The 71,208-nt window shown below is 44.5% G+C and overlaps 2 protein-coding genes across 8 annotated transcripts; both read right to left on the bottom strand.

Moving 5' to 3' along the window:
* Positions 1-20,885: 20,885 nt before the first annotated feature.
* On the bottom strand, positions 20,886-34,572 carry GINS4 (GINS complex subunit 4). Of its 3 annotated transcripts, none has more exons than XR_004347892.1 (8): positions 34,391-34,552; positions 33,627-33,741; positions 28,729-28,815; positions 27,799-27,912; positions 24,732-24,829; positions 24,481-24,569; positions 22,049-24,235; positions 20,886-21,958 (listed from the first exon to the last, which is right to left on the bottom strand). XR_004347892.1 is itself a non-coding variant. In XM_032618566.1 (8 exons), the coding sequence occupies exons 2-8, from the start codon at positions 33,720-33,722 to the stop codon at positions 21,862-21,864; spliced, it is 672 nt and encodes a 223-aa protein (XP_032474457.1). In that variant the 5' UTR covers positions 33,723-33,741; positions 34,391-34,572; the 3' UTR covers positions 20,886-21,861. The 3 variants fall into 3 exon arrangements, 1 of the variants encoding a protein (XP_032474457.1); XR_004347893.1 differs by lacking the exon at positions 34,391-34,552 and adding an exon at positions 31,304-31,604 and having other exon boundaries at positions 33,627-33,742; XM_032618566.1 differs by having other exon boundaries at positions 22,049-22,139; positions 34,391-34,572.
* A 13,856-nt stretch (positions 34,573-48,428) lies between these two features.
* On the bottom strand, positions 48,429-65,260 carry GOLGA7 (golgin A7). 5 transcript variants are annotated; one of them, XM_032618503.1, is made up of 6 exons: positions 65,070-65,260; positions 64,673-64,805; positions 60,096-60,248; positions 53,605-53,706; positions 52,403-52,465; positions 48,429-49,816 (listed from the first exon to the last, which is right to left on the bottom strand). In XM_032618503.1, the coding sequence occupies exons 2-5, from the start codon at positions 64,781-64,783 to the stop codon at positions 52,418-52,420; spliced, it is 414 nt and encodes a 137-aa protein (XP_032474394.1). In that variant the 5' UTR covers positions 64,784-64,805; positions 65,070-65,260; the 3' UTR covers positions 48,429-49,816; positions 52,403-52,417. The 5 variants fall into 5 exon arrangements, with proteins under 5 accessions (XP_032474394.1, XP_032474395.1, XP_032474390.1 ...); XM_032618504.1 differs by having other exon boundaries at positions 52,403-52,470; positions 64,963-65,116; XM_032618499.1 differs by having other exon boundaries at positions 64,963-65,115.
* Positions 65,261-71,208: the final 5,948 nt, after the last annotated feature.

Here is a 71,208-nt window from a genome sequence, read left to right as displayed (position 1 = left end):
ATACATGTGATTTTGGCAAAAGGGTATGTGCACTCAAGCATACATCTCAGCAGAAGGTTACTGCTAGTTACAAAGAGCAGGTATCTCAGTTAATGATTTTAGTGCTTTTCTGAGGAGAGGAAGATGCACGAATCCAGGTTCATAAAAAATGTCTCCTGCAATATTTCTAACTATCTAAGGGCTCATTTGGCCTGTTTTCGCAGAGCACAAAGTGCCCCAACCTGGTCTTCGCCCTGAATTCCTTTCAGAGTGTGTTGTAGGCCAGTGACTGCACTGGCTAATGACTTGATTCTTGTAGAGCTGGATGGTGGGCAACATTCTTTACCTTACAGGAGACACAGTTCAGTCAGCAGTTTCAATACGGGGTAGTAAATACAACAGGGAAAGTGTGGGTGGCCAGGGGAGCAAAGGTCAGCCTTCTGGGCCTCAGTAAATTGCGGCTTGAAAAAAAACGGTACTAAACCATTAATTTTTTAAAGTCTACCTACTGTAAGGTAGACAAACTTGTCCCTGCCTCTTATCTGCTGAAGAGGGGAAAGAAAGGTCAAGTGTTTACAACTTGAAAATGCTTTAACAAATATTTCTCTTGGCCAAAGTTGAAGAAGCAAGACGATTCCGAGTTACCAGAAAACGAGGTCTTTCCAAACAGGGAGGGAAGTAAAAGAGCCTGTTTCTGCACTGCATCGTCCTGCCTTGATGTAAAGAACACCCCCCACCCCCCGCTCACCCCTCCTACCCTCCACACCATCCTTACAGACACTCTCTGCCAGGCCTTTGAACAAATTACATAGAAAAGCTTTGTTTACATTTCTTCTGTTTCCACACTCCAAAAGCTTTCCTGCAGAGCGTGAAGGGCGCCATTGGTGGCATCTTCCTAAAGGGAATCTCATCTCTTAGGTCTACTTCCTGACCTTGTGAGATAAGAATGCAAGGCATTCAAGGCTTATTGGACGACTAGGAGTTGCGTCATTCCTGTCTGCCCACTGTGATGCAGGAGCTGTAAGGGTCTGAGATGGGCTCCAGGCGAGAGGAAAGGCGCACGTCCTGGGCAAGAGATTCAAGCTTTGCGCATAAAAAGTATCCCCGAGGGCTCCCGTCTGTGGGCCCTCGCCGAGTTCAGTTTCATTCCGATGAGCAGGACTGTGAAGTAGGCGCCAAGCAATAATTTTGACCTTGATCATCGTCCCTCGAAAGCTCTGAACACACTCTAAAGAGGAGCAAGACTGGATGGTGCCCCCCGCCTCGGGGGACCTCGCGGCAACACCGCGCGGACGTGTTGTCCGTTCCGCCAGCACTGGGCGTGTGACACGGGGCGCTTCAAGGACAGACCCCAGGCATCCAAGGCTATGCGCATCTGCAACACCTTCCAGAATCCCAGCCCGTGCGCCCGCACCGCGCCTCGCAGGAGGCCCCCGGCCCCGCACACTGCTCCCGGCGCCCGAGGGGTCTGAAGACGTCTCCCGGGATCCCGGAGTCCTGCCCGTGGCGGGGCAGCCCGGAGCCTAGAGTCTTGGCTCTGGCGAGCTGGGCTGTTCAGGGCGCGCGCAGCTGGACCCGCGGCAGGAGTCCTCCTCTGAGTCTCCGCCCACAGCATCTTCAAATCTGTGCACCGACGTCAGCGAGGGCCCCTTGGTGTCTGCGAACACCACCCGCTTTCTGGGTCTCCGGGCTTCAGGAGGCGATGCGAGGCAGGAGCGGAAGGATGACCGGGTACGCAGCTCCTCTGGGACGGTCCGTGGGGCGCTGCTGCGGGGATGCGCTGCGGCGGAGGCACAGGTGCATGGGGCCGCGCGCGGGTGACCCGGCAGCACCGGGACCTTTGAACAGAGAAGGAAGGGCCTTCTTATGACAGGGCAGAAGGGCCAGGCATTCTCAACTGCAGTCCGCCTAAGCCTTTCCCCTCGCCCCATCACTGCACTTCTCCTCCCCTGGGTCGCCGGCCCACACGTGTCGGATGAAAGTGGTTACAAAGAAGCGCAGGCAGGAAGTGGCAGAGCGTTGCGCGCCCAGGGAGCTCCCAATTCCTGGACGCAGGAGCGCTTACCCCACTCGGGTCTGGGCAGCAGCGGTGGCAGAGATGTCTCTCCTCTTGTCTGAGACCAGGTTCCCCAGCAAGAACTATTTATATGCTCCTGACCCCCCAAGGGCCAGCCGCACTGAGGCACCGGCCCGGGACGCAGCCAATCAGGCCTTTCATGTCTTAAACACTTGGTTGGGGAAATGAAAAGGTGACAAGAAGCGTGACTCAGACACTCTGCGCAGGCGGTGGCACTCCGTCCCTGACCAGGCAGGCTTAGGGTCACCTGTGATAGGGAGAGGAAGGACGGTGATGAGACTGAACCCCTTTCAGCTGTGAAAGACAGGCTTCCAGGAGTGAGAAGTTTCCCCAGGGTTCCCACGGCACTCTCTGCTTCTGTGAGAGTCAGCCTTGCTGCTTTTCCTTACGCTATTCCAAGCTACCCACTTTCTGGCCGCTTTTCTCCACCATGGTTTCCTCCCAATCACACTTCTGTTACTGCCTTCTCTCTCCATTTTGGATTCTGTGTTGATACATGTGTGATCCAAAGAGACTGGGGGGTCATTGGGTGTGGCACTCATTGCCCAATACTGAGAGCTGGCACAGAGCCCTGGGCAATGATTTCTGGTTCAGTCAGTTGTGGCTGGAGTTACAGGGTCATAGTATACAAAGTACATCCATAACGCATCCCACCTGTGTACCTGGATGGCACTCGCGGGCTTTGAGCCTCTGCTGGATCAGATTGTCTCAGGTGGTGGACCAGTTTCCTGGGGTTCTAGTTCGTGGGTCACCCATCCCGAGGGTATGGGATTTGATTTTATCTCGATTGCACCCCTCCTACCATCTTGTTGTGGCTTCTTCTTTGTCTTTGGATGCAGGTTATCTTTTTTTGGTAGGTTCCAGTGTGTGTGTGTGTGTTTTTTTTTTTTTTGTCGATGGCTGTTCAGCAGTTAGTTGTGATTTTGGTGTTTTTGTAAGAATAGGAGCTCACGTCCTCTACTCCAACATCTTGTCTCTTTCCTGGGGTTCTTACCTTGGGCATCCTACTCAGTCTCCTTTGCAGACCCAGTATACTCTCCCTACCCCTTAGGCTTTAATGTACCCCAAGTCCTCAGCCCTCACATTTTTCACTTTATACCTTTTTCTTGGATGTCCTTATCCGATTTTGACAATAGTCAATTATTTTCCTATGCTAACTCCCAAGTCTCTGTCTTTAGCCTGGACCTTTCTCTTGTGCTCCAGACTCCTAGATAATAATGCACTTCTTGATCTGGGTGGTGATAACTCAGGTATGTTCTTTGTGTAACTTTCTGTATGTATGTTCTACTTCAATCAATCAAAAGTTTATTTCAAAAAAAAACAGCAAGAAAGTAAAGTTGTTGGTTATAAAGTGGTTTGGAGATTTTATTCTTACAAAAATGGCCTCAGAGTACATATAGGCAATGTGCGTTTTTCATATTAGTATATTAAAGATGTAGCCTATTTTTCACCCTGGTGCATGGGAGTCCATCATATTGGGTCCACCATACTCTACTATTGACATTTAAGGGATTCTCAATGTTTTTGGCTAATAAAATAGTCCAACCAACATTCTTGTATACATACATTTTTGTACATGTGTGAGAATTTCTCCTTGACAGATATTTAGAATGAGGACTGTTAGTTCAAAGGTACACATTAAAAATTCTGTTAAGTGTGGCCAAACTGCCTCCAGAGAGGCTGAATACATTTATAATTTCACCAATAACCTTGAAGAATTACCCTTTTTCCATACCTTCACCATCACTAAAAATGATCAAACTTTAAATATTTGCCAATATGATAGGTGAAAAACAGTATCTCATGATTGTTTGATTATATTTTTAAACAAAAATGGTATGTATTATTTTTTCATGTATTTATTGGTCATTTCCATTTCCTTCTCAATCAGATGCATATTCCAACCTTTGGCCAATTTTTATAGTAAGCCATTTGTATATTTTTAAATTAAGTAGTAGTAGTTCTTAGGTTAATAAATGACATTGGCAAGTGGGCTATCTAGCTGGAAGAAAATAAAGGTAGACCGCTACTTCACACCAAAAATAACTGAAGAATTTAATTTAAAAAATATCAGTCATAAGAAAGGATTATCGGAGAATATTTGTATAGTTTTGGGGTGGGAGAAATTCTGTATGGCTAATGACACCATAAAAAAATCAACAAACAAAAGACTAGGAAAATGTATTTGGAAATATTTGACCAACCAAGGTGATGTTACTTCTTCTTGAGTCAGTTTTGATCCTTTGTATTTTCTTAGAAAATTAGCCATTCTTCTAAACTTCAAACTTAAATTTAATGATGTGAAGTTGGGCATAGTGTTTTATTAATTTTTTAAAAGCTCTGTGTTATCTGCAGTCCTTTTATTATACTTAATATACTTTATTTGTGTTTTCTATTTTTTTCATGATCAGACTAGTTTTCCTTTAATTTTTTAGGCAGTGATTTTCTTTTTGTCTAGCTTGTTATCTTTTGTTTTCATTTTATGATTTCCCCTTTTCTTTTTCTATAATACTTTGTTTCTACTTTCTTCAGCAGAATACTTTATTTCATTTATTTGCAATCTTTTATGTTTTCCAAGAAATGCATTTAAAAGTGTAAATTTTCCACAAAGACAACCTGTACATTTTTTTTAAACTGTACATTTTTATACACAGTACTCCTATTGCCATTTACTTTTAAATAGGTTCTAATTTCCATTTCAGTTTTCTCTTTGACACAAGAATTATTTTGAAGAGTGTAATGGAAATTTCTAATTGGGGGGAGGCTGTATTCTTCAAGTTGCTTTTGTGTTGTATTGTGGGTCATCCTTCCTTCCTTATGAAACTAATACTTTTGGATCCCTACTGTGTGCTAAACATTGTGTCAGGTGCTCAGGTACAAAGGTGAACAAAACTGGCAAGGTTGCTGATCATCTTGGGGTTTAATTCCTAGCATTCAGAAAATGTGGAATTTATTGAGCTTTTCTTTGTTGGCTAGTATGTGAACAAATTTTCTTAAAAAAAGCAAGTGTTTTCTCAGTTTGTTCAAATGAGGTTCCCCAATTTGATCTTCAGATTCTGAGAAAGGAGGGTTCAAGTCTCGTATGAGGTTTGCGTTTTTCTCAAATCCGTATACTCTCCAACAGTTTAGGGTTCATATTATTGTAACACTGTCTTATTCGGTGTGTGAAGACTCATCACTATTATATCTTCTAAGTGATTTCATCCCATATCAATGGATGATAAAATTCTTTATCCTATCTAGTCTTTTTCGCCTTGGAGTCTATGTTGATAATTCTATAGATACCTCTATTTTGCTTTGTCAATATCAGTCTGTTACAGCTTTGCTTATTTCTCTGTTATCCACTTTTCCACTATTTTAAGTGTCAAGTTACTGCAGGGGAACAGAATGTAGTTGGACTGTGCTTTTCTAGATTTGGCTTCTTTTTTTCTTATACTTTCAGTAAGTGTTTTCATGACCTACGTTGTGTAAGTTTGTTTTTCTCTGTTTGTATTGGCTGACGCCAAGCTCAGCATGATCTTGGCACTGCTATCAAAGCTTATGTAGATGGCAAGAGCAGTTTCACAGGCAATTTTTTTAATTAATTAATATATTTATTTTTGGCTGAGTTGGGTCTTTGTTGCTGAGCATGGGCTTTCTCGGGTTGCAGCGAGCTGGGGCTACGTCTTCGATGCGCTGCATGGGCTTCTCATTGCGGTGGCTTCTCTTGTTGCAGAGCACGGGCTCTACGCACAGGGGCTTCAGTAGTTGTGGCATGTGGGCTCTAGAGCCCTGGCTCAGTAGTTGCGGCGCACGTGCTTAGTTGTCCGCGGCATGTGGGATCTTCCCGGACCAGGGCTCGAACCCATGTCCCCTGTATTGGCAGGCAGATTCTTAACCACTGTGCCACCAGGGAAGCCCCAAAACAGCTTGATTTTTATAAGACTCCATTGCTTTCCCCCCACTAGTCATAATATTATAAATTTTTGGTCTTTTAGCATTCACTAAAAAAAACTTGCAGGCTTCCCTGGTGCTGCAGTGGTTAAGCATCCACCTGCCAATGCAGGGGACACGGTCCAAGCCCTGGTCTGGGAAGATCGCACATGCCACAGAGCAACTAAGCCCGTGAGTCACAACTACTGAAGCCCATGTGCCTAGAGCCCGAGCTCTGCAACAAAAGAAGCCACCAAATGAGAAGCCTGTGCACCGCAAGAAAGAGTAGCCCCAGGGCTTCCCTGGTGGCGCAGTGGTTGAGAGTCTGCCTGCCGGTGCGGGGGACACGAGTTCGTGCCCCAGTCTGGGAGGATCCTGCGTGCCGCGGAGTGGCTGGGCCCGTGAGCCATGGCCACTGAGCCTGCACGTCCGGAGCCTGTGCTCTGCAACGGGAGAGGCCGCAGCAGTGGGAGGCCCACGTACCGAAAAAAAAAAAAAAAAAAGAGTAGCCCCAGCTCGCTGCAACTACAGAAAGCCCGTGAGCAGCAACAAAGACCAAACGCAGCCAAAAATAAATAAATTAAAAAATTAAAACTTGCTTAATTCCTTCCTTTTTCTTTTCAGTTGAGTAATTCCACAACCGTTTCCTCCTGGATTTTTTAATCCCACAAAACTAATTTGCCCCTTAAAAATCAGGATCATATTGGGTCATCAGATCTAGTATATGCCTTGAATTACCACATGCAAATTGATGGTCTCATCATTCATCACCATGTCCCGACCCCCAGCTGTTCTGGTTAATTCATTAAATGGAGCAGGTTCATTTTAAAGGTCACTGGCGTCTAAGCCATCAGTGCTTGGCTGTGAATCACAAGCAGTGAGGAAAGCCCAGGTTCCCATCTGAGAGAGGACAGGGCTATGCATTTCTTAGAGGCTCCCAGGGATGGAAATTCCATGGGTCTCTTGTTTGCTGTCAGCTTGGGGTGGTAAAACAAAATACCATAGACTGAGTGGCTTAAACAACATTTATTTCTCATAGTTCTGGAGGCTGGACGACTTGGGTCACGGTGTCAGTGCAGATGGGTTCTGATGAGAGCCCTCTTCCTGCCTTTTTGCTGTGTCCTCACATGGTGGAGAGGAAGAGGACTTTGGGCTCTTCATCTTCTTGTAAGGGCACTAATCCCATCATAGGGGCCCCACCCTCGTGACCTCATCTACACCTAATGACCTCCCAAAGACTCCACCTCTAAATACCAACACCTGGAGGTACTGGAGCTTCAACACATGAAATTTGTTGGTGCAGTGGTGGGGACACAAACATTCAGTCTGTAACATTGCGCAGTCTACGATTTTATCTTCCTTGTAGTCTAGAGACGTCCTCATGTTCAGAGAACACTTCTTTTGCTGTGTAAGTAATTATATTACTGTTTAGTCCTTTTAAAGAATGAACTATTTAGCATTACTCTAAAAATTCTTCTTTATATTTTTTTAACAGAGGGATTGAGTAATTTTTTTTTTTAATTTAAAAATTTATTTATTTTATTTATTTATTTTTGGCTGCATTGGGTTTTCATTGCTGCACGCAGGCTTTCTCTAGTTATGGCGAGCAGGGGCTACTCTTCTTTCTGGTGTGCAAGCTTCTCATTGCAGTGGCTTCTCTTGTTGCAGAGCATGGGCTCTAGGCACGCGGGCTTCACTAGTTGTGGCACGTGGGCTCAGTAGTTGTGGCTTGTGGGCTCTAGAGCACAGGCTCAGTAGTTGTGGTACACAGGCTTAGTTGCTCCACGGCATGTGGGATCTTCCCGGACCAGGGCTGAAACCCGTGTCCCCTGCATTGGCAGGCAGATTCTTAACCACTGCGCCACCAGGGAAGCCCCCATCACTTTCTTTACTCCACTTCCACCTTACAAAATTGTTCTACATTATCCTGTACCAATGAATGGCATTGTTGTTTTCACAGTTACCCAGATCAGATGGGTAGCCAGCCTCCTCTCTCTCTCTTTTTAAAAAAAAATTTACTTACTTATTTCTTTTAGCTGTGCTGGGTCTTAGTTGCGGCATGCACGTGGGACCTAGTTCCCTGACCAGGGATTGAACCCAGGCCCCCTGCATTGGGAGCTAGCCACTGGACCACCAGGGAAGTCCCAGCCTCCTCTCTCTTTTACTCCAATTTCCGCTCACCTTCCATCTAAGTGCTCATCCTCTTCTCTCAGGCTTGATCTTTGCTAACATTCTTTTTCAAATCTGCAGCGTTACTCTGTATTCCTTCTAGTTCCTCCCTGAAATGTTTGCATTCGTGTTTTATCTCCATGAGGATGGCCGGTTTCCAGCCTGTGTCTATTAGTTCCACCATCTGGAGGAACTGCGTCTCTGTTATCTGTTCCCCCCCTTTTTTTTTCCTTTTATGGCCAGTTATCTCTATGTTAGATATTGTATTTGAAAAATTATGGATAGAAATCATTTAAGGCCTAGGATGTTCTCTTTCCTCAGAGATGATTTTAGTCCTATCAGGTGCCTGGATTGCTTTAATCCAATTTACGAGTTTGAAATTTTCAGGACCATCCACTGGATTCAAAGCTGGCCTAAAATCTCTGTGTGAGGGGTTGCTGTGCTTCTAATTCACCTGCACTTGTAGAGTCCCGATACTGAATGAAGTTACCAGAACTCTCAACCTTCACAGGCCCTGGACTCCAACTTTTTCTGTTACCGAACCCAGGTCCAGCTGCTTGCCGCTCAAAAGCCAGTTCTCGAGAGAGACAAGTGTTGGTAGGAAAGGAAAGGTTGCTTGATTTCGGAGGCGGGCAACCAGGGGGGAGGGTGGACACCTGTCCAAAGGCCGACTCCCCACCCCCCAACAATCAGGGAGCCAGAGCTTTTTTTTTAGAAGATGTTGGGGGTTGGAGTTGATTAATTAATTAATTTATTTTTGCTGTGTTGGGTCTTCGTTTCTGTGCGAGGGCTTTCTATAGTTGTGGCAAGCAGGGGTCACTCTTCACCGCGGTGTGCAAGCCTCTCACTATCGCGGCCTCTCTTGTTGCGGAGCAGAGGCTCCAGACGCGCAGGCTCAGTAGTTGTGGCTCGCGGGCCTAGTTGCTCCGCGGCATGTGGGATCCTCCCAGACCAGGGCTTGAACCCGTGTCCCCTGCATTAGCAGGCAGATTGTCAACCGCTGCGCCACCAGGGAAGCCCAGGGGGCCAGAGCTTTTATAGACAGAGGGAGGGGGATACATGCAGAAACAGCACAGGCAGCTCTGACAGTCATCATGAAATTGGTCATGTGGTGGCCTGACCAGTGTCATCTCGATTGTTCTAGGTACAGTTAATCTTCAGTTCCAGGGTCGGTTTGTTTCCGTTTCTTTGCGGCCAATTCTTGGAATTGTGGCAGCTTATGTCATGGCTACAGCCTGGTCGTCATGGAGTTAACTTCTTCCATCTGGTGGGGGTTTCAGTATCTACAAGACAGCTCACAGGACATGGTTCAGAATATTATCTATAGCCCTTAAGGAGGAACTAAAGATCCTTAACTATGCTTAATGACTAAACTGTTATTATTTGGTCTCCTTTGACTGTTTTCCTCTGTTTCTGCATTTTCTCACTTCTCTGATTAAACTTATTCTTCAGCTAAAGTTTTTCCACAGACAAAAGGTAGGCTGAGTACATGGGGTGGGGGGCAGGGAAGGACCAAACTGCTCCGTTTCAGTTCCACCAGGCCAGGGGTGCTTAGCCTCTTCTGTCCCTTTGGCAATCTGATGAAGCTGTGGACGCCTTCTCAGAACGATGGTTTTAAAAACATAAAATATGTAGAGAACAAAAAATAAAAGAAGAAAATAGAAAAAAATTAAAGGGGAAAAAATATACAGAGTTACAGAGGAAGCCCGTTAAATTGAAATACAGTTAACAAACCATTTATAAAAACCTTGTGATAGAGTCATATGTGTGCTTCCTTATTAGAGCATTAAATAGCAAGTTCAAGCAGCAGGTCTAAAAGTGACTGCAATTTAGAAGTAGTGACGAATGTAAATGACATTTTTTTTGGCCGTGCCATGTGACATGCTGGATCTTAGTTCCCCAAGCAGGGATCAAATCTGTGCCCCTGCGGTGGAAGCACAGAGTCTTAACCACTGGACTGCCAGGGAAGTCCCTAAACATTTTGAGATACATACAGCTGTAAATGTGGTGTGAAAATAGCTGATTTCTGTTGGTGACAAAGTCACAGGAATGCACACATCACTGAGGCTTGTGGCCTAGACTCATAATAGAAGGAAAATCTAAGCTTCATTTAGAGGTTAGTGAAAAGAAAATGTAATTTTTTTCTTAACCAAGTTCACAGACCCCTGAGTGGACCTGTCTATGAACCCCAGATTTAGGGTCACTGCATTTGCTGTAGGAAGCACTGCTGTTTCACGGCTACTATGTCGCCTTGGCAACGCTAGACTCACTCACCTGTCCTGACTTGTTTTCCTCTAGACCTTGTGCAACAATTTCTCACTAGCTCATTAGCCATCTGATGTTTTTAGAAAAACACTTTTTCTATTTTATCCAGCATATAAATTGTCTTCAGCGTGAGAGGTGACCATGGAGATGCCGGCCCATCGCCTCGTGTCTCCACCTTTATGTGTTGCCGGGTCCTCATTTCTCCTCGCCTGGATTGCCAGCGCGGCCACCTGTTTCTAACTCTGTAGTCTGGCCTCCATTCTCCACAGTCAGCAGAGGGATTTTTCTAAATGCAAATCACATTCCTACAATGCAAACCTGATCAAATCAAAGTCCTTCAGAGGCTTCCAAATGTTTTAGTGCAAAAATCCAAATTTTTTAGCATGGAAAATCAGACTCCTGTAAAACTTACACATCATGTATGTCTTATAAGCCTCCTATGAGACCCTATGAAATGGGAAGCTGCCCTCTGGCTACACCCCCCGCCCCCCATCCTATGCTCTTGCCAAGCCAGCCCCTCGGAGGGCCCAGAATGCTCTATGTGCCCATGGCTTCTGTGCCTTTAAACATGGCATTTCCACCCAAAACAGCCATCGCCTCTTCCCTCCTTGGCCTGGCTAACTCCTTGAGTGTTCAAGTCCTGGCTCAGGCATCACCCCTTCTGGGAAGCTTTGGCGATTTCTTCATCTTTGGAGGCCTTCCTATGCTCTCTCTTAATGCCCCATGCCCATTCCTACTTTTGTAAAAGCATGTTCTTCTGGGATTTGTGCTCTGGCTGGTCTCTCTCACTAGACCACATGCTGTTTCAGGTCAGGGGCCTTCTTCCTCTGAATGCACAGGGTACAAGCAGGTTACACACACAGTGTCTGACCCTATGTGTTCAGGTACCAATTGAATGGAGTTACAGTTAGCAACTACTATTTTTTTTTTTTTTTTTGGTACGCGGGCCCCTCACTGCTGCGGCCCCTCCCGTTGTGGAGCACAGGCTCCGGACGCGCAGGCCCAGCGACCATGGCTCACGGGTCCAGCCGCTCCGCGGCATGTGGGATCCTCCCGGGCTGGGGCACGAACCTGCGTCCCCTGCACCGGCAGGCGGACTCCCAACCACTGCGCCACCAGGGAAGCCCGGCAACTACTATTTTTATTGCATCATTGACGTGACCTATTCCCTCTTTTTAGAGTTCTAGAGTGACAGGACTCTACGACTCTTGCCTTTATCACCACTTTTGCTGATGTGCCTCACTTAGGAATTTGTGTTTTGTGAAATGGCTCATTCTCATATATATTTTATTTTATTTAAAAAATGTATTTATTTATTTATTTGGCTGCACTGGGTCTTAGTTGCGGCGTTCGGGATCTTTAGTTGCAGCATGTGGGATCTTTACTTGTGGCACGTGGGATCTAGTTCCCTGAGCAGGAATCAAACCTGGGCCCCCTGCATTGGGAGCATGGAGTCTTAACCACTGGACCACCAGGGAAGTCCCCTCATACATATTTTTAAAAATTGGGGACACAAAGTTACTCATATATGCCCAAGTGACTACTCCACATTTATCTTTTACTTGATTCTTCCCCAAATTGGGCTCTCTTTTTAAATTAAGACAAAATAAAATAGAAAAATTGGAGGTATAAAAAGGAGATCAGAGAGTGTTTAAGGAAAGATCCAGGGCAGTATTACAGGAAGCTGCAGTGAGACAGTGAAACAGGAATTGCCTCTGTGCCCCTTGCTAGGAAGGCTAACAAGGGGAAGTGATAGGACTCATCTATCTGATAAAAATAAATCATAGGGCTTCCCTGGTGGTGCAGTGGTTGGGAGTCCGCCTGCCGATGCCGGGGACATGGGTTCGTGCCCCAGTCTGGGAAGATCCCACATGCCGCGGAGCGGCTGGGCCCGTAAGCCGTGGCCGCTGAGCCTGCGCGTCCGGAGCCTGTGCTCCGCAACGGGAGAGGCCGCAGCAGTGAGAGGCCCGCATACTGCAAAAATAAATAAATAAATAAATAAATAAATAAATAAATCGTAGACATTTGAAGAGGCAAACTTTTACTTGCACTAAATTCTAAGAAAAATCTATTACATGGATCCTTATAAAGAAAAGAATAGGTCATGTAATTGACCATGTCTTCAATTATAATTTTTGGAAGACAGAAGATGTTGCTCACAGGGCTATTTCTTTGCTAAAAGCAAGGAACTTATACCTTAGCCCAGGGGTATTGCTTTCCGGCATCAAGTTTTTTTTTTTTTTTTTTTTTTTTTTTTTTTTTTTTTTTATGCGTTACGCGGGCCTCTCACTGTTGTGGCCTCTCCCGTTGCGGAGCACAGGCTCCGGACGCGCAGGCCCAGCGGCCATGGCTCACGGGCCCTGCCGCTCCGCGGCATGCGGGATCCTCCCAGACCGGGGCACGAACCCGTGTCCCCTGCATCGGCAGGCGGACTCTCAACCACTGCGCCACCAGGGAAGCCCCCGGCATCAAGTTTGATATGGAAATAAAATTGGGGGAACCAAGAGAAACAGACAGACGATACTGTCCTTCGTATCTCTCTCGTTTCCCTTATTAAACTGTGGCCATACCTTGATTAGCAGCCGCTCATCGCTGAGCCCACGGAGTGCAGACATGCGATGTTGATTGGAGATCAGGAAGCTCTAGGTACCAGAAGATGGCAAAGTTGATGATCTTTCATAAAAATGAAGGAGGCGGGCTACAGTCTCATTCAGACTGAAGAGCAACCGACTTGCCCAGAGGTTGAGGGCAGCCATGCCTGCGAACAGAGCTAAGCTGTTGCCGTTTGTTAACGATGAAGTCAGACGAAGCATATGCCATTTTTCATTTAGGTTATTTTCATGACCTGTTCTGGAAATTAGATTGCAGCCATGCCCAAATCATCTCGTTGGCACCAGTGTTACTAATGTGAAATTATTTATACCTTACTTAGTTCCCCAAAGAATCTTGGTGGGATTTTAAGAAAGATAAAATAGTAAAAATGTGAGTATGAAAAGGAGATTAGAAACCATTTAGGGGAAGAGAAAATACAATTTAACCAGGAAGCTGGGATACGATGGTGAGACTACTGCTTATCTTACAGGGTCGTTATGAGGATTAAACAAGGTAATCTGTGGAGGGCCATCAGTCCACTGTCCAGGACACGGATGCTCAAAAAATATTAATCTCCTTCACCCCCTTCCTTTCCCGTAGGCAATAAGTAACCACGGAAGCTTTTTAAGAGAAGCAATGACATGGTTAGAATTATACTTGAGGAAAATTGCAGGTTCAGAGATGACAGAAGCAGTTAGTAGAAGTTTTAAAAAATTTACATTTGAGCTGGGAACAACTTTGGGTCCCAAGCACCCCCACTTAAACATTCACTGAAAACATTCTGTCATATACAAAGCTCTGAACCCAAGAAAATCATTTCCTGTCAAACTTTTTAGTCCCGGCTGTTAGGACAATTTTTCTTCTGAGTCAAACGATCTCATATTTTCAGATTTACTTAGGAAGTCTTCTTAGGATTCCTTGTAAATTCCTTGGGGCAGAAATAGTCATTTACTTTTGTCCTCATTCTCATAGAACCTAACAGAATTGGACAAGAAGCCAGGCTTAGGTAACTATGCACTGAATTGATATTGTTTTTCCTTGTCTTAGCCAGGAGAATTTGTGAGCATCTTGGTATATAGAACATGACCTACTTAAAGCAGAAAATACTCCCATGTTAAGAAAAATGCCATCTCCTCTAAAGTTATGTGAATGATAGTGGTTATTCCCCCAAGGAGTCTTTGGAAGACTTGAATTTACTCCAGTGAAGCTCTCATGGCTCAAAATACTTTTGGATCTTCTTTCCTTTTGTGGAGAGTATTACAAGGCAATGAAGAGGATGGAATATGGAGCTCTGAGCTCACCGGGGTCTGAACCCACTCTCTCTACTAGTAGCTGGGTGGCCTTCAGTGGATCTGTTTTTTCCATCTATAAAATGGGGATATCAGTATTACCTACCTTACAAATATATGAAACATTTAAAAAATGTATTTAACAGTAGGAACTGTTGACTCTCAGACAGATGTAAAATGAACATGTGCCAATGATTTTATTTAATTTATTTAAAATTTTTTTTTATTGGGGTATAGTTGCTTTACAATGTCTTGTTAGTTCCTACTGTATGGTGAAGTGAATTAACTTATTTTTTTTAATGACAGAATCAGGAAAATGTTAAAACCAGTTCAAATGAGGATTTAGCTTTATTCTCTACAGCACAAAATTCATTTGCATTGCCATGGATGGGAATCACTTGCATAGCAACAGTTAGGGAATATTCACATTACTATCAGTTTTCTATGAATTAACTTCTACCTCTAGAGAGTTGTAAAATAGCCTATTCAAAGACGTGGTTACACACCCTACAAGGATCAAGCATCCCATTGAAAGGATATCTAGTAATCTCTTTTGTTCATTCCAAAAATCTTAAGTTTTTCCTTGCGTAGTGTGGTTGTAAAGATTTACAGGTTTATCTACTTAAAGCATATGAGCGTCTGATTCATAGTAAATAAATCATAAACATTAGATATTACTATTGCCTTCAGAATCGACAGTGCCTTTGATATTCTATATTGATAATCTGTACTGCCTTTGAATAGCCCCAGTAGTTGTTTTTCTGTTGTGGAAAGGATATTCAATTTTTTTGAAATGACTAAGTTATTTGAAATCAAGTCTGTTAAATATTAAGAATACTGATTTTGCTTTTTAAAAAATGAAGGGCTTTTTGGACAAGGTGAGAGTACTTTCAGAGCTAGTTGATTAGATACATTAAAAAAAAAATCAATTCTCAGAGGATTCTGGGAGGTGGCAGAGCAGGAAGTGCCAGGAAGCTGTCTCTCCACCCAGACAACAACTGCAATGGCTCAAGGGAGTCCTGTGGGGTAAAATGAAAGGACACTAGACACTAGACAGTGACTTGAAGCTATATGGAGAAATAAAGATCTCAAAAAAGGCAAACATGTGGGCAATTATGTAAGCTACCATCATTGTAACAATGGTTTGTAACTGTACTTTTTGTTTTCTACATGAATTAAGAGACTAACACATTTTAAGAAAAAAACTCCCAACAATTACTAGTGTAAAAGCTAGTATTACTGTAACTTTGGTGTGTAACTCTAAATCTAGACTAATGCATTTAAATGAATTTTTAATTTATGTTTTTGGGCATACAATGGATAAAGACGCAGTTCTGTGACATCAGCAAATGAAAGGGGTGAGGACAGAGCTGTAAAGGAGCAGTTTTATAAAAACTTATTGAAGTTAAGCTGATATAAATTCAAATTAGAGTGTTAAAGCTTTACCGTGTTATCCCCATGATAACCACAAAGAAAAGGGCTATAGAGTATAGAAAATGAGAAAGGGATTTAAATATTTCACTACAAAAAAATCAGCAAAACACAAAAGAAGACAGGAATGCAGGAAATGAGGGACAAAATGGCTACAGGGCATATAGAAAGCAAACAGCACAATGACTGAAATATGTCCCTTCTTATCTGTAATTACCTTAAATGTAAATGAATTAAACTCTCCGATCAAAAGACAGAGATTGGCAGAATGAATAAAAACACATGACCCAACCCATCTATGAGAGACTCCCTTGAGATCCAAAGACACAAAGAAGATGAAAGGGAAAGGATGGAAAAAGACATTCCATGTAAATAGTAACCAAAAGAGAGCAGGGGTGACTATACTAATATCTGACAAAATAGACTTTAAATCAAAAAAGGTTACAAGAGACAAAGGACATTATATATTAATAAAAGGTTCAATACAGCAAGATGATATAACAACTATAAACATTTACACACCTAGTGACAGACCATCAAAATACATGAAGCAAAAACTGACAGAGTTGAAGAGAGAAGCTCCACAAAGATAAAGACACCAATACCCACTCACAATAATGGACAGAACTAATACCAATCATTCTCAAACTTTTCCAAAAAACCGAAGAGGAGAGAATACTTCTTAACTCATTCTATGAGGCTAGCATAACCTTATGCTAAAGCCAGACAAAGACACTACAAGAAACAACAACCTTATGCTAAAGCCAGACAAAGACACTACAAGAAAAGAAAAACTACAGCACAGGGGACTATATTCCATACACTGGGATAAGCCATAATGGAAAAATATATTAAAAAGAATGTTTATATGTGTATAACTGAGTCACTTTGCTGTACAGCAGAAATTAACACAACATTGTAAATCAACTATACTTCAATAAAAAAAAAACTACAGACCAATATCCCTTATGAACAGTGATGCAAAAATCCTCAAAAAAATACTAGCAAATAGAATTCAGCACCATATTAAAAGGATTATACACATGACTGAGATTTATTCTTAGAATGCAAGGATGGCTCAACATATGACAATTAACAGTGTAATAGGTCATATCATCAAATGAAGGAAAAAACACAAAATCTTTTCAACTGATGCAGAAAAAGCATTTGTCAAAATTCAACACTTTCACAATAAAACCACTCAACACAATGGGAAGAGAAGGAAACTACCTCTACATGATAAAAGCCATATTTAAAAACCCACAGCAAACACCACATTTGATGGTGAAAGACTGAAACCTCTTCCTCTAAGATCAGAATGCCCGGCTTTACCACTTCTATTCAACATAGTACTGGAAGTTCTAGCTAGAGCACTTAGGCAAGAAAAATAAATAAAAAGTATCCAAATTGGAAAGGACTAAGTAAAATTATCTGTTTGCAGGTGATGTTTATCTTATATGTAGAAAACCCTAAAGGCTCCACGAAAAAGTTGTTAGAATAAATGAATTCAGCAAAGTAGCAGGATAGAAAGTCAACACACAAAATCCAATTGCATTTCTATATATGAGCAATCTGAAAAGGAAATTACAAAAACAGTTCCATTTAAAATAGCATCAGAAAGGACAAAATACTTAGGAAGTAACTTAACCGAGGAGGTAAAACACTTATACAATGAAAACTGAAGGACACTGCTGAAAGAAATTAAATAACACATAAATCAACGAAAACACATTGCATGTTCATGGGCCAGAAGACTTAATATTGCTAAAATGTCAATATTACCCAAAGAGACCTACAGATTCAATGCAATCTCTATAAAAATCCCAGTGACTATTTTTTGCAAAAACAGAAAAAAACCATCCTAAAATTCATATGGAATCTCAAAAGACCCCCAATAACCAAAACAATCTTGAAAAAAGAGGAACGGAACTGGAGCAAGCACACTTCCTGATTTCAAAACTTACTACAAAGCTACAGTAATCAAAAGTGTGGTATTGGCATAAAAACAGACATACAGACCAATGGAACAGAATAGAAAACCCAGAAATAAACCCTCACATATATGGTAACATTATTTTTGACAAGGGTACCAAGACCATTCAATGGGGGAAGGACAGTCTTTTGAACAAATGGTGCTGGGAAAACTGGATATCCACATGCAAAAAACTGAAGTTGAACCCTTACTTAACACTACATACAAAAATTAACTCAAAATGAATCAAGGACCTTTAGGTCTTTAAATTTATTTAAGACCTAAGCAAATAAAACCCTTGGAAGAAAGCATACGATAAAAACTTCATGACATTGGATTTCGTAATGATTTCTTGGATTTGACACCAAAGGCGCAGGTGACAAAAGAAAACATCAACAAATTGGACTTTATGAAAAAAAAATTTTAATTTATGCATAAAAGATACTATCCACAGAGTAAAAAGGCAACCCACAGAATGAGAGAAAGCATTGGCAAATCATATATCTGATAAGGAATTAATATCCAGAATGTACGGAGAACTCCTAAAACTCATCAACAATAAAAACAACTGGATTAGAAAAGCACAAAGCACTTGAATATACATTTCTCCAAAGAAGACGTAGGAATAACCAATAAGCACAGGAAAAGATGCTGAATCATTAGGGAAATGCAAATCAAAACTACAATGAGATATAATCTCACACTCATTAGTACGGTTACTACAAAAAACTAGCAAACAGGTATAGGCAAGGATGTAGAGAAATTGAAGCCCTTGTAAAATGGTACAGCTGCTGTGGAAGAGTGTGGTGTTTCCTCAAAAAATTTAAAAACAGAATTACATTATGATCCAGGAATTCCACTTGTGGGTGTATCGCCAAAAAATTTAAAAGCAGGATCTCGAAGATATCTGCACACCCATGTTCACAGCAGCATTATTCACAACAGCTGAAATGTGGAAGCAACCCAAGTGTTCACTGACAGATTTATGCATAAGCAAAAGGTGGTCTATACGTACAAGGGAATATTATTTAGCCTTAAGAAGAATTTCCGACACATGCTACAACATGGATAAACCTTGGGGTTTCCCAAGGTTTCCCTTATGCTAAGGGAAATAAGCCAGCCACAAAAAGACAAACTATGATTCCACGTAATGAGGTACTTAGAGTTGCCAAAACCGTAAAGACAAAGTAGAATGGTGGTTTTCAGGGACGGTGGGAGGGAGTTATTGTTTAACGGGTATAGAGTTTCAGTTTCACAAGATGAAGAGTCGTGGGGACGGATGGTGGTGATGGATGCACAACAAGGTGAATATATTTAATACCACTGAATGTGAACTTACAAATGGTTAAGATGGCAATTACGTTATGTGTATTTTACTATGATACAAAAAAGAAAAAAATCAATTTTGAACAATTCCAAATATTTGGAATGTTTAGCCTCCCATGATAAATTACTTAACATTATATGAAGGTTTTTTTTTTTTTTTTTTTGCCGTACGCGGGCCTCTCACCATTGTGGCCTCTCCCGTTGCGGAGCACAGGCTCCAGACGCGCAGGCTCAGCGGCCATGGCTCACGGGCCCAGCCGCTCCACAGCATGTGGGATCTTTCTGGACTGGGGCACGAACCCGTGTCCCCTGCATCGGCAGGCGGACTCTCAACCACTGCGCCACCAGGGAGTATACAGTAGTTGATTTACAATATCGTGTTAGTTCCAGGTATACAGCACAGCGATTCAGTTATATATATGTATATGTACACTCTCTTCAGATTCTCTTCCAAGTTATTACAAAATATCGAGTAGAGCTCTCTGTGCTACACAGGTCCTTGTTGATTATCTATTTAATATATAGTATAGTAATAAATAATCCCAAACTCCTAATTTATCCCTCTCTTCCCCCTTTCCCCTTTGGTAACCATGTTTGTTTTCTACGTCTGTGGATTTATTTGTTTTGGAAATAAGTTCTTTTGTATTTTTTTTATTCCACACAGAAGCGATATCATATAACATTTATCTGAAGTACTGGTGTATGATGTGCTCACTTCACAATCCCTCTTGAGAGTTTCATGGTTAGCTCAAGTCCATCACAGAAGGAAGGTGGATGTGCACGGGGTTGGGGGCACTGAAGCCTCAATGTTTGGGCACAGAGTAAACACAGCGGGTCTTGCTCCAAGGTCACAGCTGGTACATGTTTTTGCTGCACCTGCAGATATGGACCTGCAAGCATTTCTCAGGAATCTCGCTGGCAACAAGCTTATGATAAGGTATGATGCCACTGTTGGAAGTAAATGTCCCATCCTGCTTCCAGTGATGTTTTTAACCATAAAGCAAAATACTCCCCACAAATTGAAAATGTTAAAGACGTCACACTAAACCACATCATTTCCCTTCACTTGGTTTTGAAATTCAACTTCCCCTTTATTTCGAAATGGCTTATCTAAACCAGTCTCCCTTTGCAGAGGTGACCTATGAAATGGAGCAATGAGCTCTGTGGTTTCAGTGATGACCTCACTCCTCCGTGCTGCCCGGCATGAACAGGGCAGGAGCAGGTGACATGATGCAGCCCGGTCCTCTCCTTTCCACAGCAGAGGCAACGGTGACATGGGACCACAAGGTGGCCCTGAGGACGGAGACTTGGGTTCAGACTTATTGCTAAACGCCCACCTTGTTTCCCACCTATTTACCTACTACCAGCCCTGCCTGCTTCTCAGGATGCTGTGAGGACCCATGGGGTCCTTGCTAACAAAGCTGTTAAGTGATCTGGGGCCAGCCTGCCTCTCAGACCTTAATCCTGCACCCTTCTGCATCGTGCCCACTGCCTTCTAGCCACACCGACTGCAGGTAGAATTCGTTTCTGCCTCAGGGCCTTTGCACAAGCTGCCTTTTCTGCCTGGAAAGCCTTTCGAGTTCTGTGTCTGGCCCCTTCTTGTTATTCAGACCTCAGCCTAATTCAGTGAGATTCACTGAAATCAGTGAGAGCCTCTCAGAGCACCCAGTCATGCTGGTGAGCCCCCGTGAGCCCCCCCGTTCTAAGTCTCTTCAAGGCACTTCTCCCACCTGAGCAGGGTCAGTGACCATCTCATTCTGGCTTGGAGCCCCAGTGTGGCGGACCGTGCCCGGCATACTGTATGCTCACTGCACATTTATTTAATGAATGGCTGAAGAGGGTGAAAACGCTCTGGAGAAAACAAAGCACTGTGTGAGATATAAAACGTTTTTATTAACGAATAAAACCTTCCTTGCTTTCACTTAGTGATTTCTCTTGGAAATGACAGCAATATCACACTGATTACTCCAAGACCCAACATCACGCAGATGAAAACCTGCCTTTGCGTTGAGCAAGACTGGAAGGCAGTTGCTCTGTATCACGTTCCAAGGGAAGACGATTCACGTGTGCACATCCCTCCTCGGGTGTCACCGAGACACTGTCCACTCGCCGAGGTTAATTTCATCTATTCCCCTTGAGAACGTGAAGAGCCTAAAAAGGAACAGCTGCCGCTGAGGTGGCGGCGTAGGAGAGCTGCTGCTGCTCCGCCCCCGGGGCCCTGGTCAAGGCCGGCACATGGACCGCCCGACGCTGCAGTTCGCGGCGGGGAGGATGCACCTCACTAGACTACACGCTGGGAACTGCCCACGGGCTCCTTCTGCCATGAAGCCGAGACCTAGTTACTAGTTTATCGGTTGTGATGCTCAGTTAGGCACGACAGAAGTTGGCTTTAAGTGCGAGAGCAGAGGCTCCAGAAGCTGAGTTTACACGAGTCAGTGACATACTATACAGGGCGGCCCCACGGTTTAATCTATTTACACTCTTCCTACCAGGAGGGTTGAGGGAGTGCTGCTGCCGCTGTCAGGTTGGGGCCCACCAGTCCCCTCATCACAGGCAGCGCGGCCTTTCTATGCACCCCCTCGGCCTCACTTTCCTCAGTTCAAACACCACCACGAAGGGCGCTTCCGTGTCCCTGCCCAGCCGCGGGGTCGGCAGAGCGATCACCCCACCTGCTGATCCTGGCTGGAGCAGCCAGGGAGGGTCTGCCCCGAGCAGATCTCAATGCCCCAGTGACCCACGGCACTGCCGGGAAAAGTTCCCGTCCTCGGGCACCAGCTGACACGGGGGGTTTCCAAATACGCTCTCCAAAAACGTTCCACGTCCTCACTCTTGGTTAGTTGCTTCCGGTTTTAAATCAGCTGTACGGCTCCAGAAGCGACCAGGGGTGCGATGGTTTTGTATCGGATCAAGTGCTGTGAGCCCTCCTCCAGGTCGATCACGTAGTCCCTGGAAGAGAGAACAATGTACCCGCGGAGCTCAGCTGCAGCCCCATGGGGAGGAGTGCTTCCCACCACCCACAACGCAAACGCCACTCACCTCTGCTCATCTGTTTCCGGTTCTACCAGTATGTTTTCCTGTCGCTCTTTCACCCTCAGAAACACATATGAATCCAGATCTGGTTTGGGAACTGCCAGGAGGACGATAGTGTGATCAGAAAATGCTCAGCTAACAAGATCGGGATGGAGAAGCTGCTAGGATTAACTGCCTCAGGCACAAAGGGACCCCTGATGTAAAAGCATCTTGGGGGCAGGGATGAGAGGAGAGATCTGGCTCCTTCTAGAAACAGCATACTTCCCTCAAGGTTTCACACGGCACGCGCTCATTTGACAAGTGATGAGGATGTAAGATCTGCAGGTCACCTGGGAGGGAGAGCGAGGGCCATGGGAGAAACATGCGTGACGTCTTAGGAGGACAGAGTGTGTGAATCGGGCCAGAAAGTGTCTGTATAAAGGGTGGGAGGACTGGATGTTAGGCAGACTGGGTCACACGGTGATGGCCTTGAGTGTCAGGGAGATGAATACGGGCTGCGCGCTGTAAGCATCCCTCCCTCTCTACCACCAGCCAGCACTTCACCACGAAGTGCCCCGCGCTGGCAGCTCTCCAGCCCTTCCCTGCCTGCGGCTCCGTTTGTGCCAAGAGGACCCCATCACCTGCGGGGTCCGGAGAACCCACCGGACAACTCAGTGTTCAGAGCCCAGCTCAGGTGTGGGGCTGCCCTCGGTTCCCTGTCTACGGGAAGGGGGTCAGGATAACTGATCGCAAAGGTCCGGGGAGGGTCCCCTGGGCTGCTCGGGGGTTCTGGGCCTGCTAGAGACACCAACTTCAGCAGGGTCAGCTGGGCCCACTGGGCAGCTGCTGATTTGAGGAAACCCTCGAAGGATGTTTGGCTACAATGCCCTTCCACGACTCTGCCACTGTGGTCTCCGTGCTCCAGGGGGCATCTGGGCTACGTGAGCAAGGCTCTCATCTCACGAGGGAAGGCTGGTTCCCGAACAGCTCCAGCCCTAGGCACCCAGCTCTGGTCCTTGGAAGGGACCCAGGACAAGCGACACATGAGCGTCAGGAGGTGTTGGCCAGCATCAAGTAGAAGCAGCTCTGGGGCAACGGCCTGGACCCGGCTCAACTGGATACGACAGGTGGTGCTGGGCAGTGATTAGGGACGTGGTCCTTGCCCCACTCGTAAGTGCAGACGAAAGCGGCCGAACTGGACACGGACTGGGCCTCCTGTGTCCCTCAGGCAGGTTCACCAAAACGACCAGTTCAGAGTTCCACAAGCCCAGCACGCGGTGGGCTTGCTCCTGGTGTCCCCTCCACGATGACACGCTGAAGCCCCGAACCCCAGTACGTCAGGACGGGAATGGATTTGGAGACCAGGCCTCTAAAGAGGCAAAATAAAGCCGTCAGGGTGGGGTTCTGATGCAACCTGATGAGGAGAGGGACAGACAGCAGGGTGCGTGTGCAGGGGCGGCCGCCTGCAAGCCAAGGAGAGAGACTCAGGGAAACCAACACTGTCAGCACCCTGACCATGGACTCTGGCCTCCACATCTGTGAGAAGATCCACGCCGACTGGTCAGGCGCCCCCGTCCTGTCGGTGGTACTTAGCTGTGGCAGCCGGGGCTAAGTCCCCCACCAGCGGCAGGGCTCAGGGCGCGGCCCCCAGGCTGGGTCGGCGAGGGACGCTCAGGGCTTGGCTGTCGTGAACTCAGCTTGGGAACCTGTGGACCCCAGGCCCCCATGAGGTCCTGCGTGGACACGGCGAGCTGGGAAAGGCCGGGGAGGAGGACTGGAGGCCACACGCCAGGGGCCCTGCTGGCTGATCCAAGGTTAGTGGTTACCACCAGGGCCCCTCCTTGGCTCGGCAGACTTTCAGGGGACCGAGCAAGGGGGTGAGAGGTAGAGGAGATGGCCGTGCTTCCCTCCCTGGCGCCTCCCTGCCGTCTGTCCTGCTCCCCTTCCCACAGCCGGGAGGCTGTTCACAACCGAAGATCAGGAGCCCTGAGGGACCCCTGTAGGCGTCCCAGCCTCCCAGCTAACGTTCCCCCCAGCCCCGAGGAGACAGGCCCTGCATGGCCTGGAACCTGTGAGGGGGACGCTGCTGCCCCCGGAGACCACAGACCCCGGCATCTTCCTCGCCCAGAAGAGCCGAGCACAGCATGGACCCTCGGGAGGTGACTGCGTACGCGGGTGAGTCTGCACTTACAGGGGCAGCTACGAGAATTTCCTCTGAACCGGAAGAACACAAAAGTGATGCTCAAATCGCTACCCCGGCGCCTGCTTTTCACGATTTTTGGTTTTTTAACCCAGAACCCTTCCCCTCTGTCTCTTTTCTGCTGATCTATCTATGCACCTATTTGCCCATGTTCGAGAGAAGAGAGTGGAGATGAAGACGCTATTCTAAGGCACCTGGAGATACGTGGGGTGTAAACTACAGCCCCTCGGGATGTCCGAAAGGAGAATGTTCTGCTCACCTGCCCTCAAGAGGTCCACCTTCTGTAAATTAGGAGGCATGTGCTTTAAGGCAACGTTCTTTAGGTAGGTCTCTGTGTTAGCCATGTACCTGAAACACACAAACCCACATCGCAGTGACGACACGCCCCGGAGCCACCAGGGCTGTAAGACCAACAGCAGTGGCCCTGCGACTGGCCTCAGGGACACAACCACCAAACACACTGGCAAGCCAGGGAAATAAAGGCGGGTCCCACGCTCGCTGCTTACTTACTCTCTGGCAAAGGCAAACTCTTCCGGAGAAAGGCTGGAAGGCTCCCCCTCACGGCGTGTTTTCTCCTTTTCGAGGACGTGAGGGAAAAACTTCTCTATCTGTGGGGACAGGAAACACCTGTCAACGCTTTTTGCCATCAGCAAGTTTGATCAAGTGTGTCATCGAAGGTCTGGTCTGACTCCAGTGGCACACATGCTAGTTTTCTGAAACAGGTCGAGGTTAATCTAGAAAGTGGCTCTTAAAATGACACGTTTTCATGGTTGAAGCTCTTTCTAATCATAAGACTTACACACTGGACTTCACGAAGGCAGGTTTCAGAGAATTTGGAGCAAAGGCCAGGGCTCAAAAAAGGAAGACAGCTTAAAAAGGATGAGAGGCTTTCATGAAAGAAACTATGGTGAGACAACTGGAAATGGAAGTTAAGAGAAAGGAAGGGGCTGTTACCCAGCACTTCTATGTCCTTGTACAGACACAACTGTACAACCTGTGAAGTGAAACAGATACAGAGGCTGGAGAGACACACACAGAACATTTAAGCAGACAGAGAGTGATGCTCGATTATAAGACTATAACCAGGGACTTCCCTGGTGGTGCAGGGGTTAAGAATCCGCCTGCCAATGCAGGGGACACGGGTTTGAGCCCTGGTCCAGGAAGATCTCACATGCCATGGAGCACCTAAGCCCGTGCACCACAATTACTGAGCCTGCGCTCTAGAGCCCGTGAGCCACAACTACTGAGCCTGTGAGCCACAACTACTGGGCCCACGTGCCACACTACTGAGCCCACGCACCTAGAGCCTGTGCTCCGCACCACAACTACTGAGCCCACGCGCCTAGAGCCTGTGCCACTGCAACGAGAAGCCTGTGCACTGCAATGAAGAGTAGCCCCCACTCGCTGCAACTAGAGAAAGCCCGTGTGCAGCAACGAAGACCCAACACAGCCAAAAATAAATAAATAAATTTATAAATTAACAACAAAAGAAACAATATAACCAGCAAGGATAAAACCCACAATGAGGTGAGGCTTGGGAAGCGTGCTCAGAACTACCAGAAAACAACAACAAAGCTAAAAGCTACAGAAAGGTGTGTGGTCAGGAACCAGGAAAGGCAGTCTCGTTTGGAGTCAAAGCTCTCACGATCACCTCCGCCAGGGAAACACTCTCTGCGAGCAGGACCACGATGATGGCAAGGAGGAGCTGAAGGCCCAGAGAAGGCAGCACTTATCCTTAAAGCGGTGAGGTCTCCCGGCTCGGACGGACTGTGTTCCAGGATGAACTAAATTCTCGTCTGTACGGAGTTTGAGTGTGTGAGGCACCTTCTCCTGTCCTATGTGGATCACGGCTGCTACTGTATCACTTCGTGCACTAAAAATACATGCCATTTCAGAATCTCAGAGTCACTGAGTTCAGAAGAGGTGGGAAAGATTAGAGGCACACACATTTCCTGATTTTCAAAAATACAAAGGAGAAGACTCTCCCAACACACATCAGCGTCCTTCCCGTTGTACGTGGCCTTGCAGACAGACGGTCTGTGAACTCACAGGGAAGTAGCGGTGCGCGTGAAGAGCATTCACTTCACCACACGCCTCAAAAAACTGAGCGGCCTGGCAGCTGAGGGTGGGGAGAGGCGTAGCACGTCTCAAGTTTTTCAAAATGCGTGATGATGTCTTTAACGTCCTTGTGGACAAGCTGTAGCGGGGGTGCTGGCTGACAGCACAGACTAGGAGACGCATAAATGAGTGAAAGAAGAACACGGATTCAACTGACAGACGCCGATCGGCGGGGAAGGCTCTGGCGGGACATTGATCACTGGCCCAGTCCTACTAAAGAACCAGATAAGATCTCTGATGACACACTCATAAAACTTGCTGAAATAACTAACAGGCTAGGTGACAAGACTGGGATCCAGAGACCAGGGAAATGGCCCAAAAAAAGAAGCTGAAGAGGGACAAGTACTGAGCCCTACACTGAAGGGTCAAAAATCAAGCCATGGAAATACAGGAGAGTGACGGGATGGCGTAATAACAATAACAACAGCTTAAAATTTTCCAAAGAGGTTGGTGCTCATGGCGAGTGCGGAATGAACCCAGGGTGACGTGTCCGTCAGACGCTACATGACACTGGGTGGCGTTACTACCAGTCTGATACCCACAAGGGAAGCGACCATCCTGCTTTTCACAAAAGTGACCAAACTACAACGGGAACTCTGTTCCACTGTAGGTGGGGTAATGTAAGGAGGATACTGATAAACCTTTTAGGGGAAGAGACCAGGAGAGTAAATGGAAATAAGCTGAAATGTTTAGCTGAGAGGACTCTCAAGAGCCTTCTGAGCTGTCTTCAGTATCTGAAGCACGTCCACATGGTAGAGGGTACGGCTGGCCCTTGAACAACTCGGGGCTTGAGTGTGCCAGCAGCCCTCCCCTCCCCCCGCCTTACAGTCGGCCCTCCGTACCCCTGGTTCTGCACCCGGATTCAACCAACCTCGGATCACTTTACAGCAAATACTGAAAAAATTCTATGTATCAATGGACCCACGCAGTTCACACCCATGGTGTTCAAGAATCAAGCATATTTGCTTTGTAATAACTAAGAGGACAAGTGGAACCAAATGAGAAGAGACTTCAAGGAGGTAAGAACTTCCAGGGTTAAAACAGACGTCATTGAAAATAAGCATGTTTTGCCGTTTCATTTTTATAAGTTAGACGGCCATAGAGATATAGCTGAATGTCACTAGCATGGTCCATCTGACATTGACTTGACGACAGATGCAAAACAGTTCTTAAAACCAGGTCCCCTCTGGTCAGTATTCCCTGTTCATCCGCTGCCAATACCTCCACGCTCAGCACCGCCCGACGGTCACTCCGGGGGGTGCCGTTCGCGCAGCAGACAGACTAACAGTGTCCCTGGAGGTGGGAGACAACCGTGCCGTCGATGCTTCTCCAGAACAGTCCCGCCCTCCTGACTCTGGCTCCCCTGACGTGGGGCCTCAGCAGCACCTGCAGGCCCTGGACCCTCCCAGCTCCTCCCAGGACCCTCAGTCCGCACGACAGCTGCCCCCTGCCCCCCGACCTTCATGAGCCGACACCGCAGGTAGCTGCTCAGGACGAAGCGGATCCTCTCCATCTCCATCTGATGGATGCTGACCTTCAGGTCCCCCTTCTTGGCCCTCCTGAGATTTTCTTCCTGTTAACAGAGAAAAAGAAGTTTGTAAAAAACATGAGAGTCAAAGACTAAGGACCTTATTTGTTCAATCAGCGTGTGGCCCATCATTGTTGGCAACAGTAAGGACGCAGAGGCTACATTTAGGTCAGAGGAGAACAAAAAACTCATCGTTTAAGGGCTCTCATTTCCTTCTAATTTCTTAACTACACAAACAATACACGACCACAGTCTCACGACATGAAGTGCAGACAGCACTCGTTTACTTTTAGAAAATGACCACTTGAATAGAATCTGAAGCTGGCTGGTCAGAAGGGCCCCAAAGAACCCCAGCCCGAGTGTGAAGGACAGCAGCAGACAGAAGAAATGTCTAAAGAGTCTTAAAATAGTTAAAACACCAGCTGAGAAACTGTAAAATACCAACGTTTCAAAGCCACCCTGAGGCTGACAGTGACTAAAGCCCGGCTCATCTAAGGCAAGGGCCGCATACGCACAGGCTTCGGGGCCAGGCAGGTAAGGTACCTGAGAAAGGTAGGCAGCCAGGAGCTGGGGGCCTGGGGAGCACATTGGAAGGGGCGGTCCCTACCCTGCTCTGGTCAGCTGTTCTCGCGTACAAATGCAGGAATGCTGAGGACAGGTTTTTAGAAGCTGACGTCCAGATGTTCATAGGAGCTCCCAGGCTTTGTAAATGCAGGTAATTAATTCAACATTAAAAAAGAAAAAAAACCCAAACTAGGATGGGCCCAACGAAACAGATTTGCTATCAGCTTACGGGCTCTCACTGTGCCGACACACTTTCTAAGCTGCCCTCCTCTGAACGCTGAGGGAGGCATCTCTTACCATGTGCTGCAGCTGCTCCATGACACATTCAACGATTTCCGACTTGTTTTCCAGCAGCTCAGGGGCAAACTTTTCATTCATCCAGGCCTAAAAAAACAATGCCCGAAAAACACACAAAGGGGCGTTACTCACAATGGAGCAAAATAACCCTGTGAGTCAGTACTCACCCCTAAAATCACAGCCGCCTCAGCGAAGAAACTGTCTACCGGTTGGAAATACTGGAAATGCTTTGAAGACAAGCTATGTTTAATGATGGCTTTTTTATTTCCATTAGTGGAAAGGCTGTGTTGTCAGTACACCTATGGCTGAGAGTAACCCTACCTGGTGTCCACTCGGTACCTGTCACCGGGCACCAGTGTCTGGATCTGCTATTGCCCACCAGGGGGCACCAGCGCCCTCCCATTCAGCTCAGAGCACTTTGTAATTTTTTCATTCATCACTATCATAACCGAGATGAAATGGATACAGTTATCCTTACCTTCTTGATGAGAAAACACAGATTACGTTATTTACTAACTTCCCAAGAGTACAAAGGATCACAAAGGAAATGGAGATTTATCTGTTAAGCAGTTTTTGGAATAAGACGTTAAATCCCTAATTTATGACTTAGGCCCAGACGCTTGGTATGTTTCAGCAATTACCAAGGCTTGGGGAACTGAAGTATCCACTGGTGACTGAGGAAGCTGTACTTACCTTTCAATCACAGGAAATTGAGTTCTAGCATAGCTCAGAGTTACAGGCCAAGCACGCTCCAGTTATTCATTTTGACACACTTAAGCGTCTGCTTCTCCAATTATCACCATTCAGACGCATTATTAAATACCGGTATTGCTACTATCATAAAATTTTTTTTCAGGTGCTCAAGCTTCTGGAATAGTGTTGCAGATATATATAAAATTAACCAGAAAGACAATCTGTCTTTTCAAGTAGCATAATGAATGAGAAAAGATCAAACTGTCATAGAGAACTTATAAAGCAGGAGATTTTCTTTTTTTTAAAATAAATTTATTTATTTTATTTTATTTATTTTTGGCTGCATTGGGTCTTCATTGCTGCAAGCGGGGGGGGGGGCTACTCTTTGTTGCAGTGCGCGGGCTTCTCATTGCGGTGGCTTCTCTTGTTGCGGAGCACGGGTTCTAGGTGCGCGGGCTTCAGTAGTTGTGGCACACGGGCTTAGCTGCTCTGCAGCATGTGGGATCTTAGTTCCCAGACCAGGGCTCAAACCCGTGTCCCCTGCATTGGCAGGCGGATTCTTAACCACTGTGCCACCAGGGAAGCCCAGGTTTTCTTTTTACCTGACTTTATTAAATACTGAATAGGTACAAAAATATTTATGAAATACATAACAACATGAAGAATACTGATAAACACCTATGTGCACACAGCTTCATTAAAGAATGTCATCATCACTTTACAAGTCCCCTTGTGTCCCCTCCCTCCTCAGAGGTGATCGTTGGTCTGAATTTAGTGATTAATTTTCTGTCGTTTCATTACTTCTGTTCTTATCTCTACATGGTGCTCACCAACCTTTCCATGACAGGGCACTCAAAGAAATGAGAGCACTTGTATGGTATACTGGGTAAAATGGAGTAGATCTGGGGGAGATTTCTCATTTACAGTATGAAATCATGGTAATAAAACATGTAACAGTAGGGCAAAGTTTATATTAGTACAACATGCTCAAATAAAATCTTTTCAAAATTTTTAGTGGGAAACTTGTATTTAAGTTCACAGTCTTTTTAAAAATAATGAAGTTCTCTGTTTGAAATGACTGCATCAGAAAAATCTTAACAACAACCTGTTTATCACCGTTACGGGTGAAACTGTGCCGCCTCCACCTGCCGATTTGTATGTTAGAGCCCTAACTCCTAGCACCTCAGAACGTGACTGGATTTGGAGATGCAGTCTTTTAACGAGGCAGTTAGGTTGAAAGGCGGTCATTAGGTGGGCCTTAATCCAATACGGCTGGTGTCCTTGTGGGAGAAGAAGAGGACACAGAAACGGAGTTTCCCAAGGCTCAGTCCCTGGCACCTTCTTTTCTTTATGTACATTCACTCTCTATGGGAAATTATCTACCGAGAGGACAGAGCACATGAGGACACAGAAGATGGCCGTCTCCAAGTCCAGGAGAGAGGCCTCAGAGGAGACCGTGTCAGCACCTTGATCTCGTCTCAGATAGAAGAGCCTCCAGAACTGAGAAGATAAATCTCTGTCAGCAAAGCCACCCAGTCTGTGGCACTTTGTTAGGCAGCCTTAGCAAACTAATATGACCATTAAAATGAGAAACTTTGCATTTTGGGTACCAAGTTTTAAATCGTATTTTTACCAGCATTCAAGAGTATCCTACGTATGCCCCCAGAGCTGTGCTCATCAGTGGCCTGTCAGGCCGGCCCCGAGGCCATGCTACACGGCAGCTGTCCAGGCGGTGGCTGCCCTCCGGGCGGGAGAGCATCAGGCCGCAGGCATGACTCCTGCTCACCCCCTGCCAAGGCCGCCAGACCCCACCCTCCTTGGGTTCCCTCCCAGGGAGCCCTGAGGACACCCAGAAGATGCCAGCAGTCTGGGCCCGGCTGACCTGGAGGGCGAGGGTCAGCATCTGAGCCTCTGCAGAGCCTCAGCGTGTGCAGCGCCACCAAGCTGGCAAGCTCAGCCCCGGACGACAGCTTCGCCAGGCTCTGAACGGTACACAGACGGTTTCTTCCGCAACTTATCTTTTGTTCTTCTATGTGATGTTCCTGACATCTGTCCATGCTGTGGCAGGAGCTTTTACTCATTTTACTGCTGTCTTTCTCCCTCGTTATGTGTATATGCCGCACTCTAGGTATGCACCCAGGAGTAGAATAATTCGACCACAAGACACGTGTGCCTTCTTTAACCTGACCAGAAAATAACGTTAACATTTTAAAGTGACTGTACCAAGTTACACGCACACCGTGGTATACGTGTGCTAAATTCTCTACATCCTTGCCAACACTTTATACTGTTCACCTTTTTCATTTCTACCACTCTGATGGGTATAAGTGATATCTCATTGGGTTTTAAATTTTCAGGGTGTCTGTGAATCTCCTGAAATTACATGCAAAGTTCTGCATGGGTGTATATGTGCATTATTCTGGGAGGGCCAGAGTTTTCACCAGATTCCTAAAAAGGTCTGAGACATAATTTTTAAATGACCTTCCTTGGGTTTTATCACTCACGATGGCATGTAATGGCAGGAAAGAATGAAGAATCCTAAAGTAACAAACATGAGAGAGCTCTGGAAAGGGGCGGTGAGAGGGAGAAGAGTAAGGCAGCAGGTGTAGTAAATCAAAGAGACCTGGTTCACATCCTGGCTCTGCTGTCCTTGTGTGGCCTTGGCAAGTTACTTTACACCTCTAACCTCTAAGCTTCAGTTTCCTCATCTGTAAAATGGAGATGACAAAAGTGCTTGCCTCAGGGCGTTGTTGTACTGATTATGACCACTTGCACCTAACATTCAGTGAGTGCTCAGCACACGTCAGACAACACTCTGAGCTCTTCACACATAATACCCCATTTCATCCTCACAAGAGCTCTGTGAGGCAGCCGCTATTATTACCTCCACTGACAGTCAAGGAAGTGCTAGAGACAAGCTATACAACCTGCCTAAGTTGTAAAACAGACGAGTGGGGACTTCCCTGGTGGCGCAGTGGTTAAGAATCCGCCTGCCAATGCAGGGGACACGGGTTCAAGCCCTGGTCCGGGAAGATCCCACAAGCCATGGAGCAACTAAGCCCATGTGCCACAACTACCGAAGCCCACGTGCCACAGCTAATGAGCCTGCGTGCTGCAACTACTGAAGCCCGTGCGCCTAGAGCCTGTGCTCTGCAATAAGAGAAGCCACCGCAATGAGAAGCCCGCACACCACAACAAAGAGTAGCCCCCGCTCGCCACAACTAGAGAAAGCCCACGTGCAGCAATGAAGACCCACTGCAGCCAAAAAAATTTTTTTTTAATTAAAAAATTAAAAAAAAGAAAAAAAAACGAGTGACATGCAGGGATATAAACACAGGTAGTCTGAACTCCAAAACTACCAAGGTCTCCTCAGACAACAATTGTGAAGAGCCCTGGCACACAGGAAATACTCAACAAGCCACAGCGATTATGACTAAAAGGAGAAACAGCCCAGAAGTGGTTTGAGGCAAGCAGTGGAAACATACAGAACGGTGGACAAAAGAAGTATTTGAAGGAAAAGGAAGAGTAAGACCAGTTTTCTCGGGCTTCCCCGGTGGCGCAGTGGTTAAGAACCTGCCTGCCAATGCAGGGAATACGGGTTCAAGCCCTGGTCTGGGAGGATCCCACATGCCGCGGAGCAACTATGCCTGTGTACCACGACTACTGAGCCTGTGCTCTAGAGCCCGCATGCCACAACTACTGAAGCCCGCGCACTTAGAGCCCGTGCTCCACAACAAGAGAAGCCACTGCAATGAGAAGCCCTCGTGCCGCAACTAGAGAAAGCTCGCGTGCAGCAACAAAGACCCAATGCAGCCCAAAATAAAAATAAACTTAAAAAAATAAAAAAGACCAGTTTTCTCCTAAAGTAGGTGTTTCAGCACTTTCTAGACCTTACAAGTCTCTACCAAGCACTTCTGCGGTCCCCACAAATACCAAGCAGATCCTTTGCTCTGTGAGCTGTTCTCGTAAGTGTCCCCAAAGCTGACCCTCTCTGGCCCCACTTGAGAATTTTGTGTCTGACATTATGAGGTTTCTATCCGGCTGTCCCCCTACTTCCTATTTCTGAGTAGATGGTAAGATGCGGTCTCTCTTCTCTTGAAATAAGCCTAGAGTTCCATCACATTTCCTGATTCCCGACATTTGCACAGCTGGACTAAATTAGAAGGCTGAGCTTGGAGCAGGGGGATTCTGTTTGGGCTGCTTACCTGTTCCAGCCTGTCAATGAGCTCTGCAGGGGTCAGGACCACCTCCTCACTCCCCGCATCAGAGTCCTGTCCCGGGAGATCCAGCTCCTCTGTCATCTTCTCTGAAACCAGGAACCTAATAAATAAAAGAACCCATACTATGCTGTGTGTTCCATTTCTTTTCAAGAATATGCAACTACGTACCTGGAAAAGGGAAAGGTTTACTGCGGTTGTAGAGGCTCACTGGCAGTGGCTAGGGAATTCATAGGTTTTGGTTTTGTAATTCTTCACCTCTCCGTTCAAATCTTAGGTCAGGGATCAATTTCTCAAAGCGATCACTCCTTACAAGGGCTTCCACGTGCATCCTGAATTGAGCACCTACCACACCCTGCAGTAATCTGTTTGCCTTCCAGAAGGAGGTCCTCTCCTCGGGGGCTGCGTTCACTTCAGCTCTAATATGAATCCTGGAACCTCTAAGGACTAGGGACACAGTGACCTGTGCAGCCCCTGCGCTCAGCACGGCTCTTCATTAAGAGCAGGCAAATAAAATCGCTGGGAGAACCAATCCATGCCCGTTTCCTGGAGCCACAAGGCCCAGCAACATCTGTCCGGTCAGTGACCCAAAGGGCTTAGGAAGGCGGGTGGTGGGGACGAGAGCGCGTCCCCGGAGCCTTGGGGACACCGAGAACACATTCCTCCCGCTCGCCTCCCGGGGCCACGAGCACAGGGTCACCGCCTCCCCCGAGGCGCGCGCGCACTCCCAGCGGTCCCACTCGGACGCTCACCCGGGCCTGGGCAGGCTGCGAAGGCACCCCGGGCTGGCGGGTGGCGAGGGCCGGACCCTCGCGGGAAGCAGCCTGAGGAGCACCGGCCGCAGAACGGTCCGCGCGAGGCCTTTCCGGGACGCAGCTGACCCACTTCTCAGCTCCCGCGCTCCTCTTGGACACTTCCCGTCCGGATTCAACGTCACTGCGCACGGACGGGGCTGACCAATCATGGCCAGACGGCCCCGCCCACCCTGGGGGCGGGAATTGTGTTCCCGTGGCTCGCTCTCCGGGCCACTTCCTGAGTGGAGGCGGGCCCGAGTTGGGCCCCGCCCACCTCGTCCCGGATTGGGTGTGCGGTGCCGGATGATACCTCCCAAGGACCGTCGGCAGGAGGCGCCTGGTCACCGCGGCTGGGGGCTCCGGCGGCGTGGGCCTTCCCGCCACCGGTTGCAGCCGTCCGCGTGTGCTCTGGCCGATAGCCGGGCCGACAGAGAGGTGGGCTGTGTTAAATCAGGCCGCTTCCACCTCTTGGGTCGTCTTCTCCACCCACTTCCCTTGTGGCCCTTCTGGTTACCGAATATCTGCAGGGGCTGCACCTGTGGCCACTACTCCCAGCTCTAAAAGCCTTTAGGCGAGTGGTTCTTAAAACGCGGTTCCAGACCACCAGCAACAAATCGGCTGGGACCCGAGAAAAATGCAAGTTCTCAGACCAGTCCGAGAACTGCGGAATCGGGAACTAGCGGGGGCCGGGGGAGGAGGGGGGGAGACGGTCCACAGGTTCATCAGGTGATTCTGAGGCAGGTGAGCTTGGAGAACCATTGCTTTAGGCAATGCTTCCAACCCAGCTGCTCTCTAGGTTATATTGACATTTACAGTTTATGCCTTCTGCCTTTACTGTAGGGCAAAGATAGATATATAGATATATTTTTTTTTCTTTGTGTGATTATAGTTTTTCATCTCTGAATTGCTGATGCTTTTCTTTCCGCTCTCCTTTGTTTTCTGTGCAAAGTGTCGCTTCTGGCTCCCCTAGAAGTGTCTCTTCCCCACCAATCTGAAGATTCTTTGTGATGTGATTAGAAAAAAGAAGTCCGGCTAATTGACCGATTGGGTAGTACCTGCCTGATTACAATAGTGTTATAAAAATAATTACAATAGAATATACTGAGTGAGAGAGTGGACATATTTACAAAGGGCTGAGGAAACTGGGGGACAGCAAAGAGGTATTCCAAGGGAAGGGCCCTTTGAACTGTGCTTGCAGAACGAGTTTTGTTAATGACAGATGATGGCCTTTTCCAGGTCCATTTCAATTCTGCGTTGCAGTGGTTGGTGGCCCAGTGGTTTTTAGTTGTGGCAAGTTGTGTTTTCCCAAGAGAGCTGCTCTGACATCAGCCTTATCCTGAACTCTTCTGCTCACACCTCTCCATCAAGAGGTGGAGTTTGTGATCTCCCCTTTTTAAAAAGATCTTATTTTGTTGAAGTATAGTTGATTTACAATTGTGTTCATTTCTGCTGTACAGCAAAGTGATTAAGTTATATATATATATATATATACACACATATAAACATACACATGCTTTTTCATACTCTTTTCCATTATGATTTACCCCAGAATACTGAATATAGTTTCCTGTGCTGTCTGGTAGGACCTGCTGTTTATCCGTTCTCTCTGTAATAGTTTGTATCTGCTAATCCCAAACTCTGAATCCTGTCTGAGTCTGTTTCTGTTTCATAGAGAAGTTCATTTGTGTCATATTTTAGATTCCACATAAGTGATATCATATGGTTTTGTTTTTCTCTGTCTGACTCACTTCACTCAGTATGATCATCTCTAGCTGCATCCATGTTGCTTCAAATGGCATTATTTCATTCTTTTTTATGGCCGAGTAGTATTCCATTGTATATATATACCACATCTTCTTTATCCATTCATTTGTTGGTGGGCACTTGGGTTGTTTCCATGTCCTGGCTATTGTAAATAGTGCTGCTATGAACACAGGGGTATATGTATCTTTTTGAATTAGAGTTTTGTCCGGATATATGCCCAGGAGTGGGATTGCTGGTTGTGATCTCTCCTCTTCAATCTGGGAAGATCTTTGTAACTGCCTGGACCAAGAGAACGTGGCAGAAGTGCTGCTGAACGGCTTCCGGAGCTGAGTCATGAAAGGTGGTGCAGCTTCCACCCACTGTCTTTCTTGAGCTGCATCCCTTGGGAGCCGTGAGCTGACAGGTAAGATGTCTGGCTGTCCTGCAGCTGCCATGGAAGGTCCACGTGGAAAGGTCACTTAGAGATGGAGAGCCATGTCCAAGGAACCCCAGCTGTTCTGTCCTTCAGATGTCTGAGTTGAAGGAGCCTTCAGATGGTTCTAGCTCTTAGACTTTGAGCGACCCCAGCTGACCCTAAAGGAGCAGAGACAAGCCATCCCTGCAGAGTACTGCCCAGATTGCAGATTTGTGAGCAAAATATAGGTGTTTTAAGGCCCTACGTTTTGGGTGTTTTTTTTAAATTTTTTTTGGCTGCATTGGGTGTTTGTTGCTATGCACAGGCTTTCTCTAGTTGCAGCACATGGGCTTCTCATTGCAGTGTTCTCTTGTTGCGGAACATGGGCTCTAGGTGCTCAGGCTTCAGTAGTTGTGGCGTGCAGGTTCGGTAGTTGTGACGCACGGGCTCTAGAGCGCAGGCTCAGTAGTTGTGGCTTGCGGGCTTAGTTGCTCCATGGCATGTAGGATCTTCCCGGACCAGGGATCGAATCCGTGTCCCTACATTGGCAGGCGGATTCTTAACCACTGCACCACCAGGGAAGTCCATTTTGGGTGGTTTTTAATCAGCATTAGAGGACGTGAACATTAGTCTCTGAGCACAATCCCATTCTTCCATAATTCTCATTCCTACATAGCTTTGCAATGGTCTTTCCAAATATTCCTTAAGTGTTCTAAATTGGAGTCCACTCACCGATGACTTCCCTGTATGAGTACCCATTGCTAAGTTTGCTCACTCAGAGTCTTCCCTTCCGTGGTGCCAACTGCCACCCTGGTCTCCCGCTGTGCCCCAGCTGGGGAGCTGGCGTCCAGCGCCTGCTTCCTTACTAAACAGGGCCGTTACCTGGGACACATCACTTCTTTGGGCTTCGAACAGTTGTACTGCCTGTCCAGTGAGAGCAAGATGTGCCTTCCTGAAGGCAGAGGGATAGATACAAAATTGGGCCCCCCCTTTCGCTTCTAAGATCTTTGGTTCCAACTAATATTCATCAGATAAAATCACTCTAGAGTAAAATGAGTTGGAAAAAAAAATGAGTTGGCAGAGAACGATTTCTGCTACGTAAAGAAGGAGCATTGAAGGAGATGTCCAAAGAGGATCGACAGAGCTACCTGTGGGTAAGCAGCACAAACTTCTGGTGGGACGGTTGGCCTGTGAAGTTCAGGAAGGTGGGAGAAAAGACCCGGCTTAAGTTACATTATGTTAAATGGAGAGAAAAATCAGGAACATCTGGTGGACGTAGCCCCATTGTCAAGAAGTTTTAAAAAATAATTACATAGCCGTGCAAATAGAACGCCTTTCGTGAAAATGATCACGTGAAAAAGAGAATTACGTAAGTTATGATAGCAGGAGGGTAAAGTTTGATGGTGATGTATGGAATTGCAGGACAGAATTTATAGGCAAGTTCTGATGATTAAAAAAGCAAGTGAACATGCCAGCATGAATTCAGATGAGTAAGACATGAAGCTACCAACCTAGCAAAAGAAGGAAGAAGCTAGTGCCCAACGGTGAAGAGGATACAGAAAATAGGACCCTGTACAATTGAAGAAAGTCAATGCAATTTCCAGATACTGCTCAATGAAGGAGTTGATTGCACTTAAAGACAAGGCAAATGGAAACAGCCAAAATATCTGTGGATAGGTATGGAAGTATCATTAATAAGAATGGACCTAATTTTTTCAATCACTAAGGATAAAAGACAACATATACATATCTATACAGTACCGTGAGCCTTTTTGAAGATGATGCTTTCTAAGTACAAAGTAATACCATCATTACGGTTCATGTATCATCACTGCCCTTGCTCATTTGGTCAAGAGCTGTTTCTCAATGTTTCCTTCCTCTAAATTCCATCGCATTCTTGGTCTTGATACCCTCACAAGCAAAGCACTAAGTCTCGGGGGGGTGTATTCATTGAGCAGAGTTTAAGCCCCAGTTGTTCTGAATGAAGACTTGGCCTAAGGATAGGAAAGGAAGAGAGCAGTTTGCATTTTTAAGGAAAGCAGAAAAGCACTCTTAGAATATTTCCTTTTAGCCTCACAAGGAAAGCTGTCGACTGGTGAATTGTAAGTATTTTTCTGGCCGATGGTAGAACCCCATACGCAGTTGTATGGCTGAGATGCTGGAAAACTCAGGAGGTCAGAGCCCTGAAAAATGTGAAATCTGGGCAGTGCATGATATTTCTAATTCCTTTTTTCCCCCTCAGACTTTATAGCTCCTCATCCCTTACTCAAAACCCATCTTTAAAGCACGTTGAGGGCTTCCCTTGTGGCACAGTGGTTGAGAGTCCGCCTGCCGATGCAGGGGACACAGGTTCGTGTCCCGGTCCGGGAGGATCCCACATGTCGCGGAGCGGGCTGGGCCCGTGAGCCATGGCCGCTGAGCCTGCGCATCCGGAGCCTGTGCTCCGCGGCGGGAGAGGCCACAACAGTGAGAGGCCCGCGTACCAAAAAAACGCACATTGAATTAACATATATATGTTTCCAATAAAGATATAAACTTTTCAAATGTCTTCTAAGCTTTGAGATCACAGTTTCAAGAATAATGTGGCTTTGTACTATTGTTTAACCAAAAAAAAAAAAGCAGGTACAAACCTTTAATGTTCTATTCTCCTACCCGCTCCCTTGTAGGAGCATGGTGAGACCCTCTTTCCTTAGTTCGGTCTTAAGGTGTTTCTAGATTCTAGCAGAGACGCGACCTCCACCTTTGTGTCTTGTTGCCTTATGGTTGATGGGAGGATGCTTTTTTTCCTCCCAAGCCCAGATTGAGCCTTGGGAATAACAAAAAGAGTCAGTTTGCTGTGGAGGGGAACCCATCTTCTGAAAAGAAAGCTGACCCAGGAAATAGAGCATCTGGCTTTGACTTCAGCTCTTATGAAGGCTCCCCAGCCCTGGGCAAAGCTGTAGATGCTGTCTCCTCACTTTGCCTGAGCTTTGTTAACGAGGAAGCAGAGGCTGACACCAGCCAAGGCTGGCACCTCCTCGGGCAGAGTGTAAGATTATGTTCTCTTGTCCACTCTCGAAGCTTTCCTTGGAGGGGCGTGGACAGAACGCCTCAGGCTTTAGACCACTGCAAGGAAGCGGGTTGTTGGAGGCTGGAGGGAATCCCCTGAGAGGAGTCGGGAGGTTATGTGATTTTAGTCATGCTCTGAAAGCAGCAGTGTTGATTTTCTTGTTATTCAGTGTTTCCCCCTTACACCCTCTTCGCTCCCTTCATGTGGAACTGCTCAGGGACCTGAGGGATTTTGTCTCCTCCCTTTTCACCTCCTGTTCCCTCTTTCTAGGCTTCTCTCTTTCCCTGTAACCACCTAACGGACTCGTACGCATCCTTCAGGACTCAGCTGAAGTAGCTCTTCCTCTGTGAAACCATCCCTAGCAATTAGGTCAGTGTATATACCTTACACTATACCTTACACTATTCTGATATAGCATTTATCACAGTATATGGCAGTGTTAACATGTCCATTTCTCCTATTAGGTTGTGAATTCCCTGAAGGTATCCCCAAATCTAGCACAGCACCCCTCATTCCCATGTGCATTCATTTCTTCATCCAACAAATATTTCTGAGCATCTAGTGATACTTGAGTATCTACTGCCAGGCCCTGTGTAGGTGCTAGAGATAAAGCAGTGAATAGGAAACACAAACCATATGATGGGAGACAGACAATAAACAAATATCAATTGTTTGTCAGGTGGTGATAAAATAAAGCTGGGTAACACATATAGAACATTAAGAGGAAGGACATTTTAGATGGTTGTCCATTCAGGCTGCTATAACAAAATACCATAGAGTAGGTGTCTTATAAAGAACAGAAATTTGTTTCTCACAGTCTGGAGGCTGGGATGTCCAAGGTCATGGTGCCAACGAAGTCAGTGTCTGGTGAGGGCTTCCAAATGGCTGTCTTTTCACTGTGACCTTACATGGTAGGAGGGACAGTGGAGCTTTCTGGGCCACTTTTATATGGGCACTAATCTCATTCATGAGAGCCCCACCCTCATGACTTAATCACCTCCCACCTTCTAGTACCATCACCTTGGGGGTTAGGGTCTCAACATGTGAATTTTGGGGGAACACAAACATTCAGCCTATAGCAGACTCCCTAAGGAAGTGACATGTGAGCACAGCTTGCAGGAAGAATGAGTCACTTCCAAGGAGACGAATGTGCAGCACTGTGAGGAGATCCAAAGGCCGTGCAGTTACTTGCTCACTGCAGAATATAAAATGACCATGAATTTTCCTTTTTTTAAAAAAAATTAAATATATCTTCTGAAAAACTATGGCCAAATAGCATTTATCAGGCCAAGTAGAATGATTTTCTTAATGATTTTCTGGATAAGAGTCAAGCAAAGAGAAATGTGACCTTTCCATCAAGAAATATGTGTGCCTTTGTGTCATGAACCTCTGATGAGAAGCTTCTATGTCTACGTGCTGGGCAGGTCCTCATGTTTATTTAGGGTCCACATAATTACTCTAGGGAATTGTCTCTAGGTCTAAATGAAAACCAGGCAAAGTCAGTATTTCTAAATGCTTACAGCTTAGGGCAATGCTCTTTTTTTTGTTCTTAAATACATAGCCATAGGAAAAAGCTAAAGGGTAGCATTACTCAAGAATGTACCCTGTATTGGCACATGAAAAGATGCTCAACATTGCTAATTACTAGAGAAATGCAAATCAAAACTACAATGAGATACCACCTCACACTGGTCAGAATGGCCATCATCAAAAAGTCTACAAATAACAAATGCTGGAGATGGTGTGGAGAAAAAGGGAACCCTTCTACACTGTTGGTGGGAATGTAAACTGGTGCAGCCACTATGGAAAACAGTATGGAGGTTCCTCAAAAAACTAAAAATAGAGTTACCATATGATCTAGCAATCCCACTCCTGGGCATATATCTGGACAAAACTCAAATTCAAAAAGATACATGCACCCCTATGTTCATAGCAGCACTATTCACAATAGCCGAGACATGGAAGCAACCTAAGAGTCCAGATGAATGGATAAAGAAGATGTGGTGCATATGTACAAAGGAATACTACTCAGCCATAAAAAAGAATGAAATAATGCCATTTGCAGAAACGTGGATGCAACTAGAGATTCTCATACTAAGTGAAGTAAGTCAGACAGAGAAAGACAAGTACCATATGATATCACTTATATGTGGAATCTAAAATATGACACAAATGAACCTATCTATGAAGCAGAAACATTCACAGACATAGAGAACAGACCTGTGGTTGCCAAGGGGGCGGGGGGTGGGAGGATGAAGTGGGAGTTTGGGGTTAGCAGATGCAAACTATTATATATAGAATGGATAGATAATAAGGTCCTACTTCTATAGCACAAGGAACTATATTCAATATCCTGGGATAAACCATAATGGAAAAGAATATGAAAAAGAATGTATAACTGAATCACTTTGCTGTACAGCAGAAATTAACACATGTTATAAATCAACTATACTCCAATAAAATAAATTGAAAAAAGAATGTACCCTGTATCAAAATTCCATTCATTGTTCTTCGTTTTAATGCCACACCTTTCTTTGTGTTAATGGATTGTAGGCATGGCACCATTTTGAGAACTTCACCTAACGAACGAAATGGGTCATTCCACTTCAGACTAAAGTTTATTAAAATAATTTTTTCTGTATAGAGGCAACTGTTAGAATACAATCAAGTTTGTCTGCATATAGATAGTGGTTTCCCTGAGCTGACAATATACAGTAAGATTTATTTTAAAATTTTCTTAAGTTCCAAACTTTCTAATTAGAGTTACAGAGATGGAATTGTATTATAATTGTTACCATTTTGTTTTCATTTCTACACGGAGGATCTATAAATTATACATCTCTTGAGGTGTCAGTACGTGAAATAATAAGGAATAAGAGGCTTGGGTTAATATAAAAATGTGAAATTTAAAAATTTGTGACATCTTAAAAACTTTTGGCATTGTATCTAAATTTCTTCATTTAAACACTTACAGGTTTCTCACTGGTAAAACTAAACATTTTAATTGAGTTCCGTATTCACCCTCTATCAGATGGCTAAAGAATGGCATGATTAATTATGTTCCATAATTTTACTATTAAATTAGCTAGAACAGATAATGTATTGATAATAATTCCACCTTTAGGGTATCCAAAAGTAATTTAAAAAATTATATTTTCTGTTTATGCCATGTTCAGTCAGTTATAAAAATATTTTCAGCTGAAAATACTGAAATTTGGACATGAAATTGTGTTACTTGTTGGTATCTTTGGAAACAAGAACCAGAAACCTTGGGTCAGTTGATCTGTCAGAGCTGATCTTGCTGTGAGCAGCTGTCATCCTGTGAGCTGCTAACTCAGTAGAATCAATAAGATTTGGATGTGACCCATGGAGCTCTGTGAGGGATGAAATTACTTTGGACTTTTCCCTGTTGGTGGGGAAGTGAGATCATACATTTCCCAGTCACCCTCTTTGTTTCGTCTTAGACATGTTTACTTTAAGAGAGAAATTCAGCTTGACCCTGAACTTTACCCTTAGCTAGAGGCTGCTTCTAGGCTACAAGTTTAATTCATTTCTTTTAGAGGCCTACTCACATACCTATCAACAGGAATAAGCTATTTGTCCATATTTTTCACTTTTTTTTTTTTTTTTGGTATAAGTAGAACTAGCAGGACTCAGAGGCTAGTGTCTCTTGACAATGAGACCAATGAGACTAACAGACCTGAACACGTGGAGGAATTACAGAGACCTGAGTGAAGTCCTGGGGAGTGGGGTTGTGTGTGTGAGTGTGAGAGGTATTGTGTAAAATGATCAAAGCCCAACCTGATACTGGAGATGTTAACTGGTCTGCATAATATTTAGGATATGGTCATTTATGTTGACAAATATATGTAGTTTTTTCAAATTTTTTTCTCTTTTTAATTTCTTTTTTTAATTATTTTTTATTTTATATTGGAGTCTAGTTGATTTACAATGTTGTGTGAATTTCAGGTGTACAGCAAAGTGATTCAGTTATACATGTACATATATCTATTCTTTTTCAGATTCTTTTCCCACATGGGTTATTACAGAGTATTGAGTATTGCTTTTTTTTTTTTTTTGCGGTACGCGGGCCTCTCACTGTTGTGGCCTCTCCCGTTGCGGAGCACAGGTTCCGGACGCGCAGCCTCAGCGGCCATGGCTCATGGGCCCAGCCACTCCGCGGCATGTGGGATCTTTCCAGACCGGGGCACGAACCCGTGTCCCCTGCATCGTCAGGCGGACTCTCAACCACTGCGCCACCAGGGAAGCCCTGAGTATTACTCTTTTTGATTGCAGTATAGTTGATTTACAACACGTAACTGTTTTAGTAATAAATATTTTTTAGGCATTTGATGAAGTATGGAAAACAGTAAGCCATTTAACATCACAAGTTCAATCTAGGCCCTGCACTCCTTTTTCTGACCCCATCCCGTCTCCATCTCCAGAGGTAACAACTGGTGTTCCTCACTCCCTGGCATGTTTACATAGTTTATCAAAAATAATATGATAATATAAAAATTGTGTGGTGTGTGTGTATGTGTATCAGTTAGGATAACTCATGGAATGTAGCCATAAAGCAACTTTGTTTTTGTCCCTTTACATTTATTTGTTGTTGTATAGTTCTTCCCTGTCCATGGATGAAAACCGAGGAAGGTCCATGATTGCTCTTGTCAGTGTTTGTTGGAAAACAGAATCCCATGATCGCTGTCCCAATTCAGTAATTAAAATGTTTTGTTATCATCAGAACGCCCCTGGAGGAGGGTGCCATACTGGGGCTTCGCATGGGCCTCCGATGGCCGCCTGGGCACTCAGCCGTGGCCGTGGACAGATCGGCGGTGGAGAAGTCCACGTGGTTGAGCCACTTGCTTCCCCCACCCCGCTGCAAGGACCATTTCAGGCGGCCCCACAGAGCAAGCACCAGGGAGGTGGGAAGAGGCTGGCAAACAGCAAAGGGTTTTCCACTTCCGCAGTGAGAAAGAACCTTTGCGGAGGACGCTCTCCAATGGGCACTCATGTGGCGTGGATGTCCTCACACCCTGAACCTGCTCCGAGAGGTCCTCACCAGGTTCCTCTGCTCCTCCGGGGCTGCGGGCTGACCCGCTGGCCACGCCCTGGATCAGTGCGCACACTCAGATCAGGCCCTGCGCATCCCTTCCACCGGCCGAAACTCCAGGAAGCTTGGACCAGGGAGCCGGGTTGAAGCTGTGCACAGGTCAGTTTTCCAGAATGTAGCGAAGACACCGAAGGAGAAAGGATCCGAGGGGCAAAGAGACTGTCCCGCCCACCGCACGTGAGCCTGCGTCCAGCTCTGCATTCTGTCCCATCTAATGCGAGTCTATTCTTGCTCCAAAGCCACGCATATCAGCTCTAGGACTCGGCATGCCTTGCTAGTTGCAGGGCATGTCCCTTCACTTTCCCTAGAATCAGCATGTCAAGTTCCATTAAGACAAAAAACAAAAAACCCTTATTGACACTTTGTCAGGCCAGTAAGTTCTTCAGTTCCTAATAAGCTTGTCTGTTAAGTGAACTGACTAGATTAAGTTTTACCCTGTGAGCCTTTTAAATGCCCCCAGTTTCAGAGGCATTTTTACTTTCTGCCTCTGCAGCTGCGTTTTATTGGCACCACACATTTCCTTGATAAATAAAAAAATTGTATTCACTTCAAAATCCACGTAGAACTTGGGAGCAGAAAACAATGTACACAAGCAACTTTTTCTTTTCCTCAGAATTTTCTCAGTTTCTATCAGGGATCTGATTATTTTTAATGTATAGCTCTTGCTGGCAGGGGTTGGTAAAGTTTCTATTGTCAATATGATTGCTGTTGATAATTCTGGTCATTTAAAAAGATGATTTTTCCTATCCTCAAGTAGCCCCTCCATATCATTAGATATGAAGTGAGGATTTTTCTCTGCAGTATTAAAGATGCCCCAAACATCCTGTTAGGCCTTTCCTGTTTAACTGAAGCACTCCTCATTTTAAAATTACACAGTAACATCTACAATAACGTTGCTTTTTCATAATTCTTCAAGTATCTAAGAAATTGGACTAAATAAAACATTTGTAAATTGTATGAGATGCACAAAGATGTGCCAGAGTTGTGCACAGCGATCCTTTAACTGGAGAGAAAAGGCCACAATACATCTAGGTTTCTGAGTCCTTGCGTATCACAGAATCTGAACTCCTACAGTTATGCTGTTTGGCATTTATTTGGTTGTTCAAAGAAGACTAATTGCTAAAACATTGTGAATACAAGTTATGATGTTCATTTCCTGGCAATAAAGTGATCTGTGAAAACATGAAGTAACAGAATATATACATGAACAGAAACATTAAGAACAACAGATCTGGACTTCCCTGGTGGCACAGTGGTTAAGAATCCGCCTGCCAGTGCAGGGGACTTGGGTTCGAGCCCTGATCCTGGAAGATCCCACATGCTGTGGAGCAGCTAAGCCCGTGCGCCACTACTGAGCCTGTGCTCTAGAGCTCGCGAGCCACAACTGCTGAGCCCACGCGCCTAGAGCCCACGCTCCACACCGGAGAATCCACTGCAATGAGAAGCCTGTGCACCGCAAGGAAGAGTAGCCCCCGTTCACCACAACTAGAGAAAGCCCGCGCACAGCAACGAAGACCCAACACAGCCAAAAAAATAAATTAAATAAAAATAAATTTTTAAAAAAAGAACAACAGATCTAGCAGCCAATGGACTGATTTTTAGCTGCCATCCCCGTCCCAACTGCCTTTAAAAAACTCTTTGTATGAGAAACAAAAAGAAATTCTTCAAAGTGATTTATTAATCTGAAGATTAAAGATTTCACTATCAAGGTAAAAAGTGATAGCACAAAGTTAAATAAATTCTTAACAAGGTCCATAAATACTTATTACTCAGATACTATTTAAAAAACCTGAAAATTCTGGCATAAATTTGTTTTCACTTGACAATGATACTTAATTGAAGATCTTTGGTTTTGTCCGATTTATAAAATTATTTCTTTTTGCAAGTTGGAGGCTTAAAAAATTTTAAAGTAGGCATTAAGTTCCTAGTTTCCTAGTTTTAGGCAGAATTTCTCAGAACTTCACATCTGTGCCATTTAAGGTTTATGGGAAGAACTTAGGATACAATACAGAAGGGCCATGACCTTTATTTGATCACTAATTCTCTTTACTCATTTTGGAACAAAATGTACCACTGTCCTATCCTAGAACTTGGGTGGTCTAGAACCTACGTTTTGGCATTCACCATTCATGGCAAATACGATGTTAATCAGACATTTGCTATCCTCTACACATTGCCATGTTTCCAGTACTGCAGAGTACTACTATGTAACCATTTACTTCAGCTCTTGTGGGAGGAATAAAATCCTCCACATTTTACACATCTGCAGATTAAAGTGGGTCATTGTGTAATGGTTATATTTATTGATGTTTATCCTCCAGCCAGGCACAAACGATGAGGAACACTTTGACCTATTTCAATTAGTATTTATACCATTGAGTGGCGATATTTGTGAGCCTGTTTGATTCATTCTAGCTGCTAAATGAGTGACAAGCACATCCTTCATACAGTCTCTTGTAACTTTGTACAGAGAAGTCTAGTTAGTAAGGACTTAACATGAATACAAAGTGTCATTCACGCTTTACGAGGTCCTAGAAAACTTTGAAAAGTGGAAACTTTCTCAAAGTGAACGTTTATCAGGTTCAAGAAGTTTAAAGAACTCAGGAGAAAAATACTTTAAAATGTTTTCTAGTTTTAACCAGAGCTAGATTTAACATAACACACTGGCAAGGCCAATGACATACAGAATAACAAAAGGACAAAGTATGCGTAGGAGGCTTATTCGTTTTGTTTTCATTACTTATCTACTTCGGGAGTTTTGAATGCAATTCCTTTCCTTTCCCTGGGAATTCCTGATCCAGAGGAAGGTCACTGAAATCCTCAAGAATAGTTACCTCTAGGCAAGTCCACTCTAATGGAGTTTAAGCCACAGATACTGCCTCTTAGAACAAGACTTTATAAGGGGAGTTTACCAGCCACTATCTTATCCAGCCAGACAAACATCTTACTAATGAAGATGTAGTAAAGTAACTCTGTTAATGGCCTGTCAACTTATATCTCGTGCATTTACACACTTTATAAATAGCTGAGTGCCAAGTGTATGTAGCACTGTGCGGGATGCTGGGAGTTGGGGATGGATGCAGGGAGAAAGAGGAATCACCCCTGCTCTCAGGGCATTTGAGGGGCTAGGTGGGGCGGCAAGGGGGAGGGGAGGGAAGTTTGGAAATCAAAGGTGGCACGAATACCCTGACTTCCTTTATGAGACTGAAACAAACAACAAAACAAGGAACAAAGCCTGTCACTCTTGAGAAGCAATGACGCGGATCCAGGAACTAGGGCCAAGTGGAATATGGAAGGAATTTAAGTCGGAATATAGTCTCTATTTTTATAAGCAGTTACTCTCTGCAAAGGCATTTCATTAAAAAAAAACTGGAGTCATCAGATGATCCAAGATTGTCACAGCACTGGGATACTTTTTTCCTAATGAGACATTCCAATCTCTTATTTCTGTAACTGAATACATTCTGACCATTAGGAGCTATTTCTTGGTTTTTACCTGTTTAGCTAACATGTCTGCACTTGAGATAAAGCATGTAAAAAATTGCAAAGTGTGACAAACTGTATGTCAGACGTTTGTTTAAAAATACTAAGCTACAGCGAACCAGGAATTCTTGTAGTATTTAATACCATATCATTTATCACTTTACCAAATCACACCAAACATGACACAGAGACAATCTGTTTAAGAAAAGTTTTACTAATGTGTTAATATTTCAGCAAAGTTATTGCAATGGGTTTAAAAGGCAGACAGACACACTATTATAGGCTATAAAGTAACAAGTTTCATACAATTAAAATATTACATAGACCTATGGGATTTACTGAATAACTAACAGACCCATAAAAGAAATTAAATCTGAAAGGTTAAATCCAGTATTAGCACCTACAATATCTCTGAAAGGAAAACTTTTAACCCTTTCATTCTCTCCTAGTATATGTCCTAACTTTCTCCCAAATACAGTGCTCTCAAAGCCCAGAGATGAAGGGCACAGGAAGTCCCAATACTAAGAACACACGGCCAAAAAGAACTAGAAACAGTGACACAGACTTGAGAGTTTTAGTTGGAAATCACTTCACTTACTGAACTTGAACCAATCATGATATTTCTGCGCACTGAATACCATATATGAGGAAAGTCTAGGAATCATAAAGTTTGCCAGTAGGGATAGTTAAAAATTAGCAATATATAGTATTATTCCTATCAAATTTTTTTCTCTTAAGTTATATTTATAACAAAACTATAATTAAAATATTTATTAACACTTGCTCATTCAGGGACACAGCAGGGACATTTGTGTTTGATGGTTTAGCATCCACTTTATTGTGCTTACTTATTTTTATAAGGAACAAGCAACACATACCACATCTTCCCAATGTTCAAGGTAATGCAGTAATAACAGAATTCTCAAAAAAAAAAAAACCCAAAAAACAAAAATCTGGAAATTGCATTAAATACTGCTTTAATCAGGAATTGCTATAATAAAACAGGTAACATTATACATTATTTTTCCAATGAGCTTCCGTTTGAGAAACTGAACAGCAGAACTTGATCGTTAAGCTTTGAGTCATGGCAAAACTGGTAATTCTCTGAAATCTGGGAGATGCATTAGCAAAACCAGACGCAGCCCACCCTTCACCAAAATCCTGGCGAAAAGCGTTTTATGAATTTGGGGGAGTAAGACTGAGCACTGGCTAGTTCACGACTTGCTGAGGCCCAAGGAATGACGAGAGCCACTGGCACTGCTGGCAGGTAAGAAATAAACTGTGTTGGGCTGACCAACTGCATATTTTATTAATGGCTTTGAATAAAAAAAGTGAAATGCTTCATTGCGTTTTCTCAAAAACTAATCAAAAGATTACAGAGTCCTACACAATTTGGAGACACAAAGTGGATGCTGAGCGACTAGAGGTCACTCCAGGTGTGGAATTTTACAAAGTCAGTCCTTGGAGTGAATGGCACCGTGGCTCTGGCAGCAGATACGAAGGAATGATGCTCTGGAGAGGAGGTGGGGGACACTCTGCGGTCGGCCGGTGGACAGATGAGGGTCCCAGCTGGAGGTGGGCCTAGAGTTACAGGGGAGAAAAAAAGGTTTTAGAAAGGGATGCTAACTAACTTCCAAACATCGACTGATGGGAGCTCCTAGTACGTGGGCTACACTCTATGAAGCCAGGTGCTAGCTAATAAAATCCCTAGATCTGTACTACCTGCAGGAGCGAGTACACAGCTCGACGGTCTAGAGATCCAAGGCTGTGTATTTCCATCTCTGACCAATCCTGTCAGGACAGGTAGCACAGCACGGGGCAGGCGGCCAATCCGGGGCCTGGCTACCTCCATGACTGCCTACCCACCTCCATAACTGCCTGCCCATTTTTGGCCTTGCACAAGTAACTTAGGTTCTCTGTGCCTGAGTTTCCTCATCTGAAAAACAGGGATAACATTATCTACCTCACAGGGATGTTGTGATAATTAAAATGAAGCATTTAGAAAAGTACAGGCACAAATGAAGTGCCAACAAACGGTTCTTTTTATTATCACTTATTTATTGTGACAGAATAATGACATATTCTGTTTTCTGAGTAAAGAAGACAATCTTAATCCAAAGAGAGAAAACACCATCAGTCTATATTTTTTTTTTGTTTTGCGGTACGCGGGGCTCTCACTGCTCTGGCCTCTCCCGTTGCGGAGCACAGGCTCCGGATGCGCAGGCCCAGAGGCCATGGCTCACGGGCCTAGCCGGTCCGCGGCATGTGGGATCTTCCCGGACCGGGGCACGAACCCGTGTCCCCTGCATCGGCAGGCGGACTCTCAACCACTGCGCCACCAGGGAAGCCCACCAACAGTCTATTTAAAGGCCACCTCCAGGATTTGTGTACTCTTCTGTTAAATCATTAATTCCCACATAATGCTTCAACCTGCAGACACCATGTAGACTGAAGAAAAATTATAAAACTGAATTCATTATTCTTATAGTTTTCCCCCTCCTCCAAGACCTCAGCCCACACAGGATCCTGGGTCTGAGGAACACACAGCTCGGAAAACTAAACTGCACTGAACAAAAATATCTGCATTCACGAAATTACCACAAGTTCCTACTGTAAATCTCATTTCAAAATTTTACTGTTGTTGAATGTTGATAGAGTGGTCTCTGGTGTGTAAACGCTCCAAACCCCGCACCACCTCAGAAAACCAGCGTATTGAGCAATAATAGCTGCAAAGTGGGCCACGATGACAAATGGATTGGGCCGAGTCAGTGCAGCTACAACTGATCAAACAAACTCATCCCAGCGGCACGTCACAAATACCACATGTAGGGCTCCTGGTTGCTCGTTTGAGAATTACCAGTTTGGAAACTGCATGTGAGAAAGTGCACGAATAGGTAACACTAAGTGTTCCAAAACAAAGCCTCAGTAGAGAATAAAAAGCCGAGCAGAGGGCATCATTATTTAGGTCTGTGGCTTGTAAGAATCTGTGTGACACATTCCCTAGAGCTAAAAGAGCGCAGCTTTGTAGGATTCAACAAATGGCACAGCAGACAAAACGTATTTTTAAGAGGTAGTGAAAAAGAAAAGAAGGGGATAAATACTTAGAATCATCTGATCAACTCTTTCCTTTCTCCACGTCTCTGCTGCTGCACGTACTTACAGGAAGTACGGTGTAAAAAACAGGGGTTTTATGGTCCATCAGATTTGGGTTCATATCTCAATACCCGTTAGCTGTGTGACTTGGAGAACATCATTTAGTATATTTGTACCTTGGTTTGCTTATCTGTAAAGTGGGGGAAATCCTCTGCAGAATCTTGTGAGAATTGGAAAACACCGTTTGAATAATAGCGGGCACATAGCAGGTACCCTCAAAACGGCAGCTACTATTATGACTGTTGCCCTGGGAAGGAACTGGTCTGCTCTGGTACAATCTGTTTCTGTGCGGCCTGTGAATTAGTGACGGATGCCTGCAGACAAAGTCAATCAGGCAAGCACAGCAGCAGAACACATGACTGGACTTGGCAGAAACAGTGAAGTACAATGTTTTTGTCACTCAGAAGGCTGGGCTAAGGTGCTGTGGCTTCCACGTGATTTCCCACAGATTCCCATCAGTATCCACCAATTTGTTTCTCACTTGTTCAAGGTCATTATATGGATATATAAGAACATAAACATTCTAAAAAGAATGAAAATGTATGGTTCTACCCACTAGAGGTAAGTGTTCTTCTAAAGGGCTATGAAGCCACTTAAATAAATGAAATATTTAGAATCTCCCTACCCCACTCTGAAACGTTTCTTTGGTTATTAAAGCCATTTGTCGTTTAGGCAGGGAAATCTCTGAACTGATTCTTATATGCAAGATCCATCTATTAAAATGTCTAGGATAGTTTTAAAATATTAAAATAAGATGCCTCCCCCCGAAAAAAAAACCTCTCAAAACCCCCAAAACAAAGTAACAACTAAACCAGTCTGAAAACAATACAGGGGGAAGAAAAAAAATCAGGATTAAATTCTCTATCACTTGGGTTATAGAATTTGGTTTAAATACACATTTTAAATATCAAGCCAGTACAGAGGATGAGCCACTACTTACAATGCAGGGAAGAAAATTCACGCATCCTACAAAATTACAAAAATTGCACATAAATCATATAATTTCATATTTACCTTTAATCCTATGGTTTATCTTCCACTGCTCATGCCTCTGTCTTCATAAATAGTAATTTCAATCTAAACAGCATGGCTGTTAAGAAAACACACTAAAGAACAGAACATAGAAAAAGGGACCACGGCAAGATGATAGGTATGATCTGTGCAGACTTGTCTTTATTTATTTTAAATTATTACTTAATTTAAATTCTTATTTAAATAATTAAATTATTTAAATAATTAAAAATTATTTGCTTTACTTATTTTGAATTATTAAAATTTTCTCCTGCTTGAGTTAAACACGATGTTTTCTACACCTTGCTAAAAATTTAAGAACTGTAATTGCTTGTAGTATACCACATGTAGCTCCTCCCCAAACACTGATTATTCATCTTTTGAAAAAAAAAAAAAATCTGAAAAAGGATGCTTTATTGTAGAACTAAGGAGGGGGCTCTTAACTGAGCATCCATGGAGGTAATGAAGTCAGGGGTTCAAAATGCCCTGAATTATATGCAAACTTTTTCTTGGGAAATAGCTCACAACGTCTAAAAGTTTAAGAACCATTGCTGCTGAGTATAATAAAACTGTTGAAATTATTATCAGCCGGAAGGCCTGGGGTTATCTGACCTAGGTTTTAAAAGAAAATTTATTTTACCCAGTTATTTATTTTACTCCCATTATCAAGCTAAATTGGTTTTTTTGCAATTTTATTTATGAAATTCACTTTGTGATTTTCAAAGCTTGCTGCCTCTAAAAATACACGCAGTATGTCAAAGGTAATGAAATGATACATCTGGCAGCTGTGGCTGATTTCAATGAGCCAGATGAACCCACGGATCTGTGATTCATCTGGACAACCTTGCTGCACGTTAGGAGTTCATGCATTTCAAAGGGGCTTTGGGTCCAGCCTCTGCAGCTGAAATGCATGACTCACACCACTCCCATTATTACTACAAGATGCCACAGAGCCACCAAGATGACGGCAACCCGAGCACTACACAATGCACAGAGACCAGCATGATACAGAGGAAGGAGAGGCGTGCGTCAAGGGAGAGTGCTGGAGCTGGGGGGCTCATGGCGGGTGTGCCTTCTCACAGAAGAGTCCTAGGGCAAGTACGGCAGTAAGGGAGTTAAATTCTCTCCTGCCGCTGCTCGACAGGACCGATCAAAAGGTTCTGTTTACAGATATTGAGACCTTGTGATCTAGGCTGAAAAGATACAACTCGAAGTCCTCTCTCGATGGGATCTGTCAGGAGGAGGCCTTGGGGAGCATAGATCTTCTCATTCTGCTCTTGAATGTATTTGGAGACTTTCTTCAGAACCTGACAAAAAGAAACACCACAGCTTTTTATAAATGTCATCAGATTTCCCTGTGAAGCATCAGCTGGACCTCAAAATATTCAGGCAGTGGAATTAGTTTTCAAAGCAAGAATGGGTGTTCACGTGGAGGGACGGCCCTGACTAGGTGGCTAAGGCCACAGGGCTCCCGACACCGCCTCCCCCCAGTCCCGAGCACCATCCACACAGTTCAAGTGCCACAGCAGATGCGGCCTCACGGTGGCACGAGAGCCACGCTCTCCCCTCCCGGTCACCTTCATCCTGGTTGCGGAGAAATACAAGGTGACTATATACACGAGGGTTGGCATGCTTTCCCCTTCTCTACTCATGAAGTGCGCATCATGTGACCTCTTCTGATATCAAGGGAAGCTCTTGGCCTTCTCCTTAATACTTAAGAACTGCTTCTCGGGACTTCCCTAGTGGTCCAGTGGTTACGACTCGGCGCTTTCACTGCTGAGGGCCCAGCCTCAACGCCCGGTTGGGGAGCTAAAATCCCGCAAGCTGCGCGGCGCAACCAAAAAAAAAAAAAAACATAAAAGACAGAGAGGGAAAAAAGAAAAAAAAAAGAACTTCTCTCCTTTGTACATTTTCATCAATTTTAAGTAATGATACAAGGTAGGCCTACAACAAAGGAGCCCAGTGAGTTTTAAACTGAAAAGTTTATTCCCTTCATCAAGCATGCACGTGCTGGCTGCCATGGAGGTTCTGATGACAAGTGTCTTATATCATTTCCAGGCCTGCGTGGAGCGTTGCTCTGTAGTTCGCTCTTGTGTCCTAGATGGGAACCTCAACCTCACTAAACCTTGTAAGTTTAGTATTAAGCTTGTAAAAGTCAAAGCAAATGTAGACAAAAGCCAGACAGGATATAAAGGAACTTCTGGAAATTGCCAAATCTCCAGCTTTAATAAGGGCAATTCTGAAACAGATAACCTAGAAGAAAATAAATTTTAATAGCTATATACAAAATCAAAGAGTTACATGTTTTATTTCAGATTCAAAGTCATAATAATCCTTTTCTGGCTCTAATCTTCAAAGAGGCTTTGATCCAATTCTTTAATTACTATATGCTTTCTTAAATTCACACTACCAGAATATGATAAAGTCACAGATAAATGTGATCACAACATAAAGGGAAAAGAACTGTATGAAAATGAAGTTGGAAATTAAGAAATGATTTATGTGTGGGTCTATAATGTACCAGGCTAAACTAACAAATTAGGATGTTAAAATTTAGGTGCTTTGGTATAAGTTGATTTAGAATTTAAAACTCTATGTGGTTTGTATAATGAATTTTCTCATTAAAGGACGATAAATAGTTTATTCAGGTTACATCTTTGGGGAGTAATACAATCTAACGTTTTACGCTTTTTTAAAAAGAGCATGATATTATTAAAAGAGCAATCTGCAGGGTTATGAGCAATTTAAGAATACTAGTTCTAAAGAAAAGAGCTTTTCACCAAATTATCTGAAGTACACATGTCATTCTCCTATTCTCAACTCTCAAAGAACCTGAGCGGTGCTAGGTCTTTATGGGCGCTATCTTTCTATCAGCGTTTGTCAATCATGCTGAAATGACATGGGGAAGGAAGTAGCCCATGAAGGTGCCCAACTCAGGACCCTCCATCTTCTCTCCAATTTCCTTCTCAGCTCACCTGCCAGAGCTAGAAACTGGAGAGCCAGTCTCCCCTCACCTCAGTCCATTTATACTCAGGGGTACACTCAGAAAAATGCCTGCATGGCTGGTTTCAAAGAAAGAATTCCTTCAGAACAGCTTTCCTCCCTGTCTCCGTGGGTACAGGTTACTAGCAAAGAAACAGCATTCCTTTATGTGATTCATGCACAACTTTGTCATGCAAGGTTTTTATTTAAACTTTAATAACATTCATGGGCACTTGGGTATCTGTTCAGAAAGAAAACAATTAGTTTTCTTTTTGTGTAAGTTCCAAATCCTCTTACGGTATTATGGTGAAGCCAGCATTGTCCTAACCAAGATGCTTTTAAACTCTTAGTGTCATTAGCAATAGGAAAGCATTAATATGAGTCAACTCAAACCTCATCCCAGACAGGAGAAAGTACCATTCTCACCCCCAAGAAACCTTATGTTGACATATTACTCATAATTTATTATTTTTGGTAAATCAATGTTAAAACAAACTATGATATTGAACAAAATTATCTGTTATCTTCACTCAATAAAACCTCAATTTATATAATATTTACCAAGCTAAACACTCAAACCTCAGGAAAGACTATTATCCTCCTTGAGAACATTAAACCGGAGAAAGCCTACCAGACCTTCAAGGAAAGATATCCTAAGTGAGGCTGCATGAGAGCACCAGGATTTTAGTATTTTCAGAAAGATCTAAGCTCCTCTGATTGTGCTCCTTTCAGATCACAGCCCACGGGCAGGAGGGATGTCTTCTGGTTGATGAACACAGCAGACAGCTCCTGAGAGGAGAACCTTCTACAAGCCCGTTTGTTCCCTGATTATAATGGGCAGCAACAGAGAGGAATAACACTGAAGCCTTTATCTTCACTTTAAATCAATAAATAGCACATTATAGGAAAAAAAATACATGATTGTTCTAGTGGGTTTTAAAAGGCCTATTTACAATTTTCAAAAGTTGAACCCACGTGACTAGCGTAAGCACAATTATATTTGGCTTACTGTTTGTAGACTAGAAGTTTTAGTGTTTAAAACAATAAGGACTACTAAATGACTCAATCCTGTCCTTTCATAAAGTAGAAAATAACGGCACAGAAATTCCTGAGGGACAAACTGGAGAGAGGGGGTGGCTGGGTATCAAAAATACAAATACACGTTTAAAATGTTTTCTTTTAAAAGTACAGGTACATTATATCTTAATTATGGCCATTCCAGTTATTTATTTTGCATGATCTAGTTATTCATGTCCAGTTTCTAAAATAAAATCATGTATTTCTAAAAAGTGACCATGCCTTAAATTTTGGTTTCTTGACTAATTTTACTTGGTTTTTACTTGTGTTTATTAATACTCACTCTACAAAAAGAAAGAGACCTTAACTAGACTTATAAAGTAGTACCTTATATGTTACCTATGAACTCAAGTCCATTATATTTCTGACACTGAGAACTTCCTTCCAAGATTAATAATCAAAAAAATTTTAACTAAGGGTTGCTAAATGTTTTAGTAGATAAACAAACTAGCAGCTGCTAAAAAAGATTACTTATACACTTGAAATAAACTGTACATGTAAGTTCACAAATATCTGATTAAAACATATATATGTATACACTAACTTAATTTTTAAATCTATCTTAAGAAAACTTTATTAAGCATCTACCACATATAAGGCAATTTATTAATTCTAAGACCCATTTTTTTTTTGATTTACCTTTTTTTAAAATCGAAGTATAGCTGATTTACAATGTTGTGTTAATTACTGCTGTACAGCAAATTGATTCAGTTACACATGTATATACGTTCTTTTTCATATTCTTTTCCACTATGGTTTATCACAGGAGATTGAGTATAGTTCCCTGTGCTGTACAGTAGGACCTTGTTGTTTATCCATTCTCTATGTAATAGTTTGCATCTGCTAATCCCAGCCTCCCACTCCCTCCCCCCCCCCAGCCCCCTCCCCCTTGGCAACCACCAGTCTAAGACCCATTTTATGGTTGAGAGAACTCAGACTTGGAGAGATTAACTTGCCCATGATCTCATCATTAGTAAATGACTTGGCTGGCACCCAATTACCAATTTCTTTTTATAACTGAGGTCAGAAGCAGGTATCTGTATCTATTTTAGCAACTGCACACAAATAAATAAAAGTTAATTAAAATCTCATCAACAAATTTAAAAGCTACAGTGAAATGAGAATTCAAGCATCTAATACTCCACTAAGCATGAATAAAATACTCTGGAGGATCTACTTCTACCTTAGATTGACAATATTACACGTCTTTAATGGCCACCCGGCGTGACTGCTTTTACCCACCGTGGTCAGGGGCTCCTCAGGGTGTCCAGGCTCCACCACCAGCGCGTCCCCTGAATTTGTTCACCTCCTTCCATCCCTGCTGCTCTGCTCTCCATCCAAGCTATCACCCTCTCTTGCCTGGACTTCAACAGAGCGTCTTACTTCCACTTTTATTCCTTTTCCCCCCAGAGCCAAGGAATCTCTTTAAAATGAAAATCTAGTCCTATTATTACTCCTGCTTAAAAGCTTTGAGTGGTTCCTCCCTGCAGGGAAATAAAATCTAAGCCTCTTTCCACGGAGCACACACTCCCGGAGGATGCAGGTCCCCTCACCTCCCGAGTCGCCTCCGCCCTCCTCTCCCCACGCCCCGCTCCGCACGGGGGACGCCAGATGCTCTGCATACACTCATCCCTCCGCCTGAAGGGCCCTGGGCTTCCCATCCTTCACGCGGCAGCTTAATGTTACCATCTCAGAGGCCCTTTCTGACCACACGATCTAAATTAGGTCTTTCCTGTATTTTCTATCCTAGGGAAGTTCGTTTTTTTCAAGGCATTTATCACGACTTACAATTCTGTGGGTTTTGTTTCCTTATTATCAGTTTTTACCACTGAGTTATAAACTCCATGACGTCAGCAACCATAGCACATGGTAGGTGTTCAATAAATATTTATAGAATGAATGAATCCCCTGTCCCTTCACTCACCAAATGTATTATTACAGAGAAGCTGGTAAGACAGACAGACTGAAAGCTGATACTGATCCTCTGTAACTCCTGATGTGGAATATTCAGCAGGAATGAGAGTGTGCGACATGGAGAGGGATATAAACTACTCTTCCTCAGTGCTCCCTTTTAGTAACACCAGGAGAATTCGTGTCAGGATGCTAAGGAAGAATGCAGCATCACTGTCAGCCGACAGCTCAAGATATTTTAGCTGCAACTGTATCTGCTCTCCACCACATGGAGTGCAAGACAGTCACAGGGAAACTTCTATCCGGCGGGTATAATACAGATCTCCGTACGGCCTTTCGTTTTCTAATCATGGTCAGAGTTTAACTATCTATTTGGGGTTTACTGCGATTAACATAAATTCATTCACTTAACACACAGTAAATGAGCGCCTCACCTACCCAAGGTATGGCGCTAGGCCTGAAGAGGGACACACCGTCCTTGACCTCAAGGAAAAGACATACTTGAAGGGCAAGTAAGACAAGAATATAAACGGCTACATTCCTAAGTAGAGAGTGCCAAGTGCCAGAAAACAGATACGAGTAAAGCATTGTGGGGATACAGAGGAGAGAACGAATTCCGATTACAGGGGTAGATAAAAAGTTAGCTGAGGGCTTCCCTGGTGGTGCAGTGGTTGACAGTCCACCTGCCGATGCAGGGGACACGGGTTTGTGTCCTGGTCCGGGAAGATCCCACATGTCACGGAGCGGCTGGGCCTGTGAGCCACGGCCTCGGAGCCTGCACGTCCGGAGCCTGTGCTCCACAACGGGAGAGGCCACGACAGTGAGAGGCTCGTATACCGCAAAAAAAAAAAAAAGTTAGCTGAAAGTGGGACTGAGGGACTAGTGAGATTCGGACATGGGAAGAACGGCACTTCAGGTGGAGGAAAACCTCGGAGTTTTTGCGTGGTTGGCTGAAAGACAAAGTGAGGAAGGGGCGCAGGACACAGCTGGAAAGGTGAGCTGGAGGTGGGCTCGAGAAGGGCCTGAAATGGAACCCGGGAAGGCCTCTCACTTTGCAGGAGTGGCAGGGGAGGCATGGCTGTGTTTTATGACACAGCAGCTGTTTGGAAATGGAAAAGAAGGGAAGGAGTGAGGCTCCGGAGACTGTGGCACTGGTCTAGGAGAAAGGTCGTAAGGGCATGAATCAGGGTGGTGGCAGAAGTCATAAAGTTAATGAATGGGAAAATGGAAGCTATTTCAGTCTGACAACTGATAAATTCTCCCCCTCTAGCCCTCCACCTAAAGATGGTCCTGAAAAAGACAGGATGCTACTGAACGAAATGGGGAGGTGACTTCTGGACATCTAGGTTGAGAAGCCGGCAACTCGGGGCCCAGCAGATAGTTGAAAGAGAAGACAAGAACTCAGAGGGGAGGAAAGATGGAGGATAGAAATTTGGGGAAATGAAGAAAGGGCTTCTCAGAAGGCTAGGCAGAATGAGAACATGGATCTTCCACATTCTCCCTAAGTGTAAGCCAATTTGAATATTAACAGGGCAACCTGTTTCTGAAAGACTCAGGGTTCTTTTCTATGTGTCTGGTCATAGAAGCAACAATAAGATCTGAACTATTATTATTATGAATGCCCCTTTAAGTTTTACTGCAACTGTCACCCTGTAAACATAAACCTGTAATAAACCCACCTTCTTTATGATTTTAAGAGATTGTGCGAAAACAGACGTAGGCTTACCTTCTCGTAGTGAGTTTCCATGCACAAGAAGATGGTGTACGCTGTTAGACAAGCCAGGCAGCCTTCAAGATAGGACTGGCCCCCGAGCTTCTCTGCTTCAGCATAAAGGTTATTTAGAGTTCGAACTGTTTCTTCAAATTGTTGCCTATCAATCTGTAAGAAAAAAAGAAGTTAAAAATAAGTTTTGGAAAAAAAGACGAGCACCTCACTCCTGCTTGCTGTCACTAATTTAGGTTGTTGTTTTGTCAACATTCTTATCTGACTGTCCGAAAACAAATTTTTAGGTGATGAAATCTGGACGTAAGTTACTGAAACTGGTTAGTGTTTGTTTAATTTTATCCTTCTTATGGACACTGGATATCATCAAGCCTCAGAATGGTGTCTCTTTATCCTCTATACTGAATCACAGGTAGCTTAATTAAATTATACAATCTTTCCATCTTTCCATTCTCTCATATTCACATTTATGGAGCACCTACCATCAGATATCATGACAGGCCTTAAAGAAAGATGACTAAGATACTTTCTAGTCCTCAAGGCATTTACAGTCATAAGCATAACAGATATGTAACAATAAAAACAAAGTAAGTCAACAGAATACTGTAACTGAGGCATGTATAAAGTATGGTGGGGAAACAAACGGAGGGGTGCATTCTCTTTATCTGGAAAGAGCAGGTCATCTTAAATCAAGTCCCTAAATGCTGGAATCTACTTAGGCAAAAAAGGGAAGTAAGGACATTTTCAGCAGATCAAAAGGTGCAAACTGTATTATTTCCTCACTTCCCATCTCTAAATTAAAGTAACTATTTGGTTACTAAAAGCTGACACCGAACCAGGCAAAATCTCAAACTACTACACAACTCTTCATACCACGGGTTCCTACCACCCTTTTCTAGTCAGTGACACCATGTACACTAACACTACTATTGTATCCTCTTTTCACTCTCATCAACTGCTTTCACTTTCTCCTTCCAGTAGCTCATTACCTGCTTCTTTTAACAGTTCGTGGATTTCAAATCCCAATACTTTGCCCTAGGAAATTTCAAGTCCCATTAGTTGAGTATTTCACCCAATTGTAGCATTCTTGGTAGGTAACAAAGCACAATTTATCTGTCCTTATTCTCCGCTTTCTCTCACACAATATCTCCCTTATTCCTAAAACTAATAACTACTTACATATGAATTCTCTCTTTCATGAAGACTTTACATAGAAATAGACTCAGAAAGAAACTCAAAGAACCTCAGTATACAGTGTGAGACAAAATGTTCCCAAGAACATAATTCTCTGTTAACATACAGAGTACATCTGATGATTTATGACCATCACCCTTAAGCTATTGAAACCCTTTAGGTGAGAGGCAGTTGTTTTGTCCTTCATGTGGAAAACTGTGAGGACTCAATGAGCCAAAGGCATGAAAACTTGAAAGTGGTGGGTGGCTTGACCTGCTTCCAGAACATGAGTGTTTCTGACCGGGGCTGGGTGGGTGGAGATGGTGCTGAGAGCCAGGGCAGCGTCCCTTCACCGAGCCTCCACTTGAAGATGTGCTGCGTTACGAACGGTCACCCAGGCAACCTGTCACCATTCCCAGAAAACAGACTTAGGAGAACAACTCAGTGAACAAGTATTAATGGTAAATTGTTATCTCCACCTGGTTTTGCCTAAGTTAATGCCTTCAGTTTGTCCATCAGTAAAAGCACAAAGGTCCAAATAATTTCAAACACTCGCATTTGATTTACTACGATGTTATGATCTGAGAAAGAAAGTTCTTTGAATTATTTACGTTTCTTTGGACAGAATGATTCAAAACTAGGGAATCAACCCAGAAACATTTTATTTCTTTCAGATCAGAATTACTGATCCTACCAGAAACACTAATTCTTAAAAGTTATTCCAAGATTGCAATGCTTTATAGGTTGGAGGCAAATCATAGATCATAAAAAAAAAAAAATCCAAGGTGGAGAATTCTTTTAAAAAAAGTTTAATTAAAAAAAAAGGCGGGGGGGAATTCCCTGGTGGTCCAGCGGTTAGGACTCCATGCTTTCACTGCCCAGGGCGCAGGTTCAGTCCCTGAAGACCCTGCAAGCCTCACACCTTGGCCAAAAAAAAAAAAAAAAAAAAAAAAAAAGAATAAAAAAGGAAAAAGCATGATGGGCAGCAGTAAGGGCAAGGATACACTTACGAAGGGCTCTACAGAGGTATGGGCCTTGTTCTCATACCCTTCAGGCACCATGAAGTGTGGCTGTCAATGTTCACCCCTCGGTGCCTGCACACTAATATAGCAGCTACATTGACATCTGGAGATATGTGAAGCTGGAGCTAAATGCAAATTTGGACCAATAAATACCGGCAGCCAGAATAGAAATAGGAATCAGGCTCGTCTTCCCAGAATTTCTGTTTCTTGTTGAACTACCTGTCAAAGAATGGGGCTGAAGCTTAAAGAGACTGCAAGTCAAACATAATTTCTACTGACTGGATGTAGAGGCATATTTTTAAAGGGATGCAGGGGAACAAATGCCTCAATTATAGTTCACTCACTTCTCTGCTGCCCAGGCCAAGGGTGCCTAAGATGTCTGTATTTTCGCTAAAGTGAGAATCGAGCTTTCTTTAAAGAACTGTCCTGGCAACAAAGCACTTATACATCAAAGTATTAAGTTCTCACAGGCAGTGAGTAAGTAAACTTGTTAACAGACAGAACTTGTCCTCACTCACAAATTAAAGGGTACAAATGTGTGTGTTTAATGCTTTAAACTCATACAAAACATTTGCATGTTTATTTCTTCCTCTATTAAATTGCCAAGTGCAATGTTCTCACAAAGGGAAAATCAGCCCCAGAGGCAGAGCAATCAGTACAATTTCTAGGGTAAGTAGTAAAAAAACAAGGAAAGAAACTTTGAATTTTCCATCAAACAAAGCAAGGAAAATTTAAATCTGTAATTTAAAATTAATCTCGACACATTTAAAAAAAAAAACAAAGCTTTCCCAAGCAGTTTAAAGTATAAGCTAGTGTTTTAACCCAAACATTAAAAAAAAAAGAAAATTCAAGGGCACAATACCAAATAACATTCCATATAGTACTCAGAATCACAAGCAGTTCTGGGCTACATGAAGTCAAAGAAGTAAAAGGACTCCAGAATTTAGAGACAGCAATTTCCTGTAACAGTGAAGTTCTATGACTACATTGTTTCTCTATTCAGACTATAAAATAAAGGCTCTACCACACACAGAGTGGAAGGCTCATGTCTGATTCTACATACATATATTTGGGTCAATTATGAGTTGGAAGTTTGACTTTTTAAACTTTTAAACAAAGGCATCATGTGACATCCAAATAAGTGTGGTGCAAAAGAACTGTTTACACTCTGATTTGAAAGTACATAAATAGTATTGTCAGAGTTTCAGTGTAAGAGGCTTAAAAGTAACACATTTGATCCATTTCATGTAAGTCCTAAAATGTAAACCATGTTAACTGTGCTGTTAAATTATTTTTAAAAAACAACATTCAGTAGCTCTAACCAAGAAGCAACACGCTCAATGGCAATCAGGTAGGACAACCCACCTCCTCACAAGCCAATTTTAAATGACTGCTACACACTGCTCCAGTAGACTCATCAACACCTACTTACTCCACAGCCAGCACTTCTCAGCTCCACACCCATGCCCAATGACCTCTCAGTCCCGCACCCACCCCTTGTCAAAGAGGAAAGAGCCACAAAACCTGCTCCCATCTAACCAGAAATTGACCTCTGAACAGGAAACACACAGGTTTATCTTACAAAGCTCAAGACCAAACAGTCTGTCTTTGGGTGTATGAACACATGTGGGCACAAGAAGACACACATACTTACATACGCTCACATCGCTGTACCTTTAAAGTAAGATACAATAATCATTACCATTATTTTTCCTAAGTCTGAAAAAAGGGGAAGCACATCCCTTTTTGCATGCAAGGCTGCCCCAAAGACCCACATCCTGATGACAATTCTGACCTGAAAGCCAACACAGTACAGGTGTCTCCCAGCTATCAGAACTGCGAGGGACAAGTTGAGGGCCTCGTTCTGAGATATTTCCCTGCCCAGGCCCATCCAATGCTCTGCGTTTTCCAGGTTCAAGGCCTGTCTGCACTGCCTAGCACAGCCCTTAATAATAAACCCTTCCAGCCAAGCAGTGTGGCCGGCACTGTGGCCACAGACGTCAGTCACGAAAATGATATTTATTTCCCTGGCGTGGTGAGGTTGGAGGATGCAGCTTACAACACGCTGAGGTAGGTGGCCTGGAGCGCCAGGAATTAGTTCCTCATCACTGTGGTCAATGACCCGGGGTGGGGTGGGGATGGCCAGGGAAGACGGCGGCGCAAACATCAGGCCCTGGGCACCACGGAGCTCCACCAGGTCGTCAGACCGGGGGCTTGGCTTTATTCCTTGTCATCCAAACACCAGGTCTTGCTTAGAGGCCCTTTTCGCACATCCCCAGCCCAGGCTCCTTCTGTGCCTGCTCCTCCCAGACCCGCACTCCCTGTCGCCCCGGGGGAGGCTCCCGGCCTCGCCCCAGAGCATGTGCGGGGAGTCCGGCTGCTTACCCGGTTCTCCAGCTCCGCGGGGAACTTGGTCTGGAACTGGCAGCGGGTGCCACTGCTGTAGTCTCGCTGAATGAAAACCTTCCCGGACACTGGCGCCTGCTGCGGCCTCATGGCGAGGACAGGACGGGCCGCGCTGCGGGTTCGGGGGACACCAACCACGGTCAGATCTCCGGCCTGGACCCAGGACTCCAGCCCGCCAGCCCCGCAGACCCACCCACCGCCCAAAGCAGCCCAAGGCCTCCCCGCCCCACTCCCCTTCACCCATGCTTTCACCGCGGGCCTTCAGCTACCTCCCGGGCCAGGCCCCGCGCCCCCCAGAGCCCGGTTCGGCCCGGGAAACACGAAACCGCCTCCGTTGCCCTCCAGCGGGTGTCGCACCGCCTACGCCGTCACTTACGTCCTGCCGCAAAAGGCCTCTTTCCTCGCCCCTCAACTCGGCCTCCTACCTCGAGTCTAGGACCCACCCACTCCTCCGGCCGTAAAGCGATCCTGCCGAGGCTGCGCGCTGCGGTGCGGGGGCGGGCACCGTGGGCGGGGCCAGGGCCTACTCCGTCCCCCACCTAGCACGGAGGAGTCCATCCGGAAGGAAAAGGCCGGGCGGGGCCTCAGGGCGGGGCCGGAGGGCGGGGCTGCAGGACCCGGGGGGGCGGGGTTGCGGGGCGGGGCGACGGGGAGAACGGTGGAGACGGAGTTCATCTGAGGGTGCAAAGGGTTCGAGAATCGGGATTTCCCCGGTGTGTCATTTCCCTGGTGTGTCATTTCCTCGTTATCATGGCGGCATAGTTTCTGGTCACCGATTGTAAGGGTTTATTTTCACTCTTGATTGGAAGTCTCAGTTTACAAGTGGGACACCACCCAACTCTACAAAACAACTGCTCACACAGATTTACAAATGAAAAGCAGGCTTGGCTGGGGACGGTCGGTTTGGCAATGGGCGGGGGGAGGAAGGGAGGAGGGAGAAGCTGCATGGGCTTCATTGTCAAGCATCCCTCCTTCAGCTTTCCTGGAAGTGTTGTCTTTCCTTCTACCCCAAAGATTTTCATCCAGCAGTCCAGCCTCCACCCCTCCTGAGAGGCTTGCCAAGGGCCCTTACCCACCCACCCCCCACCCCCAGCTCGGCGTACCTTTGCAAGGCAGCCACGGAAGCCCTTTATCTGGTGTGCCTGGCTGATACAGTAGTCCACCTTTGTTTTGCTTTCCCAGGTTTCAGTTACCTCCGCCCCCACCCCCAGTCAACCTCAGTCTGAAAATATTAAATGAAATAAACAATTTATTAAATGAAATAAACAATTCATGTTTTAAGTTGTGTGCCTATTCTGAGTAGCGTGATGGAATGTCTTGCTTTTGGCTCCATCCCTTTGGTATCCCCAATCATCCATGTCCACTCCTGACGTCCCATCATTGACATCATCATGATCCAGGATCTCCCAAAGCAGATGCTCCTCTCTGACCTATTATCAGGTCAATAGCAGCCTAACGCTGTCATTCACCTCACATCATCTCATCGCGTAGGCGTTTTATCATCTCACATTATCACAAGACGAAGGCTGAGTACAGTACAATAAGATTCTGAGAGAGACCACATTCACATAACTTTCATTACAATATATTGTTATAACTGTTCTATTTTGTTAGTCTCTCACTGAGCCTAATTTATAAACTAAAATTTATCATAGGTATGTATATGTAGAAAAACAGTATATATAGGGTTTGGTACTATCTTCAGGCATCAAACTAGTACTTTGGTACTAGTTTCAGGCATCCACTGGGGTTCTTGGAATGTACCCCCCGCCTTGGGTAAGGGGGACCAATGTATAACCTGTTAGCACCACTCTCTGATACTGCCTACTATATATTAAAAAAATTTTCTCTTATTGTATTTTAAAAACAGCTTTATGGGAGTATAAATAGCATACAATAAACTGAATATTTAAAGCAGACAAATTGGTAAGTTCTAACATGTATACAACCATGAAACCATCACCTCAATCAAGAGAATTCCTTTCTTCAGTCCCTTTCCCCAGGCACTGATCTACTTCCTGTCACTATACATTAGTTTGCATTTCCCTGAATTTTATATGAAATGAATCACACAGTATGTGTTCTTCTTGTCTGGCTTCTTTCACATAGACTAATTATTTTGAGATTCATCTGTTGTGCTGTCAAGAATTCATTCCTTTTTGTTGCTGGATAGTATTCCATTGTAGGGACACCCACAGTTTGTTTATTCATTCATGAGTTGATCGACATTGGAGTTGCTTCCAGTTTTTGGCTATGACAAGTAACGCTGCTGTTGCACATTCTTCTGCAAGCCTTTGTATAAATATATGTTTTCCTTTCTCTTGGGTAAATACCTAGGAGTAGAATGTCTGGATCATAGGATAAGTATCTGTTTAACTTTTTAGGAAGCTGCCAAACTAGTTTCCAAAGTGGTTGTACCATTTTACGTTCCCACCAGCAGCAAATGAGAGTTCCAGTTGCTCCACATCTTTGCCAATACTTGTATTGTGGTATCCCCTTGTGGTTATAACTCTAGGTTTTCTATGCCTAATGATTCTGAACATCTTTTCGTGTATTTATTTGCCATCCATATATCTTCTTTGATGAAGTATCTTTTCAAATCTTTTGCCATTTTTTATTTGTGTTTATTTTCCTGTTTTGAGTTTTGAGACTTATTTGTATATTCTAGAGCAAAGTCCTATATCAGACATATGGTTTGCAATCATTTTTCCCTATTCTGTGGCTTGTCTTTTTAGTCTCTTAACACATTCCTGGGTTTGGGGGGATTAGGGTGTGGACATCTTGAGGAAGGCATTATTCTGCCTACCACAGGTATGAAGTTCATTTTTCCCCTCCATTCGATTATCCAATTGTTCTAGCACCATTTGTTGGAAAGACTCTCCTTTCTCCACTGCATTGCCTTTGTACCTGTGTTGAAAATCAGTTTGTGTGTGTGTGTGTGTGTGTGTGTTACTGGATTTTCTGTTCTGTTCCATCGTCTAATCGTGTTTTGCATTAAATGTCTACTAGTGTTTGTCTATGAAATTGATGCTTCCTTACTGCCTCAGTAAGATCTCTTGGGAGTTGTTTTCCTACACACTTAATATTTGCAGTTGGGAACACCCTGAAACAGGTAGGTAAAACAGTTTCCACCCTCAAACTGTCAGTTTAGTGGAGTAAACAAAGAAAACAGTTTTCATACAATGTGTACAAGGGTAATATTTTTGGAAATATTTCTCAATGTACTTACCCTAGGGAAAGTACAACCCAACTCTTGATGCTTGGGAAGAGGGACCTGGTTGAAAGAGGGATTAAGGGACAATAAGTCAGAGTAAATGTCTTTGCCTACCCCCTTCACACAATCATGTGTCTGTATTCTTTTGGGAGGAAACTGCCGGGGGAGGGAAGGAGGACGAAGGGGGAGTCCAGGATGCCAGGACATCTTGCTCACTGCTTCTCAAGGTTTAGAACAGAAAGTCCCTCTTCCAGCATCAAACCGGCAATCAGAGGAGCCCAGGTGCCACACAGGTGGCGGGTGAGAGAGGCCAAGACCGGTGGGCCAGAGTTGGTGCTCCAAGGTCTGTGCCTGTGACTGGGGGAACCAGAAACCCCTCTGTGGAAATGCCCAGAGATCCGGGGACACGGAAGAAGCCTGGGGCGGGGATGAATAGGCTGCAGAACGCAAGGGCCTTCAGCTGGGCATGCATTTTTCTACATTGCTGCCAGCGTGATGCTCAAAAGGCTCATGTGTGCCCTACTGCACCTCAGTGAAGAGCAGCACAAGATGTCCAGAGGCTAAGCAGGGCAAGCTAGACCCGGGAGGTTGCCAGAGCAAGAGCCCAGCTCCCCTTCCCGCAAATCGGAATGCTATGCAAGCTCCTCTACAACCTGGATTTCCTCCAGGAGGAGGGACTCAGAGTTGACTGCACTTAAAACCTAACCCAGGTTAAAAAAAAATACTCGGAAGGGAAGCTTTTTTGAATAGACAACTTTAAGTGCCCCCCTCCCCTGCTAAAGTAGCAATAAAGAGAATAAAGAGAAAATCAAGTTATATTTCTTTAGCCCAACTATCACAGCCTCTAAATTTCACCTCTCGAAGCCAGCACCTGGAAAGTTATCCCCAAAGATGTGAAATCTGATCGTCCATATGAATAGGAAGGGGTTAAAGGGGAGAGGTGGGCTCTCTCCTGCACTTGAGTTTGTTTTGGTACCAGTGATTAGGGTTGAGCTTCTACCTAATTACTTTTGTTCCTTGGTATCCATGGGGGATTGGTCCTGGGACCCTCATAGATACCAAAATCTGTGGATGCTCAAGCCCCCTATATAAAATGGTGTAGCACAGATGGCCCCCCATGTCCACGGGCACCGCAGGCTTGTTGAATCCGAGGATACAGAGGGCCCACTCTGTTGAGGGAGATAAGTGTGACTATGGAATTACTTTTCTCCCAGCGAGACTGGTTAAGGATCAGAGATATACTTTTACCTTAGTGGCTCCCAAGCTGTTTTTCTGCCTCGATATACCAGATGGACGACAATTGCATTGATGAAACACTTCCACAGACGTGCCTAGATCAAGGACTATGGTCCAGAGAAAACATTTCCATTTGCATCAGTCTTCATCCTCCTCCTCCTTCCCCTACTTTTCCTCCTCCTCTTTTTTTTTTTTTTTTTTTGTGGCCCCTCCCATTGCGGAGCACAGGCTCCAGACTCGCAGGCCCAGCGGCCATGGCTCATGGGCCCAGTCACTCCACGGCATGTGGGATCTTCCTGGACCGGGGCACGAACCCGTGTCCCCTGCATCGGCAGGCGGACTCTCAACCACTGCGCCACCAGGGAAGCCCTCAAGTGACCCTTATTTTATTTAATACTGGCCAAGGGTAGTGATGCTAGAAATTCGGATATGCCAAAGAGAACCTGTGAAAGGCTTCCTTTAAGGGAAAAGGTAAAAGTTCTCCACTTCCTAAGGAAAATAAATCATATGCCATGGCTGCGGAGATCTATGGTAAGAGCCAATCTTCTGTCCATGAAATTGTGAGGGAAAAAGAAATTTGTGTTAGTTTTGTTGTCACACTTCAAACGACAAAAGTTACAGTCACAGTGTATACAGGGCACAGTGTTTAGTTAAGATGGAAAAGGTATTAAATTTGCACAGTAAGATATTTTGAGAGGAGAGAGAGACCACATTCACAGAACTTTTACTACAGTATATTGTTATAATTGTTTTATTTTTAGTTATTGTAGCTAATCTCTTACTGTGACTAATTTATAAATTAAACTTTATTATAGGTGTGTACAGGAAAACATATAGTCTGTATAGAGTTCGGTACTATCTGAGGTTTTAGGCATCCGCTGGGGGTCTTGGAACGTATCCCCTGCAGATAAGGGGGGCTACTATAATACTATAATATGAATCAGACACAGTCTATGATCCATGACCCTATGTTAGCTCCAAATGATCTTCTATATGTTTTCAAAACTCCTTCAATATTTTAACTGGCTGAAGTCAAGCTACTGGTCTCTAGCCTTGAAACTTTATTCTTTTCTCTTTTGAAGCTTGAGTCCACTGTCTGTGTCTAGTTTCTTTGAAACCTACATGTTTATTTTATTACTCTGTCCATGATAAATTCTCAAGAAATGATTTGACAACGAATTCATCCAACAAATATTTATTGAGCACTTACTCATATGAAGATGAAGGGGTGAGAAAAGCATGGAGTAAGTCCTAGCAAGCAGGAGGGTGGGAGTGGGGAGATTATAGCAGGTAGATAAGCTTGAAGGAGGAGATGGGATTTAACGGATGGAGAAGTAATAGGATATTCCAGCCCTGTGTCCAGGGAATGATGAGTATACCTGGGGGCGTGGTAAATTTTACATCTCACCTTGACTTGGCCAAGGGCCGCCCAGATAGCTGGGTGTGTCTGTGACAGTGTTTGCAGAAAAGACTAGCATTTGAACTGGTGGACAGAGCACAGCAGGTGGCCCTCCTCAGTGTGGGTGGGCATCACCCAATCCACCAAGGGCCTGAATGAAACAAAAAGGTGGAGGAAGGTTGAATTTGCTCTCCACCTGGCTGACTTGAGCTGGGATGTTGATCTTGTCCTGCTCTCAGCACTTGTTGTTCTCAGGACCTCAGACCCAGACTGGAATCTACAACATCAGCTTCCCAGCTCTTGGGTCTTCCAACTGCATCAGCAATTTTCCTGGGTCTCCAGTGTGCAGAGAGCAGATTGTGGAACTTCTCAGCCTCCATAGTTGCATGAGTCTCTTTATACCTAAACCGGTCAGTCTGTCTGTCTTTCTGTCTGTCTCCTTCTCTCTCTGTCTCTCTCTCTCTCTGTGTCTGTCTCTCTCTATATATATGTATGCATGCTTCGCTTCTTTGGAGAACCCTGGCTAATACACCTGGAGTGATAGACTTTGATGTCTGTCTGGGTGAGGGCAAGGTGGGTGTCAGGGTAAAAGACCTTCAACAGAGAAGAGAGATAGTGGTAAAAATCTTACATCCTTTTACATGCCCCTCTATTGTCTATTCTTCT

Source organism: Phocoena sinus, chromosome 21 (genome assembly GCF_008692025.1).
Source record: "Phocoena sinus isolate mPhoSin1 chromosome 21, mPhoSin1.pri, whole genome shotgun sequence".
Lineage (NCBI taxonomy): Eukaryota > Metazoa > Chordata > Mammalia > Artiodactyla > Phocoenidae > Phocoena > Phocoena sinus.
The sequence above is the reverse complement of the archived record's forward strand: the minus strand, read 5'-3'. Positions and strand labels throughout refer to the sequence as shown.

Bases quoted from the DNA above. Each gene is read 5' to 3' on its own strand.
- GINS4 (XM_032618566.1), bottom strand. From the start codon at position 33,722: ATGACAGAGGAGCTGGATCTCCCGGGACAGGACTCTGATGCGGGGAGT. The intron at 28,816-33,626 runs GTAAGCAGCCCA...TTGTTTTTTTAG, and splicing joins TCATTGACAGGCTGGAACAG to GCCTGGATGAATGAAAAGTT. The intron at 22,140-24,480 runs GTGAGCAGAACA...TCCTCCTGGCAG, and splicing joins GGTGGACCTCTTGAGGGCAG to TTCCCAAACCAGATCTGGAT.
- GOLGA7 (XM_032618503.1), bottom strand. From the start codon at position 64,783: ATGAGGCCGCAGCAGGCGCCAGTGTCCGGGAAGGTTTTCATTCAGCGA. The intron at 60,249-64,672 runs GTAAGCAGCCGG...TTTTTCTTACAG, and splicing joins CCGCGGAGCTGGAGAACCGG to ATTGATAGGCAACAATTTGA. The intron at 52,466-53,604 runs GTATCTTTTCAG...CATGCTGTTTAG, and splicing joins TCGAGAGAGGACTTCGAGTT to ATTGAAATTACTATTTATGA.